Source organism: Phragmites australis, chromosome 24 (assembly GCF_958298935.1).
Source record: "Phragmites australis chromosome 24, lpPhrAust1.1, whole genome shotgun sequence".
NCBI lineage: Eukaryota > Viridiplantae > Streptophyta > Magnoliopsida > Poales > Poaceae > Phragmites > Phragmites australis.
In genome coordinates, this window is record NC_084944.1 from 1,873,866 (window position 1) to 1,941,161 (window position 67,296).

Below are 67,296 nucleotides of genomic sequence, written 5' to 3' on the forward strand. Positions count from 1 at the left end.
AAATATACAGGCAATGAGCGTTCGAAATTCACGGAACAAGTATGCGTCTCAGGGAAAGATTAACATACAGGGACAGTAGCAAGATTTTAGTTTGGACGTATTATTACCTCCTATCCTAAATACTTAACGTTTTGATTAAAATCAATTATTTTTTAAAATTTTGATCGTCAATAACTTCTAAAATATTTAGTTTGAAAACATAAAAATTATACGTATAAATTTATCTAAAAAATAATTTTATATTTTTATATTTTTTATTAGATATTATAACTATATTTTAAAAAATAATGATTAAAATTGTACGTTCAAGACCATAAAAATATAAAAAAACATCATTATTTTTTACCGGAGGGAGTACGACCAACCGCAAGTTTTTTTATCAGAGGTAGCCATATATGCAAGGCCGGCATAGAAAAACAGCAAGCTTCAGCCATTGCTCTCACGGCCATTGCGTTTACGAGATGATGTTTTCAGTCACTGTTCCCATCGTTCTCCATTCTAATCTTCAAAAACAACAACCATATAGACACAAGTACAAGACTACAAGTATTATACTGCACTACGGGAGAAAAAAGATGTAGAAGAAATCTTTGTTGCATCTCTATGTGGAGTAGTATATCTTCATCTTGCATGCAGATTACACCATTGATCTGCCGTTTCATCTGTGGGTGGATGCATGAATAAGGTAATCCAGCCAAATCCCAGTTACAATCCGTTTGACAAAGCAGTAAAAGCACGGGACGGGAGGAATGAATCGATCGACCAACCAAAAGCGTGATCTACCCACACACGTACGATCATCCACAGCAGCCCTGCCGAGGAAGAAATCAGATCGCTGACGCGCCTACATTGAAGAACTGCGTCGTCACTATCTGGTGGTGCATTCGTGCCGTTGCGACGTCGCCTTTCCGACGCTGGCATCTGGTGATTCTCTTCTTGTGCTTCTTCCCCGGCCTCCTCTGTTTGTCAGTTGGTGACTTCTTGGTTCCTCTCGCGCCATGGCTCGGCGGCGCTGGGCATGGCCTGCCGCCGTCGCCACGGCCGTGGTCACCGCCGCGGCGGTCGTCGTCGTCTCCGCGGACGTGGTCGAGGAGAGGCTGACGGTGGGCATGACCGTCCTCCCCGACGCCGCGTCGAAGGGAGCAGGCAAGTCCACGTCGAACCACCTGCGTTTCTTCGACGGCTACGTGATCCACATCGCCATTGTGCTCGCGTGTGTCTTTACAGTGTGCCTCGACGGGAGCCCGCCGGCGTACCACCTCCACCGCGGCTCAGGCGCCGGCGCGCGCAGCTGGCTGCTCCAGTTCGAGGGCGGCGGGTGGTGCACCGACGTGCCGTCGTGCATGGAGAGGGCCGGGACGCGGCGAGGGTCCACACGGCTCATGAACAAGCTCGAGGTGTTCTCCGGCATCCTCAGCAACCGTCCGGCCATGAACCCAGGCACGACCAATCTTTCTCATCTCCCTCTGAGTTCGACTTTAAAAAAAATATACAAATTATGAATTGCTGAGAATTACTTGTTCATACTATCAAGTCATTCGTGATCTCTTCTACGCCAAGTCGGCAACACAGCAATGCATGTTTTCCGTTCATGGTGGTACAGCTTGCTTTTGCAAAAGGTGACAGCGAATTGACAATCCCAATTGGGTAGGTAGCACGAACAGTTTGCTTTTACCTAGGTCCTTGCATTTCTCTCGCCAATTCAAGCTCACGGTCCTACAAGAATCATTAGCGTGGGTCGGGTTTATCCTGCACAGTGCCTCAGTTCCTGGCCCACGTACATCTAGTGCAGGAATGAATAATAGAGTACAGTGCAAATTTAGTCTTTTTCATAAAATATTATATTCCTGTTAAATATTTCGAGAGGATTTATATTTACTTGTTTGATAATCATGCAATCTCTAGTATTTATTCTTCAAAAAAGAATCGATCAGTTTCAGACAATCAGACGTACTTTTCAGTTATTTAGTTAACCTGTCTGTCACTGTTAATTTGTTTCCCAACAGCTCAAGTCTTCATCCTTGTGTAGCTTAATTTCCTGTTGCCACAGAGACTTTACAAAACTTTTATCTAACTTACACCAATGTGAATTGTCCAAACCTTTCGTCATATTTGACAAATTTAGACATGTTAACACCGTGTTCGCCAAAATGTTGAGCAGATTTTTACAATTGGAACCGTGTGAAGTTGCGTTACTGTGATGGTGGATCCTTCTCTGGTGATTCAGTGTACAGAAATGGCGTATGCTTCTTTGTTTCCCTGGCTGAAATAAATTAAGTCTCAAGTTACCTTATGTATACAAGTTCCTGCATTCTGCAGCAGTTTGCTCACTATTTGGTGTTTGCCATTCTGCAGTTCTCAGTCCTCTATTTCAGAGGTCAGAGGATATGGGATGCAATTATCACTGAACTCCTTCAGAAGGGCCTCGCGAAAGCCGAAAAGGTTCCTTAACTTCTCCTTAAAACCTGTTGTGCCAGTGTAACCTTGGTATTTTCTGCATAAAATAAATTGTTTGAACAAATAAATAAATCTGGAGTTCACTTCTTTTTATGCTTTCAAAAGTGTTGCATTTGCATACTTCAGGTACTGCTCTCAGGCTGTTCAGCAGGAGGCCTAGCTACATTCTTCCACTGCGGCAGCCTCAAGGGCCGTCTTGGAGGCGCTACAACGGTGAAATGCCTGAGTGATGCCGGATTTTTCCTTGATCTGTAACAGTGGAGACCTATCTAGCAAAAGTTCATTTTGGTTGCCTTATCGCTTGGAGTAAATGTGTGAAAGAACTTTAATGTCCATTTTTCAGGGATGACATTTCTGGGTACAACACCATAAGGCAATTCTTTAGCAGCCTAGTCTCGTTGCAGGTTTGTCACTTCTTTACTGTCTCTTATCAAATTGAATTTGACAATATTTAATAGTGTTTCGGAGCCATGAGCTTTCCTTAGGGAGTTAAGAAGAATATGAACAAAGAATGCCTGAATTCAACAGGATATCCATACCTGGTATATGTTCTTGAGATTCTTAGTTCCCCTTCAGAATACTAACCGAAATATTGGCAAGTCTCAGTTTCGCTAATCCTACCTCTTGCTTCTTGTGCAGTGTTTCTTTCCACAGTATGCACTTCCAAACATCAGAACCCCATATTTCATCTTGAATTCAGCTTACGACATATATCAGGTAAAAAGAACTTGCATTAGTTTATTTTTTTCTTTTCTTGAAATAAATTATTAGTAATATTTTTCAGCACCTGGTGACAACTAATAACTCTGGTTTGACTTCTTTGGACAGTTCCATCACATTTTTGTGCCCCCTTCATCTGATCCTAGGGGGCAATGGAGCCGTTGTCAGTCGGATCCTGGTGCATGCAGCACATCTCAAATTGCAACCCTCCAAGGTTACCTTTCTGTTAAATGAATGCATGCAAGATTCTAGATTAAGTTTTTGTCTTCAGGAAATTCAGATAAATTGTTTTCCTCTGAGTTTTCAGATTCAGATTACATTGAACAAACATGTGTGAGGTTCTGGATCTCTTGAAGTTATTGTCTTCAGGGCATTATTCAGAATTTTGAACTTGATTTCAGGCCTAAGAAATGCAATGTTGACAGCTTTGAAACAATTTGAAAGCGAACCAACGGTTGGGATGTTCATAAACTCTTGCTTTGCACATTGCCAGAGTGAGCTGCAGGACACATGGTTTGCACCAAATTCCCCCATGATACATAACAAGGTACTTGTAATTTACAAGAACAAGCTCTATGTGAATGTCCTTTTTAGACATAGATGGTGCTTTGGCTAACATGATGGAGTTTCAGAAAATTGCAGAGGTGGTTAGTGATTGGTATTTTGAAAGGGGCGCTGCCACAGAGATTGACTGCGCCTATCCTTGTGATTCAACTTGTCACAACCTTATACCATCCGATCAGGTTAGTCCGGGAAAAGTTGTATGTTTTAGACAGTACAACACCACTCGTCAATTGCACTTCAGGCAAAAGTAAATGGAACTGACAAATACTGCCTCACTGATTATAGGAATTGAGGATTTATGAGTTTGGCAGATGATACATGCACAATTCTGATCAAAATAGCAAGCATTTCCTCTAATTGGTGAATAAACTGATGGATGAACACTGTTACAACGTAAGTACACTTCACTGATGAATCAACATATTATGTCGCTTGAATCTGGAGGTCAATGATGGAAATACTGATTCATATTTTACTCACCTTTTACTAGATTCCAGCTTACTCAAAACAAGATGAAAATTTAAAGAATCCATATTTCAGTCTGAACAATACAAATATCTTCATCTAGCACTTTTCTTTTTGCAACTCCATCTTGCACATTTTGCTAGTACGCTCTACTCTGCAAGGTTGACTAAATGCTTCCCTTACTCTCGTTTTATGCAGAATGGAATATCAGGCATCCAAAGTGGACCCCAATTATGTACTATTAGCATTTGTCGGCAAATGATTATTTACTTGTATATATTGGTCACTGTGTCGCAATTCATTTGACACATGGGTGAATAAAATGCAGAGCGAATGCTCTTCAAAGAATTGCAACTTTTGACATATTTGTTTTCCTGTCACCGATACATGAACTGCAATGATGTGGCTCTGATTTATCCACCATTTGGAGGAAATTTCGGGCTTTAAGCTGGCAGCCCGAGTTGCTAAATGAATTCTATTTTTGTGTTAATGTGGTAGCACTATTTTGGCACCTTCTACATGTGGATTGGAGTTTTCTACCCATTTGGGGTTACTGTCTCTTTCACCAGAGAACTGGAGTTAGAGAGATTTTGAGAGGATGGCATGAGAATCCCACATATGAATGATTCAGAGTGCAGTTTGTGAGGGGATTTGGAACTTACTCTATTTGTTGGCTCCTGCATTTTTCTCCACATGAATGACATCCGTGCTCGTCATGCTTGCTATGCGCCAAGTTGAGAAGGTGATGTTGTGTATTTATGGCTTGTTGATTTTTTTTTTCTCAACCACGAGGAGAGACTCCTCGGGCATTTTTTTAAATTTAAGGTAAGAAAATACCGAAACCTAATTGACAAAAAACTCGCTGAAATCGGTTTCCAAGGAGTTACCCACAAACTGTTGTGCCCCACTTCTAGCCCGGATAGCTGTCCTCTCGGAAGTACTAACCAACTTAGATACTACATAGTTGGCATGACTTGATGAGAACGCAGAGTTATTTGATATGCTGGTAATCCAGGGTCTTGATGTTGCGGTCAACAAATCTAGCAAGTATGTTAATATGTTATAGCCTTTTTTTGAAGGTCTCCAGTAGGAGAAGCCTTCCCCTACTGAGCAAGTATGTTATAGTCAATGCCTACACTACCGTCTTTGTGTACTAATGAAATTAAACAATGCTTGCTTGAGGTTGTATGCAAACAAGGAGTTTGATTAAATACTTACTAGGACTTACTTGCGTTTGATTTCCCCGCTGCCCTTTTAAGCTCACAAGTTGCCTTGATGTTAACATGCTTTTTTATGTCACGCACCTTAAACGGCATGAGGGCACAATATGATCATGCCTCCACATGTAATTTGGATAACCACAAAAGAATTTACCTACACTGCTCAGATCAGTTCCTTCAAAAAAAAAAAAAAAAAAAAAAAAAAAACACTCACACACAGGAAGCACATGTTTCAACTAGCTAGGACAGTATTGAGCAAACATCTGTAAATAGCTTAGCTAGATCATGCTAATCTCAGTCATTGTATGCCTGCTTCTGGACATCAGGGAAAGCCTTGAAGCCATCCATCTTGCCGCCAATGCTCATTCACTGGGATCAATGCCAGGGAAGAACCAGAACGAGTCGCCGGCGGTGAACACGCCCGGCCGGTGCGGCACTGTCTTCTTCAGCACCATGTGATCATCCGGTCCGGCGTCCAGCCGCGACTCCGTCCAGAACCACAGTTGCCCACCACCGCGAGCGATCGAGCCCGCGTGCATGAAACTCCACGGCTGGCGGGCCACCAGCACCGTGCCTGGCGCGCGGCGCGCGGCGGCCAAAGTTGGCACGGCCGCCGAGCACCCGCGGCCCAGCAGCAGCACGCGGTCGCCGAGAACGGCGGCGGCCGCCCGCACCCACAGCCTCGCGTGCCAGTCCAGCCTGAAGAGCGCGAGGCGCTTGTGGTGCTCGTCCGAGACCACGAGGTGGACGTGCCCGAGCGACTCCAAGAGGAAGTGACGCCACATCTCCCCTTGCGGGAGCGCGAACGCCGTGTCCCTGCGCTCCACCTTGGGCTCCGCGGCGGCGAGGTCCGCGCGCCAGAGCTTCCTCCTCTCGTCGACGAGGTACACCGTGGCGCCGACGGCCACGAAGTCGCTGCCGGCCGTGTCGTAGCGGAACCCCGGGGCGCGCAGCGTGACCCAGCCCCCGCCGCGGACGGGGCGGCAGTACGCGACCAGCCTGTCGGTGGCCACCACGAGGAAGCACGCGGGGTCGGCGGGCGAGGACGTGAGCACGGCGTGGAAGCCCTCGGAGCCCTTGTCCCCGAACGGCCACGCGACGACCCCCTGCGCGCCGGTGATGGGGTTAACCAGCACGAGCCGGCGCGGCGGGTCCACGGCGGCCAGAACGATCCACCCGCCGCGGCTCGCGACGCAGCGGTGGAACGCGGGGACCGCGTACTCGTAGGTCCTCCCCCCGGCGATGTCGTAGAAGGCTCGACGCTGCGCGGCGCCGGGTGCGGGGGCGGGTCCGCGCGTGGCGGACGGCGGAGGGAGCATAAGCCACGGGAATGGCGGCGGCGCGCGGCCGAGGCGGCGGCATGAGCGGCGCCAGCCGCGGCAGACGAGGCGCAGGGCGAGGTGGTCGGCGAAGCGGAGGTAGGGCGCCAGCAAAGCGAGGAGGCGGTCGATGAGGGAGGGGAGGGGATTCCTAGTGCTCCTGGGGTTGGGCGGCGCCGCCATTGGCGAGGCGCATGCAACGCGATGCGGGGGCGGACGCGCGCGATTCGACGCGCTGCCTCTCCGCGTCCGTCTCTTGGTGCCCTTTTATTTTCGCGGCGTCTCGGCTGGCTCTTGCCTCGTTAACTTAGGTTGCAGATGGTCTGGAGACTAACATCCTGTTTATTTTTATATGTATTATTACAATTTAGATTATGTGGAAAAAAATTCTCATCAGGTTATAGATTGAGAAATTTCGTAGTGCAACGTGGATTATAATAATTAGTTTTTAGATTGTAAGTATTTATTTTTACTTTTATTTTTATTTTTAGGGCTCAAATTTATAATCAGAATAAAAATAAATATGCTTCGTACGTGTTGAGATTATGTTTGGATTGAGGAAAATTTCTCATAGAAATTCCGCAAAATCGTTGTTAATATCGTGCGATACAAACTGAAATAGGGGCGTATTGTGACAATTTGTGCAAGTTTAATTTGATTCGTGGCTGAATTTTGACGGAATAATGCCGACTATATGTTACAGCTCATTGCACGTACAATCAGGTGGCAGCACATCTGGCATCGATGGAGCCAGCCTATGGACATATGTCAGTTTCCAGTCTATGTACATACAGACAAGTTTATAGAATTTCCTTCCAAAAAAAGTTCTATAGAATTTTCTTCCAAAAAGTTATATAGAATATATTCACTTGCATTATTTCAGTAAAGAAAAGTCAAACAATTGCATGCTTCACAAGAAGCAACACAATTGTATGTTTCACACCAGAATCAACTAAGCAGTGTTCATTTAATCATTTTCATCGGTGAGGGCACAAGGAGATATTATTATTTATTATGGACTTGTTTGGTTTGTTGCCCACGCAAACCTTACACAAAAAAGGGCGTGTTTGGTTCTTTTGAAGTCGGACGCGAAGTTTGGATCATCTCCTCTGAGTTTTTCTTGCTCTTCTTTTATCTCTTTACAATAGGTGTTTTTATACTGAAAAGAATTACCATATGCTAAAAGCATTGTTTTGTTCAGGGCCGAAGCTAAACTTCAATGGTGGTGATGTCAAATACACAATCTAAAATAAAAAATTGGTCTTAGATCTCAATTTATCATGATGCATATATAATCAAAATAAGACAATTAGCACTAAATTCTTTATTTACTCTGACGTTAGTGCACCAAGTACCAATATATGCAAGCCCAATATTAAGTAGTAGTTTTTTTCACTCTAGATCGTTTTTATTGGCTTGGTGCTATCACTCGCCCCTTACTGTGTTACGGAATTTATCTAGCTCCCTCCTTAAAGTGAAAGTCGATATGGAATTAGACTCTTTAGTTGGTCGCCCTACAAACAAAGATAGAAAAAAGAGCGCGAAAGATCTGATTATGTTCTGCTAGCCTCGCCCTGTTTTGTTTAGAGGTGCTAAAGCCATTGATGGAACCAGCTTAAATCACAGTTTCCAATGCTCTTACGAGCCTTGAAAAGAGAAGATTTGAGGGGAGAGATATTTGCCCAGAGATTTGGGTTACCAACGGATTCTCGCATGGGCTAAACACCCTTTCAGCCCATCAGACAGAGGAACAGACGATTGATTATTACTCTGGGCCAACCTGTTCCAACTCACTACGGCGCAATGAAGCCCATCACTTCGTCTATCTACCGGCCTAGTTTAGTGCAACAGCCCATACAAATCTTCAAGGCTTATATGGTACCATCTTTTCTTTTTAATAATGAAATAAAATTATCTAGGCCTCCGCATTATAAGATGCAAACATGGTACCATTTCGTCTCTCAAAATTAAAAAAACCAAAGTTTTGATCAGACGGAAGGATGATTAAGATGACTAAGTTAAATGAAATAACTAGGTCTATTTGGTGGAGCACTAGCTCCAAAAATTCCTGAATACAAACTGGGGATATTAGAGTAAGCCACCTTGTTTGTATTTTATATAAAAATAAAGATATAAATCATTTTATTTCAACTTATAAACCCCAGATCTAACGAGAATCCTGAAGTTGGAGCTCATAAAAAGCCTACAAATGAGCTGCAGACCACCGAAGAAACGACTACAGCCATGCACAATGTCAACTCTTTTAAAATTTATAAGAAAACGAGCAAGGCTGCAGCTGCTTGATCAAATGATGTTTTCATACCAAAACGTATCTGCATTTTCTAACGAACTTCATTCGTGGGAGCGTGCTAAAATATAGTAATACTAACCAAAAGAAAAGATAAAGTCCCCTTTATTATCTAAAAAACTAAAAGAAAAGATAAAAACAGTGGAGTACACATATCAGCCATACGTGCTCGAGAAAAACTATTCCTAATTCCTGTCAAGCACTGCACATGTTGTAATCATATTTTCCCCCTTGACAAGGCACCATCCTCTTCTGCATTAGTGGCAGGTACGTGCCATGCACAAAATCGAAATCTCATAAGGAAACGCGCGAGGCAGTCGTCGTGACGGCCACGCCGTGCCCACGACTCCACGCGCACGCCGGCTCGTGGTTTTGGTCAGCGCTCCGACGTCCAGTCCAGAGGAAAATAATAGACCTGGTCTAATGTATTAGTATAGATGTAATTCATATTGTAACATATGTTTTTTTTGCTTCCTTCTACATGATTTTCTTTAATTTTATTATATATAAATTGTATGGTAATTTTTATCATATGTCATGTTATAAATTGTATACATATGGTAAAATTCATTAGACCTTTTCCTAGTCAAAACTCCTCCGCGTCAGAAATTTTCTACGCACACGGGTGCTCCCCTCTGAGAGGACAGGGGGTGGCGATTCTGCGGGGCTCATGTCGCGGCGTCAGGGCTCATGCTCTGGCCATGGCTTGTCCGTAGCCATTGGAGCCATTCCGTTCCGATCCGTCGTTGATGCCATTGGACCCATTCGTAGACAAACGCGGTGAGTGCTGCACCTGAGCACTGCTGTTCGTAGGCACGCTTGCACGCAAGGGGCGAATCTGAATCGGAGGAGAAGCGAGGCTGGCAGCGGCAGATGCAGCGTCTGGGGATTGGCCCGGGACGGCTTTTGGCAGGGAGGAGCAGAAGCGCGGCCACGCTGCCGAGATCCCGACGCGGACGTGCGCGCCCAGGAAAAACACACGGTTTCGAGCGGTTCCATGCTGCCCGTGCGCTGCCGTCCGGTTCCGGGCTTCCGGCGGCCCCTCAAAAGCAGCAGCAAACTAACCAGACACATCCTTTTTTTTTTTTTGGCGATGCAAGAGTTGCATGCTTGCATAGCATGTTTCAAAATGGCCACAGTGGCAATGGATGCAAAAACTGCATGCTAGTATTTTATTTGTATTTTTCCCATAAAAAATAATGAGTCACTTTGCGGCATGATTTTTGTCAATCCCGTGCGGAGATTAGATGCGCACTCGATGAGGTTGCACGGAACATGAATTTATAGCCTGAGCAACGAAGAAAGTTTTGGTCATTCTGCACGCAAAGCAACCGCTACAACTAGCTTGTAACTGAACGAGCACACCACATAAATCGTGCGCCGTGGCACGCTGCATAATTAGCGACCGACCTACCCGGACTAAAATTGTCTAAGCTGTAGTCAGGGGCGGAACAAGAGAGGTCCAGTGAGGTCATGTGACTCCAGAACTTGGTCCCCTCGTCGCTCACAACGGGCGGCTCGGGAGGCACTAAACTCTAGCACCATTGTCCCCTCTAACCATCCCTCATGTCTCGTTGTCGCTCGAGCACGCTGTCAGAAGCTCGTGAGGCCATAAGAACGGTGGCGGCAGGGTTTCCCCCACGTGGTTCGCATCCCTCTTCCTCTCCCCCTCTTTCTCTCTTCATTTTGTTCGATTTTTTCGTCGGTAGTGGGGCGGCGCGACCTTGGGTAGCTAGATCTGCTCACCCGGGAGCGAGATTCGTGAGCGGGCTGTCGGATCCGCGCGCTGCCAGCCGGGTTCGCGCTTGTGTTGCCATTTCCACATGTTGCCGGTGTGGTTGTGGTGGGCAGCTTGGCTGGGGTGCAGAGGCAGCGACTGGGGACCATGGTCGGCGTCTCTGGCTCCTCACCGGCGGTGTGGAGGTGTGGCTGCCTGGTGGTGCCGAGGGCTTCTATTGTTGCGGTCTTGGTGGGTCGTCGCTATTGCGCACCATGCTAGTGGGGTGTTGCCACCGCTGCTGTTGTGCTCCTAGTGATAGGACAACGGTGCGGTGAAACAACGGTGCGCGTGGTGGCTCGGCACCGTGGAGGTGCAGCGTGCCTATTGGTGCAGTGTGTGTGGTCCGCTGCGTGAGCGGTTGGTTATGTTGTGCGCGATGGTCTACGCGACGGCAAGCAGCCATAGGCGCACGATGGCGGCAGCGACGAGGTCACGTGTGAGGCGTCAACGATGGTGGTGGTCACTTGCGTTTGTGATGCATGCGGTGGATCTTCACGGTAGGGGGTGGGAAGGCTCTAGGCGAAAGTTTAGCTCGGTATTTCGCTAGTGTCGACAACGACAACGCTATTGGGCGTCGCTCTTTCTCTTGGGGGTGTTGTCATGGTGCCTCCCTCACTCTTCCTACGGGATTCTTCGGGTGAAAACCATGTGCAATTCCTGGACGGACGATGGTGGCGTTTTCGGTGTCGCTTCCTTCCTAGAGGCGTTGTCTTAGAGGTCCCGCACTATTTATGGTGATCCGTCATTCATAGTACCGAGACATTCGACAAGGCATCTACCCCCTCGATTTTGCCTCTTGCTTCGCAGTGGGCGGTTGACATGTGTGTGGGGGGGGGGGGCATTTGTTGGGTGAAGTCGGAGCTGCTACATCGTAGGACGCGATGTAGCTTGGCAACGATGATATGCGGCAGGCTTTTTTTTTGTGGGTATCTTGGTGGCTGCTGTGTGTCTGAGTGCAGCGATTACGTGTTAGAGGCTGTTGTCTGCCGTGGGAAGTCGGAGCTGCTTTGTCACTTTAGCAACAAGCTTTGCCACGATGACTCATATCGGGCTTCGTCGTTTGTAGTTTGTAGTTGGGTGGTGGTGAGTCACCCTAGGTGCTCGTCCTGGTCGTTCTCTTCCATTGTTAGGGTTTTCGTTTATTTTTCTTTCTAATAAATCGTGCGATTGTTTGATTTTTAGATCCGATTTTTTTTTATGAACTAGATCGATTCTTTTTTTTTTCCCTACTAATGAATGAAAAGCCGCTTTTTTGCTTTTCATAAAAAAAAAGGTCACGTGACTCCGCTCAAATTCGTGGTTTTATCGATTTAAGTGGACCTAGACATTTTTTTTAAAGTTGTAAAAGTTCGATCATTGTTATGCTCCCATTTAATTCTTAGGTTAGGTCTGACAGTACATCTGTCCCGGGACTGGCCCTCGCACGAATTGCATAATTGCTCATCAGCTCATCACGCCATGCATTATTGCTCATCAGCTCACCATATCTTATCCTCTAATAATTGAGACCTCTGATTTCTTTAACAAACTGACGTGGTGTAGTTTTTTTTTGGGTGCTAAGGGCTGTTGATTGGCAGATGGGAACATTACTACGAGCTTGGTAACAATATAAATATAAATATTTTTAAAAAACAAATGTGAGTCTGACAAATGGGCCATGTGTCCTCGAAACTACTTAAATCCAATAGTTTAGTAGGATCCAACCACTATTTTTCAGGGTTGACTCTGCTCCCATCACGCGCTATACGTCCATGCATGTTCCTGAAGCAAGCGTAACCTTGCCCAATTTTTGTAGACATACACTTCCATTCCACGCCTGATAAAATAAAAATAAATCACCAATGTCTCCTACGACATGACCACTATCCACGGCCAAACCAGACGCAAGACAACACATTCTTTTGCATCTCGTCGCCTCATCTTTCAGCTTGGTGCCAAAGTTAGAGGAGCCTTTCAGAGCAGAGACAAAGTTGACACAGGAGCATTTCAAGGGATAGATTTCAGAAGAAATCTGCAGAGCCGGCTCCGATGCATGGCAAGGAGATCACACTGGCTTAGGAATCAAATCGGCGCCAGGAAAGGTGAGAATGGCCAATCTTTTCCTTGCCAATTGCCATCTTTAGCCCCCTTTCGTTCCCTCTTTGCAGCAGCCGAAATTTTGCACTGCAAAAGGCGTGCTTGTTTCTTTCTATGTTTGCAATCTCGTCTCTTGGAGATGATGAGAAGAATGGTATGCGACAATGCACAATTTCGATTTTTTTTGGGTTCTGCATCTAAAGAAGGTTCAAAAGCAAAAGCATCTGAATCTTTAGGCATTCTTTTCCTCTCTCGTCTTTTCAATTGCTCTGCATCTTTATCTGCATGACACGATATAGTCATGGTTTAGTATCAAGTCGCCTCGCAATCACCTCAAAAGCAGCAGCGAAAACTGATGTTTAGACAACATTGTCGCAAGCACAATAACTTTGAAAAATGCCACTGCTTAAACTAGTATGAGACAAAGCAGTTCAAATTTAAACCTGCGAATTATCTCTGGTTTAGTGCACCGGATTCTCCCGTTTCGATGGATTTGTCGCGTCCATTGCAACAGTTAAGCGAGGTCTTTATAAACCCCTCTCGTGCTGCGTTGTTTTGCGCAGTGCTGAACTGAACCGAAAGGGACGCGACGGTGACGGTGAAGGCGGGAAGCTAAGAAGCGAGCCGAGAACCGCCATGGACAGCGGCAGCTCGTTGGTCTCGGTGTCCGACGAGAGCTCGGAGGCGGCGGCGGGGGAGCACGGCGGGTGCTGCTCGTCGTCGACGCGGAGCCTCGTCGATGCCGCGGGCAACCTCAGCCGCACCGTCTCCGACGTGTCAACGTCCTTCTCAGAGCAGTGCAGCAGCGTTGACCACAGCGGCCCGTTCGAGCCGGCTGCCGCCGTGGCCAAGCTGATCGGCCGGTCCCCGGCGTCCGCCGCCGCGTCGCTCAGCCGGCTCAGCATGAAGCCCCGCGCAGACGTGCTCGACCGGCGCTCCACCGACGACGGTACGTGCCGCGGCGCGACGCCGATTCTAGATGCAGGTCGATCCTCCGTGTTGCGTTGCGTCATTGATTAACACGAACTCGACCTGGAACGCGCAGAGCTGGAGCTGGTGAAGGAGAGGTTCTCGAAGCTCCTGCTCGGCGAGGACATGTCCGGCGGCGGCAAGGGCGTCTGCACCGCCGTGGCCATCTCCAATGCCATCACTAACCTCTACGGTACGCACGCACGGCACGGCGACGTTGACAAGATTCCTAAGAATCTCGTGTTCCGGCATCTTGATCGTCCGTTCAATCGTTGTCGCAGCGACAGTGTTCGGGAGCTGCCACAAGCTGGAGCCGCTGCCGGCGGGGAAGAAGTCGATGTGGATGAGAGAGATGGACTGCCTCCTCTCCGTCTGCGACTACATCGTCGAGTTCTACCCTTCCACGCAGGCGCTGCCCGACGGAACCAAAGTTGAGGTGCTGATCTGCAATCCATCCATGGATTAACTCGTTCTTGCAAGATTCAGTTCCAAGAAACCATGCCTCTGTTTGCATTGACTAGACTGATCGACCAGCGATTGCTCCATCCATTCGCGCAGGTCATGGCGACCAGGCCAAGGTCGGACATTTACATCAACCTACCTGCGCTCGAGAAGCTCGACGCCATGCTCATTGTAAGATTTCAATCATTAGTGCATTGATACATGATCTCAATCACCAATGATTCAAGCATGTGCATTTGTTCAGGACATACTGGACAGCTTCCAGAAGGCGGAGTTCTGGTACGCGGACGCCGGGACGAGGTCGTTCGGCTCGGTCACCTCGTCGTCGTCCACGATGTCGTCGTCATTCCGGAAGTCGACTCTCAGGAACGAAGAAAAGTGGTGGCTGCCAGTCCCCTGCGTCCTGGACACCGGCCTCTCAGAGAAGGCGCGCAAGGACCTTCAGCAGAAGCGCGACTGCGCCAACCAGATCCACAAGGCCGCCGTCTCCATTAACAGCGGCGTCCTCAGCGACATGGAGGTGCCCGAGTCCTTCATGGCCGTCCTCCCAAAGGTACAGAGACATCCCAATGGAACAGTAGCACCCAGATCTCCCTCTCTCTCTTTCTCTCTCATGCTGAAATCTTTGGCTACTCCTGGGATTGCAGAGTGGGAGGGCAAGCGTGGGGGACTCGGTGTACCGCGCCATGCTGGGCGCGGACAAGTTCTCGCCGGACTACCTGCTCGACACGCTCGACATCTCCTCGGAGCACGACGCGCTGGCGATGGCCGACCGGGTGGAGGCGGCCATGTACGTGTGGCGGCGCAAGGCGAGTGCGAGCCACAGCAAGGCCCCGTGGAGCAAGATCAAGGAGCTTGCGGCGGACGACGACGACAAGAACGTGGCGCTGGCGAGCCGGGCCGAGAGCCTCCTTCTCTGCCTCAAGCACCGGTTCCCCGGCTTGTCGCAGACCACCCTGGACACCAGCAAGATCCAGTATAACAAGGTAATCGCACAAGATCACATTGCCGTTTCATGTTCTTTTGATCAAAATTCATGAGTTCTTGGCAGAGTAATGCGCACACTTAATCCTATGTGCATTGCAAATCTGCAATATAATTCTGATCAGATGGTGAACCGACATTTGTGCAGGATGTTGGGCAAGCAATCCTGGAGAGCTACTCAAGGGTGTTGGAGAGCTTGGCGTTCAACATCGTTTCATGGATCGACGACGTTATTTTCGTCGATAAGTCGATTAGGAAACAATGAGTGACAACCTGAAGTCCTGAACTGTTCTTCAGTCTGGACTGAAGCTTCCCAGCAAAGGGTTTTAGATCACTCTGTTGGTGAAGTTGCAAGAGTAAAATAACAGTACAGGTAGTACGGTGATTTTGCTGACCTAGAGGAATTGTAAGCTGTAGCTTGCAAGAATGCAGGGTAATGTCTGACCAACAGTGGCTGTATGTATGAAGTACTTTTTTGGTGTGTTTTCCTCTCCTTTCATTTTGTACTCTTACTAGCTTACCAGAGCACAGTAGCATTGGTGAAAGGGATTAGAATGTGTGGTAGCTAGGACCGACTAAAAACTTGTAATATATTATCGACAAATGATCTGATCTTGCATGTTCAAATATCATGCTTTGTGCAGTCCAAAAATATCCACAAAATCATCTAGTTCAGTCCGACTGTTAGGTTCAGATGATTCTTTTCTCAAGAACACAGTGAATGGAGGTTTGAATTTAGGTTGTACAATTTATCCAGATAAGTGAAATGGAACACGTGTTGAGGATCAAATGTAGAAGAGAACTGCAAATGTAATTGACTGATGAAAAGTAAAGGGGGAGGAAATTAAGATAAAAAAAAATCTGCGATGGCAGTTCCTTACTACATGATAACTCCAGCTGAATGTTAATGTATGGAACAGAGAAAAATTTAGATACATCTTCCCAGGACCTACTAATCGAGACTTCTATTTAACTGAAGATGGCATAAATACAAGGGGCTAAAGTGAAACTTAGATATACGAAGACAACAATATCGAAATGCTGATCCATCTAGTGACCATGTCAGCCAAAGGTGAAAGATTAGAGCGAAGTTCTCTTTTTGGGGCTTGAGCAACTTCATTTTCATGTTGCTTAGAGCAATGTGATTTCTTTTATATCCTGAGACCTATCAGACTACCACAATGTTCCTATCATGTAAATGACTCAGTTTTGGCATAATTAGAACAATAGATATCATAAGGAATTAACATGCAAACTCTCAGATGATGGTTACCTTTGTTTAAGAAAAATAATGCTTGCATTGAATCATCGTGAAGATGATAATGGAGCAGTTTATGGCCCCAGTCATCTATATATGATCAGCATCCACACCGAATGGAAATTCTCAGTTGAAATCACCATAACATAACAATATATAAATATAGGAAAACTGAAAGAGAATGAGTGAAGACAATGGCGAAGAAAATTGAGTTGAAGATGCATATTGCAAGATTAATGATCATGTTTAAAAGAGATAATTTATCATTCCAAAATCCCTGAGTTGGACCGCAACATTTCAACATGGGTATGGGTAAACACTAATGCTAAGTGACCATGTTTAAAATAGATGGTTCATCTTGCTAAAATCTCTAAGCTCACATCAAAATAGTAAGGGAAATGAATATGTGTTTATGAAAATAAATGTGATTTTAGTAAGGGAACAAACATGTTAGACTTAGACAACAGACAACACATTCTGGAGGGTTAACATATTCTCTTAGCTTGCCAGTAGTTGATGACAACATAGAGTACAAAATAATTATAGTAGATACATTTAATGGTACAAAACACAACAAGTAAACAATTATGAGAAAAGTGAGGATGGGATTGAAAAAGCTATATGGATACTCAAGGCACTAAGAATAGTATTTCAAGCTAGTTTTTTTTATATAACCAAATATACTGTAGGTGTTTAGTTTTAAGCAAACATCAATCATATAGTTATTTGATAGTGAGAGAGCATGACAACAACTTTCAAATGTTAAGTAGGGTGTGCTTACTTGAGTTTGAGTACTACAGAAAATAAACGACACTCAAGTGTGACTGAAAGTAAATAATCAAAAGAGGTCTATATTCTGAAAGAAATCAAACTGCTATCTGAATCTAATTAACTTTAATAACATAAGCAAAAAATCTTCAGAAATTAAGTGCAGATAAGAACTCAGTAGAGAAAGCAAAGTAATCGTCAAGGATGTTTCTTCAAGTGAGGGATCTAAAGGCATTAACTTTGACCATCACCGAAGCACAAAGGTTATTTCTTTTGTCTATCTGGTGCAAATAGCAAGTGACCAACCACATCAAGCCCTTGATTTGTGACTGAACTCCACATTATGACACTATCACATCACCAATCACCAATTTAAACTTCTACTGCTACGAAGTATGCAACCTAAACAACCTTGAGGGATTTTTTTCCGATATCGGTGGAGGAGCACTACGAACGGATCTAGAAACAGAGACATCCCCGGGGGAGATTTGCGCTGCAGCAATAGTGCCTTGGGGTTGGAGAATGAGGTTGCATCGTCGCATCGATTGACGTGGCCCGGGTGGGGGAGAGGCAGGGGAGATCTGAGGCGATGAAGAGCTGGAGAAGGAGATTCTCAGCGGCAGATATCCTGGGGGAATGGTGAGGGGAGAGCCAGAAAAGGCGAGGCGGTCGTCGCCGTCGTCAGACGGGAAGGGGAAGCCAGGAGTGTGAAGTAGAGTAGACGCAAACGAGGGACTATTTTGCAAATATTAAGGGGCTATTTGTAAAATATCAGATCACGATTAATAATTGCGATCCATTTTAGGGGGGTTTATGAAAATATCACGATCCAAATAAGGGGCTAAGATGCAATTATTGACCACAGTCAACTAAGGCGAGCTAGCGGTGTTCGTTGGATCTGACATTCGCGGTCTAGATCTAGCTATAGCCCAAACAACAATACGGTTTCAAACTCATGTCTCCTCGCCGGTGCCCTACGCCCGACGTCAATGGCGAGCCCGCAGGAGAGGGGGCTTTCGCAGCTTGCATTCTGAGTGGAGAAGCTTGGGAGTCGAGTGAGGGGAGGAGATCTAGAGGCGCATGAATGTTAGGTACTCCTCGCTGTGGCTCGACGTATGGGACGAAGCTGTGCTGTGGAATACCGGTGGCTGATACTCCCACGCCTCTAGTCCCGTAGCGTCGCGTCGTCGCCCATGGCGAGGCCGATTTCCAGAATCTGAAGGCCCTCTCTCTCTCTCTCTCTCTCTCTCTCTCTCTCTCTCTCTCTCTCTCCGTGTGTGTGTGTGTGTGATGCTGAAATCTTTGGCTAATCATGTGTCGTAGAGTAGGAGGGAGAGCAAATGTCATGCCATGATGGGCGCGGACAAGTTCTCGCTGGCTACCTGCTCAACATGCACCCTGAACGTCTCGTCGGGAGCATCCAGAGCTACTTCATGTGCTTGTACCTACATGTCTGTAATGTCTACTAACTGGATGTCTGAACTACTACTTGTAGCGCACTGCATTGTTTCTACTGATCTAGCCAGCTAGCCGGCAGATTCCTCCGGCCTCCTGTCGATACGATCAAGCAGTGCTGACCGGTAGATTTCACTGGCCTTCCGATATATGATCAAGGATATTCAAGGAGCTAGCAGGCTGTCCAAAGTGAAAAGGTTTAGGTTTCTGAAGCTGCTGACATCCTGATGGATAACATTGAGCAGGTAATATATTTTTTTAACAGAGATTACATCGGTTTTTATTGAAAGACAATAACTAGGTTCAAAGCAACAACAAAAAGGAAAAGGAAAAAAACAAATGAGAACAAGCTAGCTACTGGGGTTACCAACAAACCAGAGAGCTCAACATTGTTTAGAGCTAGAATGATAGAAAAACAGGCTATCCTATTACACATTATGATTAAAAGGCACCATGTCAAATATCGCAAATATCATAGACTAGCCCATCTACATGAGCGAAGCCCCACAACCACTCTTGGACCTGAGATGAAGCATTGTCCACCTTAAGCCTATCGTCTTCTCTGAGTAGGATGCTCTATTTCTGTACGAACGATACAACGAGGATCATAACTTCAGCAGGCTTGTTGGGGAACTTTTTTTCAATCACCATGGTGCTCCTTATCCTCCACAAATCCCAAGAAATACTTGCAAAAAGGAAATGCCCTAGTTTTTGAGAGATCTTGAACTCTTTCGAAAGCCAGCTTGCCCATAAGTCAGCTATCAAAGTAGAGAGTCCATTCCAACCAAAGTTATCTCTCAAAGAACCCCAAAAAATTTATGCCAACACACATCCAAAGAAGATATGATTAACATCCTTAGACCTATCACACAGACAATATTTCATACTCCCTTTCCAACCCTTCTTCTTTAGGGAGGTGTTCACTTAGGAGTTTGTTATGTAACATCTGCCATAAAAGACATTAATTCTGAGGGGTATTTTGCAGGTCCAGATTTCCTTAGCCTCCTTGCTAGATGCATACTCAAAAGTAAGAAACCTGTATAATGATTTGGTGGTAAATCTCCTTGATGTATTCAGAGCCCAAGCCACTTCGTCTTCATTATCATTTATCTGAATATTATGTAGCTTGTGCATCAGCTCTTTCCATTGGAGCAGATCACTTTTAGTAAACTTCTTTTAAACTAAACCTCCCACTCATTATTAACCCAACATTCAAAGACTAAAGAATCCGGATTAGCACACAGGCCAAATAAGTTAGGAAATTGGATTTTCAATAGAGCCTCTCCCAACCACACATCTCTCCAGAAAAAATTTTTGTTACCTTTATTCACTTTATATACAGATCCCGTTGAAATAAGTGCCCAACCTTATGTAAGCCCTACCAAAACTAAGATGTGTCTCTTTGCCTGGAGGTAAAGAAATTACCATATTGTATGTATTTGGCTATGAGAAGTTTATACCAGATGTCCTCAAAGCTAGAACAAATCTTCCAAATCCATTTTATAAGCAAGAACTCATTCATAACCGATGTGTTTAAAATGACAAGACCACCATAGTCTGTACTGCTTGATGTTATTGACCTCCTTGACCTTAGATATCAATATTATAACCCTATAATTAAGTCTTTTCAAATCCAACCTCCCTACATGTAGGTCATTAACATGTCAAAAATATCCTTTTGACACAATTACAGATGACCTTATCTCCTGGTATATCCTTGATTGATTTGTGCATCTTGTTCAGTTCGTGAAGATCACCATATTTACTTATGTCAAAACCAACACAACTTTTTCCATCATCAGTTCAGTTTGGTCTTTATTCAGTGACATACCTGTGTCAGACAAGTACCGAAACTAAGGGGATTTGGTAAAATTGCTGGGGTCTTTTCTCTTGCACGGTCCTGGTCCCAGGCAGCTAGGCGCGCGCAGGAGATGGCACCAGAACAAGAAGATCGTGCTGTTCATCGTCGCCGTCATCGTGGTACTGATCATCATCATAATCCTGTTAGCTTGCCATGGCTTCAAATGCCGCTGAAGCAGGATTGCTGGCTGTCCATGGATGGAATGGAAATATGTCCCGGCCCGTCAACAACTCTCCAGCATGTTTTGGATACGTTAATTCACTATGCAGCATTGCAGCATGTTGTCGCGGAATCTTTCCTCTCTTTTTTTCGTACTGATATGCCCTCCCAGTATTGCATAGCTGCATGGATTAGACCCCTGGTTCCTCTCTCGAGAGAAAAAAGGTATAAGGCTATGAGCACACAAATGTACAAAAAACATAGGCTTGTTTTTTAAATGATTTAATAACTTATTTCCCACACAAAATAGACTCTTGAATTTTTGGAAGAACATATGGTGGAATAGATGGGCTAGACCAGAAAAACGGCCCCTTTTGCGAACCCCGGACTATTTATAGATTGGGCCAAGCGGGTTGGATCCATCCCTGCAAAAAAAAAAAGCCCCACTGCTACCTTCTCCACTTGATTTTTTAATTTTTAAATAATAAATTGTAAATATAAGACTACTAATGCTACCGGTTGCTATTTCAACGGGGCGATATGTTTAAAATAAAAAATATTACGTTTCAATACTCTCAAAAATTAAAACACTATTAAGTTTGTCATAAAAATTTATATGGTGTAGAGAATGTTGTCATCTTGCTCTCAAAAATATAACTTGTATAATGAGGAAAACCGACAAATTTTAGAGATCCTAAAATCTATCTTTTTTATTTCTCATTATAAAATAATTTTTTGAGTTGAATTTTTTTAAGGGCTAGATGTAGCATTCTATATACTATGGATTTTTTTTAAAAAAAATCATAACTATTTTGAAAGTATTTTAAGTTTAAGAGTCTTGAAACATAATATTTTTTAAGTCTAATTTATATTTTTTTAAAACAGACACATATATTTATATTTTTTTGAAAATAAAAGAAATTCTCTCTCTTCAGTCTTCACTCGGCCGCCACTATTTGGCTCCTCCGTTTCGATCTCGCGTCCTCGTGGAAACAAGGCAGCGAAACTGAGCGGAGCAACTCCTCGTCTCCAATTCGCTGCATCGCAAAGGCGGGTTAGTGGATCGATCCCCTACATCCTCCAATGCGCTTACTCCTCTCGCAGCTGTTGAGTTGGTTAGGGGTTTCGAATCGGCGCGGCATTTCGGCCTACCGGCCTCGGTTCGTCTGTGTGGTGCGTCCGTGAGGAGATTCGGGGAGATTTTCGGTTCCTGGAGGTCGGTTCTCTGTTCGTTTGTGTAAATTTTTAATCCGATGTTCGCGGGCTCAAATCTCTCGGGGAATCACGTAGCATTTGGCAAGGATGATCGAGTTGCTTCGTTATTTTTTTCGGTGGTTTAAACCCAGTTTGGGCGATCGCCTGGTAAATTAGGGTTTAATTAAGTAGTGTGGCGTGGACGCGTGGTGCGGGGAAAATTTATAGGAGATTGAGGATTGTGCAGCGACTAGCGAGCTACAGAGAGAGAGAGAGAGAGAGAGAGAGAGAGATCTCCATGGTTGGAATTTGAAATTTCAAAGTGAACTAGATGCTGTACGTCTGTACCCAATGGCCAGTGGATGACTACTAGCTTGTTCCAACATATCGATGCGTTGGGTTAACTGGTGTTGTCTGTGTACCTAGTGGTTAATGATGCTTTTGATGTTTCATCTGCACTTGATTTGATTCAGTTTGTGTACTTGTTTTTTTTTAAAAAGAATTCCTTTTCCAATAGCTTGGACTCATTAGTGAGATTGATCCTTATACCCTTGGCAATCAGATTAGGGGTAATTATGTTCTCTTGGAAATTTATGTGATTTGTAGGGGCAAAATTTGAGTAATGGGAATGTGTAGGGTAATGCATCTTTTTTGTTGTTTCATTAGTTCCTTCCGTGCTTTGAGTAGCAGCAAATCCATTTTAGTGCAGATGTGAATGGTTAAAAGTTTGTCTATCTAAGACGAATGAAAGTGTCCTATAAGCATGCTGAAAATGTATTATTTCATTAATCATGTATAATTACTTTTGCACATTTACACACAAAACAAACGTATACATTAAGCGGGACCTGATCCCGCTGAAAACTGTATGGCTCACACATATGAACACAAACGCTCAATGGGCAAAAGGAAAATTGCAATGCCCTTTAGACTGCTGTACACTTCGCTGTCCAGAGGCATGGCGTGACAGACTGCCCAACTTCATCCACACAAATTGCACAATTCAAAGATTTGCAGCACTGAAACTTTAGCTTTCATGCATGAGAACGATTTCAGCTGCAGCTACACACTTAGGCTAGTAGATGTCCTCCCAAATTTACATTCACATGCTACCTTCTTAGATCAAACATAGTAGTAGCCCATGTTATTCTGCCGCATAGAAGGGGTTATTGTCAGCGCGAAAACTTCTGTAGCTGTACCTACTGACTATACTCGCCATAAAGCACCACTGTCAAGAGACCTAATCAGAACTTCAAATCCACAAATCAAAGACGGCCTCATCTATCAACTCGTCCAATACAAACTCCCATATTTCCACAATAATCCCTTCAGTTTTTGATCTAATGTTCATCCATGTCTGAACTTCCAAATCCCTCTTAATTATCTGTTCTAATGTACTTGGAAGACTATTTTGGATATACCCGTAAACATATCTATCAACTTCTGTGACGAGGTTTTCTCCTGTTGGAGGTGTCCGTATGTCGTGTTTTAGAAAAGATAACCAAGAAGAGAGTCTAAAATATCTCTCTTGGATCTCTGTTAGAGCTTCACAGATACAATCAAACATAAGCTTCAGATCATCAATTTGATCACCTTGATTCTGTAATTCTTCAAACAAGCAAGGGCTGATTAATTCATCCTCTAGGTACCATACCTCTAAATTTTGTTCTGCACATAATTCTGAGAGCTCCAGTACCAGCTTTATAAAATCCAACCTGACATTCTTGTGCTCCCAAAGGACCTTTACATCTGATTCATAATCTGGGAAATAGGTCCTATGGAGATCTTCATGCAGCTCGCCTGTATGCCATAAAATTTTTAAGTCATACAGATATGTAGACTATCTCCTTTTATCAGTAAATAGAAAAAATGTTAAAATAAGTTGTACCGCTTGGGCTTACATTCTTTAGTATTTATGCAGCCAGGACTGTCAACATCTTCAAAGAATGACTCAAGAACAGATACAGGACTGGGCTTTTCTTGCTTTTCATTGCTTTGCTCAGGAGAACCCTGTGGGATTACTTTGGTTGATGCTCTTGGTTCTGGTGTTTGCAGCTCTTGCTGCTCTAACTTTTCAACTATGCTCTCAGGAGAGTTCAGGGACATTTTAACATGATCTTTTCCTTGTTCTGTTTCTTCTAGTATTTCCTTTAGATGAAACGATGAAACGTTTTAAATAATAATCACAAAACAATGATACACATTTATTTGAGCTTACCTGCTGTGCGTCATCTCTGCCTTGTTCTGCTGAAATGCACTGTGTGTTGCGAATTCTTTCACCACAATCCAATTTACCAATTTCTTCAATATACATGATGTCTGGTTCATCTGTAACATCTCTGGGTCCTATAAAAAATTCTGGTGTTATTTGTATTAAAGAATAAAAATGCACCACACAGAGCATCAACTGAATTACCTTTTTGTGCTTCATTCATGCAATATCCTTCCTGAACTGTATCCTGATCATCAGCTGCTTCACTAGTACAGCATGCAATGCTTCCTAAGTCGTCCTGTGATTGGCTTCTCTCTTGTGTGCATTCTTCTCTCTCAACCTTGCACACAAGGCAAACATCTGTCTCTTCAGGTAAGAGATAAAGGCAGTCCTTTTCCCTCGGCATACTCCTAGGGGTTGACACATTGCAATGAGGGACAGAAAGAATTCCTTCCAAGGACTTTGGGGCTTGAACTGCTGGATAGTTGACAGATCGATCATTATCTTTTAGCATCTCAGATAAATGCCTCTTGGCCTCCTCATAGAAGATAGATGCATCTTTCGGTGCTACTGTTTGACAATTTATTTCACTTATGTTGCCAATTTGTTGCCTTTGCTTGCTGCTGATCAAAGGTCTGATGTCATTCTTAAAATTTGATGCAGATTTGTCTGCCAAGCTCCCTTCCGGGAGATGTATAAAATCCTTCTTAATTGCAATAACAGAATCTTTGAGCCTACGTGGGTCTCTTTGAAGGTCTTCTGCAGGTGCCGCATTTCTTTCTCTTCTACTCCCACCAGTCACAATTCTGAATCTTTTCTTGACTTCCTTAATTGAAAACTTTGAGGCTTCCCTTCCGCTGCATTCAGGAGCATGCGACGCACAAGGTTCTTGATGTAACGATCTTGCACTAGTGGTCGCTTTCTGACCAATTCTTCTTTCTGGATTTGGCTTTAGAATAACTATTTTGCTAACAGTCTGAGCTCCGTTAGTTGTCTCGGGCATCTGTCTTCTATTTGATTTATCCTTCCTCCAGAAGAACATATATTTGCCCTCTTTAGCCTGCTCTTTTGTAGCCAACGGATGCTGATTTGAGCCTCTTCTCCCTCCAACAAAGTTAGTTTGTCCAGGAATTTTATTGGGCTCTAACCCAGCTGTTACCGCCCTGTTTTGGTGCTTTTGGATGTTGTCTACTATATGTGGATTTGGTTTCTGAAGCAGCTTCAGGAAAAGTTCCTTGTTTGAACTTAGTATCTCCAATGCATCCTTGAATTGTTTGGATTGAGCTGCCATGGTGTTAGAAAGACTATTCTGGTCCAATAGCTTTTGATCGTTGCTCTCTTGAGATTGCCCATGATCAATATCGTGAGGAAGATTGTTCAAATCATTGACCTTTTTATAGATTAGGGACTTCAGTGAAGGACACAATTCATTCTTATTCTTGCAATCACCGTGTGGGCATTCATTGTGGCAGCTATAGATTTCACCTAGGAAACTTGCCAGGGCAGATTGAAGATCATATTCTTCAGCATGAGTCAAGACCTCAGAATCCACTGATAAAGACAAAGGTGCAGAGATGCCTGTGTGGTGAAATGAGTTCTCTGTTGGTTTATTTGTATGCTTTGATCTCGCATCAAGAGAGACATCATTTCCCAGGTTAGGTAATCTTCTTTGAACCTCATCATTTGGAATTTTCTTCAATAGCTTTACTTTTCCCAGTTCATCCTCCATAAGGTTTTTGACGCTTGGTTTCTGCGAAGTGCATTCTTCTATGTTCTGAAAAAGACATAGTAAAATGCTCAGATGCATGCATATATTGGAGACAACTATATATTGCGATATAATAGAAAACTTGGCAGCATGCCCACATTGCCCACGAGTAACTGTTGCTGTCAAATGCCATGTTGATGGTCATGTTTCTTTAGTAAGTAGCCACTTAAATAATTAATCGAGCTTCTTCTGAAAATTAAGTCCCTCAAGCACAACACTTAAAGGATGCACTGGCCTAGATAATGAGCATGATTCAGCATCAGTGTGTCACTGCCTCACCGTTGATAAAATACAGATATTCTTACAGTCTTTGCTTGTTTTTTAATACATTCTTTACAGTTAAAATCACAGTGTTAATTAGATTATGATAATCAATAAAAATATGACTAGGTGGGTTTGCTCCTCTAAACACTACTAGCTTAGTTCATGCAACTTACACCATCCTCTTCTATTTCGTCAAAATCCCTCGACCTCTTTGTTGAGTGCCCCCTGTCTGCACAAATACATGGCCCATCATCAGAATAATTGTCCACCAACACCCAAGTTGACAGGAAATTTATACTGTGCAGTTTCTTTCTAAACTATCTTAATGTTTGCCATTGGTTCATTCTAGATCGTACATTAGTTGGAATGCTTGGTCTTATTAAACTTTAGAAAATAATGCAAAGACTGTAGCTGTTGATGAATCAAACTCATGCTGGTGCGCAGGTTGCAGTTCTAAATTGTCAATGTAATTTCCTGAAAGAACCCAATAAATGTAACAAAACAAATGCAAACAAACATATAGTAGTAGACACCTGCTGTCCTCTCGAAAAATAATATAATAGTAGCATTTTTTTTTTTTTGCATTTTCATAGAAAATGAATTGAATTGTTGGAGCGAGAGCATTTGAAGTTCCTAAACATCTTCCACTGGCTTGAAGTGGAAGTCAAATAGCTTTGCCCATACTGTTACAATAACTACTAGTCTACTAGTAAAAAAAAAATCTCAAAACAACTGTGATTAGTGAAGAAAACTCTCATGCGTGTTCGAGAGATTAGTGAAGAAAACTCTCATGCGTGTTCGAGAGATTAGTGAAGAAAACTTACCATTGATCTCCCGGAATGTATGCCTCCCGCTCAATTGCTTGGTATCCAACAATAATTTGGGGTCACGGCGGAAGTAAAGCATGCGCATGAGGCCCCACACACAGCCTACATTGTCCTCGTCTTGTGATGCAGACCGCCTGTGACCTCGTTTTCCCATTTCAGATGATTTGTTCTTTCTGCAGTGGAAATGACCCTTTTGTTTCTTCTATTGATTGCTCAGTTCGTCAGGGAGATCACCACCAGCGGGACCTGATGAACACTGAATGCATAACAAAATTAGCCATCAGCCAGATTCCGATTGGCAAAGAACGCAAATTTCTCTGAAGGAGCCAAGCAGAAGAGCTGAGCTTTTGCAGGAGCGGAGCAAGGGAGATGTAAACAACTGGCCTGGCCATGAGAAACCTTCCATGCCAGGTACTAACTTTCTATTGTCTTTACTCTTGAGAAAATTTCTGTTGAACCAATCCACCCAAGCAATTAAACAGAAGACGAGGGCAAAGGGAACCCCCAAATGAAGACACAGAAAATTTGATGCAACCATATCAAAACATTACTTGGGGTAAAATTTCAAATACCAAATCCCCAACAAACATCAATTCACTTGCCCAAATACAATCATCTATCAGCTACCTCAAGCCACTAGATTGACAAGGATCGAAAAGAAATATTCCATTCAAATCATAGCTAACAGAAAACAGTTGCAAAACCAAGATGCAGACCCAACAGCTGAACCTTCCAAGACTCCATGCATGCCTACCTTCCAAGAGATCATGGAGCGAAGCTTCAACGGCCGGTCTTTCTCTATCTCCCTCCTCTCTCTCTCGGGTGGCAAGTCACAGAGAAGAACACCCATCCAAATCCCTCACAACATCTCCCTGGCCATGTGAATAGGTGTTGGAGCCTGCAGCAGCCCTGAGCGGTCCATCCTTTCGGTGAGGACGAAAGGAATCGCAAGCGTTTCCTCCGCTGTTAGCTAGCCTAATACAAGTCCTGGTCAGAATCAGCTTTGCTTTGCTTGTCTTTTCTTTTGTTTTCCCTCCAATCCTTCTCTCTTGTTCGCTTCGCTTTTCCTTTTTCTTCTATTCTTCTCTCCCCTTCGCTTTGCTTTGTGGAATGCGCGTAGCGCTCCAGGCTATGCCACGGCACTAGAGCAGCCCACCACATCCGGACATGCCATTGTCATCGCACTAGTAGATCAATGGACTTTCGGCTAGTGCGCCAGCCTTTTTCCACTCGCAGAAAAAAGTGGCAATCAAGTTAGAAAAACCGGACCTAACTCCGATTGATGGTTGCGTGTGAGATGGTGGAATTAATCCCACGGGACATACCAGGTAATAACCAGGGAAAAAGATGGGCAGAATGAGAAGGTTTTCGGATAATAATGTTAACATCAATATTTTATGGCCCTTGTGTAGGAAGGGGCAGAAAGAAACCCCTCGTGGCAATTGTCAAATACAACTTCTCCTAGACTGTGCTAGATAGAGTTGCGTGTCAACAACTAGTTACCTGTCTATCACAAACCGCTGGGAAAGAGATACTGCCTCACTTCCAATTCTCAATCAAGAGTAGCTGTCTCGACAAACCACTTGGGTTTGGGGATCTAAGTTCGATTCAGAACTAATTACAAAAATTTTCCAAAGAAATATTCTGACACAGAGACCTTGAATGACAAACAAAGCTTTCAAAACCTCAAGAATGGTAGTCCTATGTGCTTGCTTAAGATATGTCGTTTAGTTATGGGTGGACAGCTATTTTGCCAGAGCCAAGTAGTGTTTACTACTCAGCTTCTGACAAGAGTTAGTGGTCTTGATGGGATCTATGGGCGGGCCTAGCTATTTCCTGCTCCTCACTTTACAACTCGAATCTGATTCAAAAGGCAGCACCGGGCCCATCTGCAAGGGGCCGCACCCACTTGATTTGGTTTATTTTCTAGTAATACTACTGCTAATCTGCTGCATATATACATCCCTTGTGTCCTACGGAAGGGTGTTGAATAATGAATAGTGACATGGATGATGGATCGTGACGCCAACTCGGAGACATCGAGTTCGCTGACGGAGCAGGGGAAACTTTTTGGCCTCATCTTCCTCTTCACGGTTTGGACTTTAGTTGGCCTCACGTACGCTAACAAACCAAATCACGGCTGTTATTTAGTCGCACTTTTGGGACCAAACCGGCCATTGAAAGTCTCCTATGGAGTCATAACTCATAGGACCTGCTTGCTTAATGTGACGCCGTATTTAATTTGGTGTTCGATTAGATATGGGGTTGGGTGGTACTGTACCTACATGCTACAACTCCTTGAGATATTCTCCATCTTTTGCTCTCCAAGTTGGGCAATACTTAAGCCTCTTCAGGACAGCTGGTCGCATCAAACTTTTTTGGCCATTCTTTAATCCTTGTGATCCTTAGGGAGGGATTTCTTAATCCTCATGTTTAGAGTGCATCAATTGAATTCAGACAAGGGAGTAAAGAAATTATCAGGACTGGTAAATTTATTTCTGAGCATGCTTGAGACAGGCACCATCATGGCTGTCCTGCATGGATAGGGTCATAGGGACCTGAATCATGACCATTCGCCACTAGACAAATTCTTGTCCTCGAAGAAAACGGGGCAGTGTTCCCTTGGATTCGATCGATTGCATGCCATGCGTGCTTAGCTTGGGCTTTCGAGCACTGGAGCTCTTCTGATCATGGCGCACGGTTGGGAGGGGATGAGAGTGACACCTTGGAATGTGCCTTTTTGACAATCTCTGATCGAATCGTACGTGCGCCAGCATCTGCCTACTTTATACCTGATCTTCACAGTGTGTATATGAGTTGAGGTAAAATGGTATGACTTGTGACTTTTACAGTTTTTGTGTTACTAGTAAAACCTTTGGACTTGCTCAATGTCTTTCGCCTCACATCAATCTGAAATCATGTGCTCTGCACCAGACTCAGATGAGTGTCAACCGGAAGTGTGGTCATGTAATGATGTTGTGGCTGCCCTATTTGACGTACGTACAGGATGGGGCAGTATACTGAACACCCTCTGTTCTTTGGCATTCTCTTTCCGTCACCAGGTTCCCCCTCCTTCAGGTACTATCCTATCTGGCCTTTTGTGTTGAATGGGGTCATGAAATGATGAGTAGGATTGAGATCATCACAAATAAGCGTTGTTTTAGTTACATGCATTCAATATTTTTAAACTTAGGCTACAAAATATTCTTTATGTATTGAGTTTGGTTATTAAAAATGATGTAAATATATTTGTCTTGAAAAGTAGTTTCATAATAATATAATTTTGCTATATTTTATAAATATATTACACTAAAAAATAATAGTCAAATATATATTTTGAAAACCGTGTCGATGTCTAAAATAATATTTATTTGTGATGAAAGAGAGTACATGCCTTGTGCTTACGCTATGCTCTGCTCCTGCCGAAGCAACCATAGTGCTATATATATATACTTGTGTAATACGCCAACAAGTCATAACGACGCATGAGATACACACGACTGTGTGCGTATGGTGTAATTATAGAGTACGTGTGTAGTATACGTTCTCAATGTGCCCTCTAAAAACATACACACGACTCAAGATGTCGTGAGCTTGGTGTTAAGTATGACGACTACCTATGCCTCCAACTTTATTCTAACCAGCTGCATGCACAACACAAGGACAAGAGCGTAGGGACGTGAGCAAAGTCCATGTAGTAAATAAATATTCTTGTGCGTGCTATGCTATATTGCTAACCTGCTATGGAGATCAAGTGGGTGGACGGTTTGGTGGGTGGGTGGGTGAGCTACAGCGGTTCAGCATCAATTGCATCATGCCCGATCGAGGACGACCATGCATATACGGCACTCTTCTGATGCAAGCTTTGAAGGCTCTTGAGACGCATCTGTGAGCAGCACTAGAGAATCTAGATGTACACATCTAGGGTCGTTTGAGTAGACGGTTGCATAAGTGTGTATGTGATGGCGTGAATACGTGTGTATGTTTATGAATTTTGATGGTGCTTTAAGAAATGTTATTAGAAACTGGCTGTGAGCTTCTGATCTCGTTTGGCATAGTTTCAGATCAAACTTTTTTTTAAAAGCTGATCAAATCTAGTTGTAAAAAATCTTAGATGTGAAACTGTAGGTGGTTTAAAAGTATTTAGTTAAATCATCTAATTTTTATTTAAAATTAAAAATAAAAGTTTAAATTACTTTATTTTATTATACAAATTTTAGATCCAGTATGAATCTGGAAACTAAAATTATACTAAACAGACCCTTTCTCAGGTTGAGCTGGATCGAGCTTCTGTTGGGAAAGGTACGAATCATTTTGGGCCTGAAAGTTCTTCCTCGGCCTGGCCAAGCCTTCTCACACCGCAACATGCTCCAGCCGGGGAAAAGTGGTTACCATTTTAGGACCGAAAGTACCGCATAGACCTGGCACGATAAAATTATTGAGGGTAACTAGGGCCACCCGGGTATCCCTTTTTATTTGTACAAAAATAATTATCCAGTCGGGCTCAGGATGGAACCCATTCATTTCGGGCTCTTTGCCGGCTCATGACAGATGCGCATGGTACTGTCCACAACAAAACAGCTAGTAGATGCTATAGAAATGAAAGGTACAGATGATTGTAGTTCGAGCTGGCACGACGAGCACCGTCTACGAAATAGACAACAGGACGCCATTCCATTGCATACTACAAAAATGAAGGGGCTGGCATGATCATGATCATCTAGATGAGATCTAGAAGCCATCTGCACGAGGATGATGCACGGTCAAGACTAATTTAGTTGCACAGTCCAGTCCATCGAGTCTTTCGTTTGACCCATCTGGAGGCTTGTCAGTGAGGTGTATAGTTGCTGAGACACGACGCCGACTCCTTGGTGGCCATACTCCACCCTGCAAGGTGAAATGCATTTGGATGTAAAGATCGTTGCTAAATACTGCTCCACAACAATGGTTGCATAAAGAAAATTCGGTTTAAACAATAAGTGGTAAGAGCCATATGTATGAATATTGGATTGGTTCACTCTTGCACAGTAGCACTATAATGTTCGTTAGTCAGGAGTTGATACTGAAGGAAACTTTAGCAAAAAGATCTGTTGAATTTTTGACATTCAATCAAATGTAATAAGAATGACATCATCTGCACAATAATTTGGCAAAGTCATATGGGACGATCGTGATGAAAGAAGTTGACATTTTGCAATAAGAGCAGAAAGTGCACAGCAAAACTAGGTCTCAAAATGCCAATATACCTAATGGCTGCCTAACACAAAGCGATCACATGGGTGTTAGTTAACTTATGCAAGAAACAATAATTTGATTTAACTGCAGATTCATTTCAACTAACAACTGAGCTCTCAAGCAAATATAATGTTTCACCTTTTCCCTTGATATGTAATACTCCCAACAGGAGACACTACGACAGCAGTTCCCGTGCAGAACACTTCATCAGCATCAAGCAGTTCATCCACCGACACAAGCCTCTCCTCAACCTTCCAAGAAACAGAAAATATTAATTAAGATTGCATCAAAGGACAAAGGTTTGAGAACATATGCAATTGTTTTTTTTTTTTGTCACAGTTTCAGAATAATGTCTTGTTTCCCCCAACTGGACCAATATCACTAGCACGGCCTACCTTTATTAACCAAAAGGGGAAGGACCCTTGTTAATTTTCATAATGAAAGGGGAAGGACAGATATAATAAGAAACATGGGCGGATGGACCTATGCACCTGGCTAGCAGGCTTAGGATCACTGTTTACCGTCCAATGCTAGTGCTAACTTACCTAAGCAAAGGAATTAAAGATTAACAAGAAGCACTCCTAGACAATTTTTTCGACTCAGGGGAATGACAGGTAATTTACCTGGAATCCCTTGTTCAGAGCAACATCGATAATACTTTTCCTTGTGATACCTGGTAATATTGTTCCTTTTATTGCCGGAGTAGAAATAACATTGCCCTGGTGCAAAAGACGATAAAAGAAATAAACACATCTAGTTAACAGATACAGTAACATGCATAAGGTAGTCCATTAATTTGTTGAATGAAATGACCTTGAGCAAAATCAAGCACAACATGTTTCATGTAGTCAGCAGGAAATTCAAAAGCATTCAAAAACAGTTCGTCCTCCAGGAGATTATATAGTTCTGCAATGTTCTAAGCAGTCAAGTCTGGCTGAACCTATTAGGTAGAGATCGACCAGGTGGGCCTATATCCTATCGAACAGTCATATACCCATATCACTATCAGTATCTTACATGAGAACCTTCATCTTTGTGTATAAAATAGTCCTGAGCTGTAGTCCGAATATCCGATCCACAGTCTACCAACTGAGCTATGCTCAGTTCTCCACAGTCAATGTGTTGCATACATGTTTCTGGTTTTCATTAAGGTGATCATCCACAAAAGGCTCATGCATGGAGGAAGATGAAAATTTTCATTCAGGAAGACTGAGCTCTAGATAAAAGGTATGACATACAAATCTCTTAACCTACTTTGGTGAACGAGCATGCTTGAGATACTAATAAATGCGGCCATCAACTTCAGAATCAGGCCACCAAACATTACAAAGACATGCATTAGGGAAAAACGAGACAATTTTGAATTATGTAGGTTAATAACCAAGCTTGGCTACTGGACCTGCTAAAATTAAGCTTCAAGCCAAAATAAAGTGTTACAGATAGCAGTCTTACCTTGACAACAAAAATGTTGCATGAAGAAACTTCTTCAAGATACTTTTTGTGAACAGCATCCAAGTAGAGAACATCAGAATAGCCTTTTTCCTTCGCAATTTTCTGTGCCATCAACACCTATGCAACAACAAGAACATATGATGATCATCAAGAAGGCATGTATACATTTGATGTGGATAATATCAGCTGTGTACCAATGAATATAGCAAAGGAAAATGATAGTTATAACAGATAACAACTACCCATGAGACTGACTACAATTTCAGGATATAAAATTATAAACAATCAAAATATATTTATCTCAATGAAAACAAGCCAAAAAAAAAAGGAATTTTATGGTGTAAATCTGAAGTCCCCAGTACAATTATTAGAGAAATGTATGCTACTTGGATATTCATAAAAAAATACTGTGGAAGGAAATAAGGTGGGTTTCAATGGTCAAGATGCATGGAAGACAGTATCTGGGTTACAGAATTCATTTTGACGAAATCTCCATGACATTATTCAGTTTGAAGTATATGCTTAGCTTCAACTTTTGTCATTTCACAGCATGGAAGTGTCATTATTCTTAAGAATCGTGCTGACACCATGCTCTATTCAATCACATTGCTGACATATTCTTTTGTAGCTTGAATATTTAAAGCTCAAAATCATCGCATTAAGATGTATGCAACACAAGTATCAGCAGGCCAAGCTGAAGAAATAATAATCCTGTAGCTTCAATCACTAGCGCAACAAAGTAGTGTAGCAGAATTACCGAAGCATAATTTCCAATGGTCTTCACACCACCAGTTCCACCAGGAGTAGCACGATGAAACTTGTCTTCAACTATCAAATTTATTGGTGCTAAACCTTCCTGTAGACACCAGTGAACATGTTTAAGAAACACTCTGCGCTACATATTTCTATTTGAAAATCCTAAGTTTGATTCATCCATAGTTCCATAGGCTACCATCAACCAATAACAGTACCAAAATAATTGTAATTCTAGTTCCTGCATAGCTTTTATTTGGCAGTTCAGTGCCACATAGGCATGTAGCTCACAATTTGTAACAATATGTCAATATCTAATATAATGATTGTTTATTTATGACAAATATATTATGAAGTTGTGGAAGTAGATGTTTTCAAATAAATGGTACCGACCTTAAAGTAGTTCCCAACAGGGGAGACAAATATAATGAATGAATATTCAGGAGCAGGTGCAAGACCAAGAACGGGCCCACTTCCCATAAGAAGTGGTCTAATATACAAAGATCCTTTACCAGTAGGAGGCACCTGGAAGTATAAGATATTTGATAAACAGTTAAACCATGAGCATAAGTAATGGGCAGAGGACGACAAAAGTACCCAGATTTTCTAGACAGCGAACTCACCCATCTCTTATTTGCTAGAACAGTTTGTTTCACCGCATCAACAAACTGCCCAACACTAGGTGCAGGCATGCACATCCTCTCAGCACCAGATCGCATCCTCAAAGCATTTTCCTCCGGGCGAAATAATAGGATGGACCCATCAGTTTTCATATATGCCTTTAGGCCCTCAAACAATCCCTAGAAATCAGACCCAATGTCATTTTAATACAACTGCAGAGTATTTGTGCCTCGAAAATATTCAAAATATTCAACAACTCTAACCTAACAGAGAATATATGAAGCAAACAGTTCTATATGCCTTACTAACCTGTCCATAATTTAGGACTCCTGAAGACGGATTCAGTGCGATGGGTCCAAACGGCACCATTTCACCCTCAGAAAAGTTCCCATCAGGCCCACATTTCGCGATATACATATAGTCAGTTTGCACAATTCCAAAACCAAGGTTTTCCCAGTCCAAATCAACCGATTCAAATGTTTGCCTGCTAAGTAGTAAGAGTAATGCCGTCAGAAGATCATAATTACATCGAAGACACCAACACAACATTGCAGACAATTTAGTGCAAGCAAATCGCCATGATGGGAACACGGACAATCAGGCAAGCAGTTTACGATGGAAATCACATACGTGTAGTTGCTTGCTAGAGAAGCTCCGCATCTTCTCACTGGCCTAGCCTTTAGTGGGAGTGACAAGATCGAATAAAGTCGATTCTGAATCTGCACCAGCGAGAAAGCACTACAGTTTAGAGTAATGAACACGAGAGCATAAAAGTACTGAACACATCAAAACTCCTCACTTTCCACTCCTAATCAATCGCCAGATTCCACGAATCCACACCATAAAACCCATGCCACTCCATACAACACGACGCAGTGTTAGCAACCTTGCTGAGAGAGGAGCTAGAGTAAGGATCTAGAAGAGGGAGGGGAAGGTTCTAGAAGCTAGAAGAATGTGAGAACAGTGGAGAATGAGGTCTAGAGGAGGAGGAAGAACAGTGGAGAGGATGCGAACGGGAATGAGAAGGAGCTGTGTCAGTATATTATGTTCGATCATGCCCCCTAGTGTATTGCTTCCCTTAAGTACCCAATGGTGGCCCAGCCAGCGCGTTCCAGGGGGGTGCCAGCCGGCGTTAGTCCAATTCCTAACATTCCCCTCCCCTTGAATTGCGGCTTGCCCCCAAGCTGCAGTCATCGCACCACCAGGATCCCATGGAACTTGAATTCTCTACTCGTCGACACGCAGGAGCTCGATGTCGAACTTGAGCAGCTCAGTGCAGCCTTGCAGGCGTTTCAGCCGAGTGTGCATAGTCGTGCAAGTCCTCGAACATGTCGTACTTGGCCGCGTCGCTCTCAGGGTCCAGGCAGTACTCATACGCGTACGCCCACCGCAGCACCCGTCGACCATCAACGATCGTGGCACACGACATTGGCTGGTGCGCCTCCTCACCGCAGGTCCAGCAGAAGCCGTGCTTGCACTCACAGAACACGTTTGCAACATCGCTATCACTACCGAGGAACTCCACAGCGTGGACGCACACAGGGCCAGGGCACCACTTCATCCTTCCGCTGCACGACTGCAGGAGCTCGTCCAGCATCTTGTACCCGTTGGGGAGTGCGGTGAAGGCGTCGGAGTTGTGCGCCGCAGACACACTAGCCTCCTTGAAGCAGTTGGAAAACATGCCAGCGACTTCAATGCGATCCGGTTGTTGGTCTGGGCGAAGCCAGAACGGTAGAGGTTGTAGGGTCCAGTCTCCTGCCATCCTGCCTCGATGGTGTTGATGTCGACCAGGAACACAAATAGCAAGTCGATGAGGTATACGGTATGGACGAGCGAAGCGCGGAGGACTGGATGAAGACCAGCTTGGCCAGCCATGCCAGTGACATGTACTTGTCGTTGTACCCATACCGCTTCAACGTCGCCATGAACTTATCCTCGTACTTCTTCCCGTCCACCCACCTCATGTGCTTGTTCATGAACAGGGGGTCCTTCATTTGTTCGATCCCTTTCCTGGAGTGTTCCTGGTGCTCACTGCACTCCTCCAGACCGGTGCCGCACTGCTGCTGTCGGACAGTGTCGTGTGCACGGCCGTCAACACGTGCTCCCAGTTCGTGCAGCACGCCACCAGCAGACGCGTTGAGATCGAGGAGGAAGGTGCTGTTAAATGGGTCGAGCGCGGCAAGCACGGGCTGGAGCACCGTGTTGTGCTGCGCAATGCCCATGTTGGCGAGTGGGTCACAACTGCTGTAGTTGAGCGTGTAGGTGAAGAGCTGCGTGCATGCCATCGGGTGCAGTTTCGTCACCACCTCCTTGTGCATCTCGGCCTCGCCGCGCAGCCGCTCCCAGAGACACCGCACCACCGTCGGGATGTACGCGTTCGCAACATCTGTACTATTGTCCTTGTCGGCGGCGTAGGAGTAGTCATTGCTGGAAACGACGACAACCGCGATCCCGGTGTCGTCGCCTGGTGCTTCGGCGAACGCGGCGTGTTCCACGCTGGCATCGGAGGCCTTGGAATCGAAGGTAAGGGAGAAGCGCTCGTCGTCAGAGTCGGCCTAAGTGGAGGGAATGACGCTGAAGCACTCGATAGAAGTAGCCGAGTTGGTCTCGACAGAGGAGGTGTTGCCGACACCGGTGATGGAAATAGCCCACCTGTCCATCCTCTCTTCGGCCCTCTTGAACATCTTCCCGATTTCGGCGATGATGAAGGTGCACTCTTCGTCTGTCATAGTGGGCACACCAGGAAAGGGGCTCTGATACCAAATGTTAGCAACCTCACTAAGAGAGGAGCTAGAGTAGGGATCTAGAAGAGGGAGGGGAAGGTTCAAGAAGCTAGAAGAATATGAGAACAGTGGAGAATGAGGTCTAGAGGAGGAAGAGGAACAGCGGAGAGGATGAGAACGGGAATGAAAAGGAACAGTGTCCGTATGTTATGTTCGATCATGCCCCCTGGTGTATTGCTTCCCTTTTGTACCCAATGGTGACCCAGGCAGCCCGTTCCAGGGGGGTGCCAGACGGCGCCAGCCCAGTTCCAGGGTGGTGACGAACCTGCACCCGATGGCGTGCACGCCGCTCTTCACCCGCGCGCGCAACTACAGCGGCTGCGACCCGCTCGCCAACATGGGCGCCGCGCAGCACAACACGGCGCTCCAGTCCGAGCTCGCCGCGCTCCACCCGTCTAACAGCACCTTCCCCTCCCTCTTCTAGATCCTTACTCTAGATCCTCTCTCAGCAAGATTGCTAACACGCAGCACGCAGATAGTAGTACAGCACCGACCTGAATAGACGGTGGCAGTGGCGGCGGCGAGAGGGGGAGCTGGGACCGTCGGCCGGCGAGAGGAGCGGCGGCGAGGAGTGCCCCGTGCGTGGCGACGCCGTGTTCCATCTCCCCTACAGCTCCGCAGCGCGGCCCGCGTGAGGTTGCTCGGTGGGGCTAGGGTTTCGCCTGCGGCGGCGGGCGAGGTGGGGAGAGGACTCGGGAGGGAGGAGGCGGCGTCCAAGTCGGACTGGAATAGCGAGCGAAATGTGGTGGATAGTGATCTGTGGACGCGCGTGCGCTCACGTGTTCCGGACTGAGGTGACCGACCGGTGGGACCCCATTATGTCCGGGCCCATAGGGCAGTTTCTTGTTCGGGATCTCGCCGTGTGCAGTTTGGGCTACCGGAGGAGGGGTGCCAGGTAATCCAGCAACCGAAAAGGTTTAATCCACGTGGTTTTTCTGGCAGGTGGGCCGCGAACCTCGCGCTTTCCAGTGGTGTGCCGTGGGAATGACCGAATGAGTCCCTGATTATGTGGCGTCTGTTCAAAAGGCGAAGTCTAAATAAACAAACTGTTTTTTAAAGTAGTTTTTAAAAAATAAAAATACTCTTTATTATTATAAGAGTTTAAAAGGTCAAACATATAGTCTTTTGTTGATTTCTAAGTTCTATCAGCAATAGATTTTTGGAGAAGTAACATCTTGTAAAAATACAAATAAATAGGGTTTAAGACATAAATAGATCCGTTAGCACATGTGTTATTTTAAAAGAATAAAAAGACATTCACAATGTTTAAAGTTACACGACATCAAAAGATGTTTTAGTTTTACTCCTTCTCGATAGCTGTGAGTAGAAGACCTCCTATTGTCACAGACTATATTAGCCATTTTTACTCCTTAAAATAAAGATATTGCTTATCAGTCGTAACTTGTGAGTTATATTATCAATTTGAGGGTAGGTTTTCTAACCCATAACTAAAAAATAAGAGGAGAATTCGACCTAGCGGTGGATAACGATAAGGTGGCGAGAGCATTAACAATGGATCAGTCGGTGGACGATACAGATGGTTACGATAGAGGACTATACTTATAGAGGTTAGGGAGAGGTAGGTAAGAAGGAGAAGGTGGACGTGGTCTCAATAAGACATAATACCTAAAGACGAAAGCGGATCAAGGGCGGAGGGGCTTAAGTGTTAGCGCACCACTCCATTGACACGATCACTCTAACATATGGTATTGGTAACACTGAGAATTAGAGGTCCAATACATGTAACAGAGATACATCAAAGAGAAGGGAGAGACTCTAGAGGGTTGGAAGCAACGGCAGAAGAAGAAGAACTAGAGAGGTGTAGGAATGTTGAGGATCCGAAGAGGGAGCACAAAGGGATGGTCCGGCTGGAGGTAAGAGACGATAGCTGTCCTGTTCATTTGGCCAATTCTTTTTTTTTTTCTGCAGGTGTCATCCTCCTTTTGTACCGTCGTTCGTGCGTGCGTGCTGCAATGGCAGTGCGCGATGCGCGAGGGCCTCCTCGAAGCTAGCATCATGCTGGTCACCGGTTACACGATGGGGAACACATAACTGCTGATGTTGAGCGGCATCGACCCGCACGCACACCTGGAGAAGCACAACATCTCGGTGCGTGGCCACAACATGTCTGGGACGACCAGAACCACCAGATGGAGTGAGTGAGCAAGCTCAGCCTCAACTAGGGTGCCGCTAGCATGTCCATGTCCGTGTGGCGCGGGACGCACCTCTGCGACGTACTGCACCGATGCGACATCATGCTCCGCAAGGTCAATGCGCTCAACATGTGCTTCAAGGGCCCCAAGGACCTTTCCGACATCAGATTGCGCAGCGAGGAGGACATTCCATGGGACCTTGGCGGCGTGACTACAACGGCTTAGGGGCAAGCCGCATTTCAAGTGAAGGGGAATGTTAGGTACCCAGCTGGCATGTAGGACCAGCATGTACAAAAGGAGGATGACACTTGCATGAAAAGGGATCGACCAAAAGAACATAACATCTATCGTCTCTTACCTCCAGCCGGACCATCCCTCTGTGCTCCATCTCCGAATCCTCAACATTCCTACACCTCTCTAGTTCTTCTTCTTTTGTTGTTGCTTCCAACCCTCTAGAGCCTCTCCCTTCTCTTGATGTATTTCTGTCACATGTATTGGACCTCTAATTCTCAATGTTACCAATACTATCTGTTAAGGTGATCGTGTCAATGGAGTGGTGTGCTAACATTAAGCCTCTACCTGTGCGTACCTCGGAGTTTAACCAACTCCTTCCCCCTTAATTTGTAGGTATAAAAGAGGAAGAAGACAAGAACAATGATGAAGAAGAAAAAAAGAGTCTCTACTTGGTGGTGTTAGATTCGTCACTTCTTTAAAAAGGTTAATATAGGTAGAGGGGAGGAGATGCTTCAAACGCAGTAGTTGGAGAGATTAAGAGTAGATAAGGAGGCAACAATAGGCAAATAGATGCGATAGGATGAGGACACAAAATAATTCTAAAAGCTTAATCATGAAGTTCAAATATACCCATGCTACTCTTTCGTGCAACCTCCTCCGGGGTAACGTGGGATACGTTGCATCCGTATCTTGGAAGAAAATTTTGTTTTATGGTAATTATCCGGTGGCATCTGTATTTTCGACTTGATGTAACATAAACGTGATGGTATCGTTCTAAATTAAAATTCAGTAATTTCACGCAAAAATGCATGCCTCAAACCTTTTGTATATTTAGTTATTTACAAACAACTCCGGCCTCCACAATTCATGCTATTACGAATTCCCCAAGCACGATTTAGAAAACAGCTAGCCAGCCCAAAATTTAGGTTTCGTAACCCACCCAAAATTCAGATTTATAATGGTATAAATTAAAAATTGGATTCATGTTATTACGATTTTTTTGAAATTGTATCCATGTAATTTAGAAGATTTATAATGGTAACTTTTTAAATATCAAAAGTGTAGTGACATATTTTAACATTGTAATATTTGTAATAATATAAATAAAACCCTAAATTGAAAACCAGCTCACTAAGAGTAGCTCCAACAAATCATCTATAATACACCATCCATATCCTCATATAAATGCTATATATAATGATTTCCCCTCCACCACTCTAATAGCACATCCATATTTTACCTTCCATATCCTCTATTATTCTTTAATAGTATTTTCTAACCAACAATAATTTAGAAATTAGTACATTAGTTTATATGAATATTTGTTTTTTTCATGATTTTTGAGAATTAAATTTATGCTCTAAAAATTCAAGGAAAGTACAAAAATACTCAAATTTAGAGAATTTTCATTTAAAATTTGTAAGAAATTTTAGTGAGAACTAGTTAAAATAGGTTATTTGTTATTTATTCTATTAGTATAAAAATCGATGTGATTTTAAGAGCTCAATAAAACCACTTTTTGAATTTTTAAAAGAGAAGAGAAGAAATAAAGTTTTGAAGCAAAGCTAGCTAGCTTCTCTCTATCTCCCTATATAACAATGGCGGGGAGAACGCAAGTCACATCTGACATATATGACCACGTGAATAACGTATTCAGTAAAATAGAGTGTCGGATAGAGGGTCAGTTGAAAACTCTTTTTTTTAAGAAAATAGATGTAGGAAGGGATAAAGGTACGTGGATGACTCTATCCCGTGAAATAGAGTGTCGGATAGAGAGTCTATAAAAACTCTTTTTTTAAAGAAAATAGATGTAGGAAGAGATAAAAGGTGGGATAGAAGTAGTTGGTCTCACTCTTTTTTTAACGGAAATACTATAACTTAAACGTCAGAGCGTATCGGATGGGACGGTCCGCTCAATCCACAATCTATCATTGGACTGAACTGAAACTATTATCCATTTAAATTTATTTCTAGCTTCATGCCGTGTGCTCCGGTCGGTTGAAACTTGAACCAGAAAAATATTACTGTACATCGACGAGTCAGTCAACTGCACAAGACTCTACAAACTGCAGGGAAATAGCCTGCTCCCTGTCTCTGCACGTCACTGTTGCGTGCCCATGGCTTCCTCCTTCCATGGCGTCGCTGTCTCCCGTCCAAAGTCTCCTGTGCCTTGGACAAGCGCAGCGTCCGCGTATTTCTTGTGCTACCAGACAAGGAGCTCTTAGCCGAGGCGTCGAGGCAGGCGAACCGCGAGGAGCTGAAGCCGAGAAGACATGGAGGCGGCAGCGGCGGGGGAGGAGAAGGTGTTCGTCGCGTTGCCGGCGGAGTTCAAGGCGGGGCAGTCGACGCTGTCGTGGGCTCTCGGCCATTTCGGCAGCGGCGGAGCCACGGTCGTGATCGCGCACGTGCATGCTCCGCCGCAGATGATTCCAGTGAGTACGTGTTTCTTTCTTGAGCCTATACGCTCTTACCTCATCTGCATCTTTCTTTTGCTGAAAGAATTTTCAAATGCTTTGTTAAATATATAGTTGATCAATGATTCTGGCCAGGAGAATTCGTGGCCACCGGCCACCATGAATTGATGTATTTCTCCTGGTCAACTTTTCCTGTAGTTTGCTCACTTTTCATGTTCCAATAATGTGAAGCGTGTGCAATCTAGAACGATACCAGTTTCTTTTTTTTTTTTGAACGGAAAACAGTGAGAGAAACCCCCACTGCACAGCTTTATTAAAAGACGAGAGAATATATACAAGAAGGAACCAAAAAAGAGGGGAAAGAAAGAACGAAAGGGAAAGCATTAACAAATATTCTGCAGCCAGGCTAAGAACAGCAATTTGAGAGAAGGGTTCATTCTATGAGTTTGAGCATAGACTGTCTCCTTGAAACATTCCTTCCATCTATAGAAGTTTGCTGAAGATCTCTCAAAGATCTTAGCGTTCCGTTGTTTCCAGATTTCCCAAGCTGCGATAGAGAACACTTCCATGAAAAACTTGTGCTGGAAATTATTTCTAGCCTCTTGGAACATCTGACACTGAAAGCACAATCAAAAAACTTTTAGAACGTGGTTTCCTAGATGGCCATCAGCTAATCTGTTCCTGAAAGCTAGGATCATTAAATTTTGCACTGCTTTTTAGGGGGGAAACTACTCTGTAATGTCCTTTTCAGAACTCTGTCAATTATTTCTACTGTGGATCTAAGATTTAAATTCTGTTCTTATCTCAGTGGGAGTCAAATTTCATGTTGGTAAACTGAACCCGGAGCAAGTGAACATGTTCAGAACGATTGAGCGTGAAAAGGTGAACAAGCAGTTAGATGAATACGTCCATCAATGCTCGAAAATGAAGGTGCCATTCTTATTTTCTTCAGGTTTCATGTGTGTTGTGTCACTGTGCCAGATTATTGCTGATTTATTATTCTTCATATGCTTTCGGCTTGCTGTTGACAACTAAATAAACAGTTAACATTAACTGAGTTAAATTAAAAGGTTTCAAAGAGAACAAGTTGGCTGATAGGTCCCCAACTATTTGTAAATTTCAGGTGAAATGTGAGAAACTAGTTTTTGAGAAGGAAGATGTTGTAGCCGGCCTGGTTGAACTTATTGTCTTACATCGAGTCACTAATTTAGTAATTTCAGCTGCTGCAGACAGGAAGTACTCAAGGTATACCTGACATAAGTAAATTCTATTCTTGCAAATTTATGTGTGCTGTATTTGAAAGATTAGGAAGTTGCAAGCTTGTCATATATCAGTGTTATATTTGCCATTTTCGGTTTCAGAAAGATGGACAAACCTATTTCGAGGACTGCAACAGAAATTATGCAGAGAGCTGATCCATCATGCAAGATTTGGTTTGTTTGCAAGGGACAACTAATCTGTACCAGGTACAATACGTTGTGGTAACTAATGAACAATAAAGTCCCAAAATGTCTTATTCCATTTTCCATGACAGGGACAAGGGAGTAGAAATTGCACCAGCAGTTACACCTTTGTTCCCTGCTTCTGATCACCGCGCCTTGCAGCTATCACCTCACCAGGAAGAGGTGTGTGAGACTCTGATACCGTGCAATGGCATCTTCTGATCTTGCATACAACATCTTGCAAGAATGACATTATGGCGTGCTGATGTTCTTTTTTTTTCTTATTACTGTTTTTAGGATGAAGTTAAGTCGGAATTCGGATTTTATGATGTGCTCAAAGAGGCATGCATAGCAGCAGAGGACTTGATGAAGAGAGCTATAAACGAATCTTCCAGGCGTCAAAAGGCAGATGAAGAAGTTGTTTCAGCAATTCAGAAAGTATAATCCCTTTCTGGCTTGCCCTAAGCCATTTCCTTCAGAAATGAGAATACTTAGAAACTCTGCACAACAAACGAGCAAAATATTCCAGCTGCATATATATATGTGTGTGTGTTCATATGTTGATCTGAACTATGAATTTTACAGGCAAAGGAGTACGAGGAGCTGTACTTGGCAGAGGCGAGAAAGCACGAAGAACTTGAACAAGCTCTAGCAAGAGCAAATCAAGAAATTGCGCAGTTAAGACAAGCAGCCCACCTGCCCATGAATAAGCAGAATGCGACCACGGTTGAGCTCCAAGAGGCGATGGCAGAGAAATTGATCCTGGAGCAGCGCTTGGGAACAGAAGGACAGCTGATTGAGCTACACAAGGAGCATGTTCAGGTACAGACTGACGGTGACAATGGCGCCAGAGGACTGCAAGCGCTGCTCAACCAGAGCAAGCTGACTGCGTTCTCTCCATCCTCAGTTATTCAGTCGCCTTATGATGAAGACTGCATCCCTTCCTACTTCCTCTGCCCTATCCTTCAGGTGATTATTACATCCTCATTCTTTTAACTGTATATTACATCCTCATTTTGCTACACAAAAACATCAAATATACGATTTTTATCGTTGCTGCTGCACGGAATTTACCATAGCATAGATGCTGCCATGTTTGATATTTCCATTGATTTTGCAGGAGGTCATGAGGGACCCTCACGTTGCAGCGGACGGGTTCACGTACGAAGGCGACGCTATCAGAGGCTGGCTGGATGGAGGGCGAGAGGTGTCCCCTGTGACTGGGCAACACCTCGCCCACCGCGAGCCCATCCCCAATTTCTCGCTTCGTGCCGTGATCCAAGATTACATGATGAGGCGGAGCAGTGCCGATTCTCAAGATGCTGTTGCGATCTAACTTTTCTCCTCTGGTGCACCGGTCAGGTTCAGTTTTTTTGCCCCATAGCACGCTTTTGTAGGTTGCCTCGTACGGTCTGACCCGTTGTAGGGTCTTTTAAGGGCCACAGTGGGTGAAGTGTTGTAATTTTATATTGATAAAAAACCGACAGAAAAAAAATGTACAAAGAAAACTATACAAAGGAGCTTTTTTATTATTATTTTATTTATTTATTATTATTATTTTAGATAAGGGTCCATTGAGTCGGCCTTCTAGTTGGCTAACTTCACCTTGAGCATTGTACCAACTGCTCTACGAGCAGCTTCCTATGAATCCCCATGTTCAGCAGCTCTGTGCCCCCTCCTTCAATTTTTATGTATGAAAAAGAAAGAAGAAGATGACTAGAAGGAAGAAGAGAAATAGCTCATTCTATTCGGTGGTTCTGTACTTCTGTATTTGCCACTACCATATTTCAAATGGGCCCTTTATGTGTAGGCCGTAGAGGGTGAGATTTTAGAGCATCGATGGCTCTTTTGCGGGAACGAGAGGAGGAATAGTGTAATCTCGATGCAATACTAATAGTAAATAATTTCGGTTTCAGTTAGGAACCACCAATAATTCGTTCTTGTGTTTTCAATGTTAGCTTTCTCTTTGTCTGTCTCGCAAGCTTAATCCATCGATCAGTATTGAAATGCACCGGAGTTCGAAATCCTGAATAGACTAGCTAGAGAAGCACAGAGAGACACGAAGAAAGGAGCCCAACTCGCATGGCCATGAGGCCCATGACCTCATGTTTTTGAGCCCAACTAGCTCATCGGCATCTTCACTTACACGTGGGACCACTTGCCACTCTCTTCCCCCCCTCCCTTTTCCATTCCTTTTAAGCAGACCATCCTCTGATTTGCCTACATAATCTGATTGTACATGAATAGATAAACCATCTCGTATCACTTCTTCGACATAATAAGAAGCGCCGTGAATTTACGTAGCAGAAACAATGACATTTGCTAACGAAGGACCTACCAACTATGAGCTTATGATCACCTACGTGGTGTTTAATGGTCAAAAGTATGCCCGCGCCATGCTAACTAAGGTTAGCTCTCCAATCTGATTTAGATGTGGGTGTGTGAGTGTGCGTGAGAAAGGATTTTAATTTTGTTTAATAATTTTTTTCATCGGTGAAAAGATCAAAATTCGCAAAAAATTATTGAAATTTCGATTATTTTTTGTCATCTTCTCTATAGATCTCACATGTAAGTGATTTTTTTTTTTCAGAATTAGATATTTTGTTTCTCCGAAATTTCCAAAATTCATAAAATTTTGTTAAAATTTTAGCGAAATTTTAATCCTTGTACGTGAGTGTGTGCGTATCTAACTTGTACTTAAAAAGGAAAAGCAAGTCAAGGCGAAGAATTTGCATGGCATTTTGTTGCATTCAAATTCCATCCTTTTTTATTTTTGGAAAAACTTTTTAAATGGTTAGCAATTTTGCATTGTGACAAGCTGCTGATTACTATAGGCCCATATATAGCCCAAGCAAAGACGACAGCCTCCTTCACGACTCCTCCTCGGAAATTAACCTTTTGCCACCCTTATACCACCAAAGAGAAAAATTCTTTAACAAGACTCTTTTGCCCCTCTCTTTCTTCTTCGTGGTCCATGCTTCATAGCTAGTTAATCGGGCGTGCTGTGCATTCCTCGTTGAGCGTGACACATGCTACAACGGTGAGGTGCGTTATCCATGGCCAGCCGTCGAGCTGGAGTGCATCGTCGAGGAAGCATTGGTTGAGGTACGCGACAGCGAGCGCGATGATGAGCGCCGAGAAGGCCAGCCTCATCATGCAGGGGTGGATTCAACGGTGCAGCTGGGGGCTCGAGTCCTCATACTGCTAGCTGCGTCAGGGAGCCCCTCCTCCATTTTTTGCAAGAGAAGGAGAAAAGAAAGAAGATAATATAGAGAAAAAAAGATGAGGACAAAGAAAAGGAAGGCTGCAGGAGAAAGAAGAAAATGAGCCATTTTAGATTACTTACTGGCTTCGCTATTATCGTTACTACCTATGTTGCCCCACTTGACTGTCGCCTCCCTCCCCATCATACCGCCACACCCGTCCTCCTCCCTCTCACCCATCGGTGGGAGCAGCACCCACTCCTCCTGGGCACTTGGTGGATCTGCTCACCACTGCGGCTAAAGAGTAGGTGTGTTCAATGTTAGATAGCGGAGAAGAAGAAATAGAATAAAAGACATTAGTGCCTCTGACCTAGTGGTGAAAGTTGGCATAGAAATAAAAAAAATCTCTCTCCTATAGCAAATTATGAAGGACAAGTGAACAACGTAGAGAGTGGCATTTGAAGAGGTGCCAGTGGCAAAAAAAAAAAAGCTAATTCCCCCTATCTCTCCTGCCCCCGAGACCTGACCGTACTCTTCTCCCTCCTTTTCCCGACCGCGCCGCGCGAGGCGATCTCATCTCCCACGCCGCCGCCGCTGCCTCCAGTCTCCACCCAGGTTGGTATCCGCCACCCGCCGCCTCCTCTCGCTCTCGATCCGTCCGCCACAAAGCCGTCGTTTTTTTTTTTCATTCCGCACCCTGTTCGCTTGCAATTGCACGTCTGTTCGTTCATTTGTTTTCTTTGCTCCTCCTGTTGCTGTCGTTTGATCCGTTCCGTTTCTGTTGGTGTCGAACTAGGGTTTCGCTCCTCGCGCTGCTGGGGTGCTCCATGGACAACGTCGTCGTCATCGGCGAGGAGCGCCCGGAGGATTGGGCGGGCGAGAACGGCGGAGTCGCCGAGGAGGATGGAGCGGGGGGTGTGGAGATCGCCGTGAAGCCAGTGGCGGCGGCTGAGGAGGAGGGCGATGGTGATGTGGTGGTGGAGAGCGGGGACGAGGGGGATGCGCGTGTCGACGTGAAGCGGCCGCACGGCGCGGTGGCGACGCAGGAGGGTGACGGTCAGGAGGCTGGGGGAGAAAATGGGGGCGAGGAATCCGTGGGATTGGAATCGAACGGCGGGGGTCCGGGAGGCGGTGCGGTGGAGTCGGGTGCGACGCGGACGGGTCGATCGGTGGTGAGCGATTACCTAGCGGTGGCGACCCCGAACACCAGAGTGGTGCTGGAGAACGGGCAGCGTGCGGCAGAGGAGTGGGATGAGGACTCTGATTCAGCTGAGGGGGTGGAGCGGCAGGAGCCGGCTGGGTTGGATCGGAGCGAGGAGGTTTTGGGGAATGGGAGGACTTCGGTGGCAGGTGATGCTGCCCGGTCAGTTGCCATTGGTGATGTAAACGTGGATGATCCCTGTGTCGAGATTGACGTTGAGGAAGACACTGCTGATGATGCAAAGCAGGAACGTGTGGAGGAGAAAGCCATGGCTCAAGCGATCCAGGGATATGTAAAGGAAGCTGTTTTGGCTGGTCGTGCAAAGGAGAGGTTAGAGAAGGACAGGGAATATGTTGCTACTCATGATCACAAGCCTGGGGTTGCTGCACAATCTGGGAGTGAGCATGGAAATGTAAAGGAAGGTATTTTAGTGAATCAAAGCAAAACGCAGCCAGAAAAGAGCAGGGAAGAGATTGCTTCCCGTCATAGCAAGCCCGACTTGCACACACAATCTGGAGCTGAACCTGCTGTTGTCATCGAGAATTTGGATGATTTGAGCTCCTCAGATGACGAGAATACAGCTACCTCTGCCCCCCCTACACAATCCCCAAGTGGTAGTTCTATCCCCCCTGCCCAATCCAGTGGTGCTGCTGCTGGTCATTCTAATGGTCCTTCGTTGCCGTCTTGTCCTGCTGGCCTTGGATCATCGTCTTCCTTGTCGCAGCCTCCTGCTCGTTCTGTTCAACAGGTCCGTGCCAATGGACCAGTAGCTGTGGATAGGGGAAGCCAGCAGGCAACTGAGTCTGCTGGGGACGATGGAGATGAGAACGATGAAATCCATGAGAAGCTTCAGATGATCCGTGTCAAGTTTTTACGTCTTGCTCACAGGTTTGGGCAAACGCCCCATAATATGGTTGTTTCACAGGTTCTGTACCGGCTTGGACTGGCAGAACAGCTTAGAAGGACTACTGCTCAAGGTGTCTTTAGCTTTGACCGAGCAAGTGAGATGGCGGAGCGTCTTGAAGCTGCTGGAAATGAACCCCTTGATTTTTCTTGCACCATCTTGGTTCTTGGTAAAACCGGGGTTGGTAAGAGTGCTACCATTAATTCGATTTTTGATGATACCAGGTTGGATACAAATGCTTTTGATTCCAGCACTAGAAAAGTGCAAGAAGTAATTGGTACGGTTGAGGGAGTCAAAGTGAAAGTGATAGATACTCCTGGACTTTCATGCTCATCTTTAGAACAACACCACAACCAGAAGGTTCTCAACTCTGTGAAGAGGCTTATCAGCAAGAACCCTCCCGATATTGTTCTTTATTTTGACAGATTGGATATGCAGAGCAGGGACAATGGTGATGTCCCTCTTCTGCAAACCATTACCAAAGTGTTTGGAGCATCCGCTTGGTTCAATGCCATTGTTGTGTTAACTCATGCTGCATCTGCGCCACCAGATGGTCTGAATGGAATTCCTCTGAGCTATGAAATGTTTGTCACCCAAAGATCTCATGTAGTCCAGCAAGCTATAAGGCAAGCCGCTGGTGATGTCCGTCTTATGAATCCAGTCTCCCTGGTGGAAAACCACTCAGCATGCAGGACGAATAGGGCAGGTCAGAGGGTTTTGCCAAATGGACAAGTCTGGAAGCCACAGCTGCTGTTACTTTGTTTTGCTTCAAAGGTGTTAGCGGAGGCCAATGTGCTCCTCAAGTTGCAGGATAGCCCTATTGGTAAAACTTCTCGTATGAGGATTCCGCCGCTGCCTTTCCTTCTCTCCTCACTTCTTCAGTCTCGGGCCCCACTGAAATTACCAGAGGAGCAATTTGGTGATGATGATGATCTTGAAGATGATCTGGTAGATGATTATGATTCAGATGATGGCTCAGACTATGATGACTTGCCTCCTTTTAAGCGCCTCTCAAAAGCTCAGCTTGCTAAGCTGAACAATGCACAGAGGAAGGCGTATCTTGAGGAGCTAGATTACAGAGAAAAGCTGTTATACAAGAAACAACTGAAAGAGGAAAGGATGCGTCGTAGAATGATGAAGAAAATGGCAGCAGAAGCCAGTGCTCGAGCAAATGATTTTAGTAACAGCAACCCAGAATATGATTCTAATACTCCAACCAATGTCGCGGTGCCTATGCCTGACATGATACTGCCCTCATCTTTCGATTCTGATTATCCTAGCCATCGCTACCGTTTTTTGGATACGCCAAGTGAATGGCTTGTCAGGCCTGTATTGGAAACCCAGGGTTGGGATCATGATGTTGGTTATGAAGGTCTAAATGTTGAAAGATTGTTTGCTGTCAAGGGTAAAGTTCCTCTGTCCGTATCTGGCCAACTAACAAAAGACAAAAAGGATTGCTCTCTGCAAATGGAGGTTGCAAGTTCAGTAAAGCATTCTGAAGGTAAAACTACTTCACTTGGGCTTGATTTGCAGTCCATCGGTAAGGATATGGCATACACAATTCGTGGCGAGTCGAGATTTAAGAACTTCAGGCGCAATAACACAGCTGCTGGGATATCTGCAACGCTCCTTGGAGATTCTGTATCAGCTGGTGTGAAGATTGAAGACAAATTGATAGTGAACAACCAGCTCAGGCTTTTAGTTAGTGGTGGCGCCATGAGTGGGAGGGGAGATGTGGCTTATGGAGGCCGTCTTGAAGCGACATTGAGAGACAAAGATTACCCAATAGGCCGGATGCTTTCTACTCTTGCGCTGTCTGTTGTGGATTGGCATGGGGATCTGGCAGTTGGCTGCAATATCCAGTCTCAGATTCCTGCTGGAAGAGCTAGCATCTTGGTTGGTCATGCAAATCTAAGCAACAAGGGGTCTGGCCAAGTCGGCATTCGGCTGAACAGCTCCGAGCATCTTCAGATTGCGCTTATTGCTCTCGTGCCTATACTAAAAAACATCAGAAAGCTATTACAGAATTACTCTGAGTCCAACTAGTATTTATATATGCCTGAAAAAACAGTGAGGGCGTCATAGATTAAATACTAGCATAAACTAGAACTATGTATTTATTTTGTTCTTTCGTTCCCAACTTTGTAACTATGTTTCTCCTGAGCTCTTTTTGATGAAGTTGGAGCAGAACACATCAGTGTTTTCCCCTGAGCTCTGTCTTATGAAGTTGGATTGCAGATTTCATCCTTGCCACTGTCAGATTTCATTGGCTTATTATTGTTTTCTTAACATTTGAATCCCAGTTGCAGGTTCCTGTTCTAGTTTCTGATTAACATACATATTCTGTTGTGATATAGTCTCTCTGCTTCTCCCCAAGTTCTGAAAGTTTTTACAGTGGTAGTTTTCCAGTGATACGTGACTATTAATCAAGTTGGGAGCATAACTCTGCTCAACGAGCCAAGCCAAGAGTCATCAACTGTGTTAGCATTTAGCAACAACGTTTATCTTAACACAAGAAAACGTTCGTAAGATAATTTTCTCGTGAAATGAGAGTTACCAAAGCCATGGTCTACCCTCTACGTTCTCTGCAGTCTGAACTACTCGTTATCTAACCAATAACTACTGCTGCTGTCGCATCTGATGGGCTTGTGCAGTTGATATTTTGTTCCGTTCTTTTTCAGAGCAGTCACCCTCGTTGTTTTACCCAAGCGCAGCGGATCCGACGTAAGCTCAGATATGCTACAGTAAATCGTGAGTGTACAAACTGTCAAATGTAGTTTATTACTGTAGTAAAAACACTGTAGCAGCACTGCAGTGAAAGAAATGTCGAAAAGAGTACTGTAGCATTACTGTATTATAAAATCCTAACCGTCCATTCGTGGTCCAGCGGAAGAAAAATACAAACTGTATTTTACTGTAGCATCTCTAACTTTGTCGGAGCAAAATGAGAGGATGCGAATCGAAGCGCAGCAGTAGACCAAGGCACCCTCTGCTTGGAAAATGGCTCGGAGAGTCACACGGACAAGCAGGGTTGAGCTGGATTCCTTGACGCTCCGCACACGGAGGAGAGCAATAAAAAAAAAAACAGAAAAAAGACAGCTCTGATTGAGAAGAGTCCGTTTCAAGGGTGCGGAAAATTCCATCTCCATTTCGGCGCTTCTATCTTTACCTCAGATGAGTCGTCGCCCAGGTACAAGGCTTTATGCACCAGCTGGTCTGATGCTCCTGTTCTTAAATCTTGCCCGGCTTTCAAGTCACCCAGAATCTAGTGAGCTTTTATTTGTCAAATAAAATATCTAGTGAGCGGCGCTTAATCCTTCTATGTTTTGCTCTTCTTGGTTCTTGATTTCTCGAGTTCCTTTGGAAAATAGTAGCCTCTGAATATCTTATACTAGCTCACTGCATGGCTGAGCAGCTTGAACTGGATTCTTGTTACTTTAAGGGCTCTGGTGATTTTGTACTGTAATGGTCAAGCTGGCTTTTCTTTCTGAAATTAGCCTCTCTTTTTTCTCACTGAAAATAGCTTCCTGAAGTTTGCTCGCTTCAGTTTTGATTTTTCATTCTTGGTGTCGATGGCAAGGTAGAAACCAATCTTCCCTATCAATGCTGTAGAGTTTAGTGTGGATGAACTAGATACCTATCTAATGTTTGATCATCGGGTATGGACATATTAAGTCATTTCCCTGTAAATATTATATGGATAATTGGATATGAGTAGCACTTATTCCTAACTGCTAACGACTTGTTTGTTTTTCAGGTGCAAGCTCAACTCTTTCAGCATATCATCATTTGCTTCTGATGAAGTGGACTACTTAGATTTGTTGTCTTTGCATGGGGATAGCAGTGCCGAGCATAGTGCTTCTAGGTCTGAATTTCTGTCAGCTCTCTCAAATGGCTTGAAGATGTCCCCAACAGAACATGTTCAGTGTCTGGCACCTCACGGAGATCTGGTTTGCACCAAACTTCACATAGTAAATTCAGCAGAGCTGTTTCTTGTTGAGTTGTACCCTGAACTGTTTCTTTTGACGGATGTTCACGGTTGAAGGAAATATTCTTAGTGATGCATCTGCAACTTATTCATAGGCAGAGATGAATTTCGACGCTGATTTGCAAGATAGACTTCAAAAGGCCTTAGATGAAATTGTGAGATTGAAGAAAGAAAACTTTGAAGAATCTTGCCAACGTCGACAAGTTGAGAAGGAGCTCCTAGTTGTCCACAAGAAAGTAAGTTCCTTTTTTTCGCTTTTCACTAGTATGTATTTAGATTACATATGGAGTAGGAAACCACACTATAATGTCATGAACAAAGTATTACATTATTTTTTGTTACCTTGTAACCATATGTTCCTTCCATTTGGTATACATAATATCTAATTAATGGAACTACCTTTACAGGCTAAGAAATTGCAGGAGTACCTCTTAAAAGAGCTGAAGCATTTGAAAGAAACTGAGGAAGCTCGTGCCACAGATCAGCACTTGATACAAAAACTGAGGAAGGAGATCGAATTGCTAAAGATCCAGCGTGATGAATATCTTGAAAAATTCTGTCAAGCAAGTGAGCAGATGTTGCTCCAACCCTCAGAAGCAGCTAAGGAAGCTCATGAAAAGGGTAAACATGAGATGGAAATATTGAGAGAGAAAATTAGTCTGCTTAAAATCCATCGAGACGAATACCTTGCAAAGTTTCAGGAGGCAAATGAACCAAAGTTAGCATTGGTGGAGTGTGTTTCTGATACTGATTGTGATACTAATGCTCTAGAAAATGACTTGGAAGCATACAGATGCACCCTTGACTCCGTGCAAAAGGAGTACAGCCGGTTGCGACCCGAGAGGGGCAGTGCAGGCAGATATCCTGAAAAGCACTCTCAGTTTTCCTTGGCTGAGCTGCAGTTGGCAACTGAAAATTTCAGCGAGTCACTAAAAATTGGAGAAGGTGGATATGGGCATGTCTACAAGGGCTCTATCTGCGACACCACTGTGGCCATTAAGATTTTACGCCATAATGAGAACCTCCAAGGCTTACTGCAGTTTCAACGAGAGGTAATTAAAGTGGTATGTTGCATTTTCATGATATTAATATTTTACAGAGGTTTGCAAAGTGGCTTCGGTATTTGTGTTTGTGTTTCCAGGTTTTGATCCTGAGCAATGTGAGACATCCACATCTTGTCAGTCTCATAGGAACCTGTGATGAAGTGTCAGCTCTTGTGTATGAATATCTACCTAATGGAAGCCTCGAAGACCGCCTTTCCTGCAAGGGTGACACCCCAGCGCTAACATGGCAAGTCCGAACAAGGATCATTGGTGAGATTTGTTCTGCACTAATCTTCCTCCATAGTCATAAGCCAAAGCCGGTTGTCCACGGTGACCTTAAGCCTTCCAACATCCTCCTTGATGCTGATCTAGCGAGCAAGCTTGGAGACTTCGGCATTGCTCGATTTCTTGTCCCGTCCGAAACCAGCACCATGGTCCATCTTACTGACCATCCAATTGGGACAATGTTCTACTCAGACCCAGAGTACATCGCCCACGGTGAGCTGACCCCAGGATCAGACATCTTCTCGTTTGGTATCATCATCCTACGCCTCTTGACAGGGAGACACCCAAAGGAGATTGTGAAGAGAGTGGAGAATGCAATGATCAATGATGAACTGCACACCATCATCGACAGATCTGCCGGTGAGTGGCCCTTTGTGCAAGTGCAGCAGCTTGCGCGAATTGGTATGAGATGCACAGCGGAGAAAAGGAGGCGTCGTGCAGATCTTGTTACTGATGTGTGGCCAGTGATTGAGCCAATGATGAAGAGTGCTTCCTTATCGACATGTCCCTCAACATCTTCATCGATTCAGGATGAAAGCGGTGTGCCACATTACTTTTTATGCCCAATTTTGCAGGTACGCATGTTGCTTCAGATTAATTCTTTTTGTCATGCCATGTACTTACTTTCAGTTATGAAATTGTGCTGATGTATTCGTATCGGTGCTGATGATGAACTCAGAAGGTCATGAAGAATCCACACATCGCGGCGGATGGATTCACCTATGAAGCTGAGGCCATAAAAGACTGGTTTGAAGCCCATGATACATCACCGATGACCAATCTGGCGCTTCCCAACCGTGCTACAATTCCAAACTCCGCGCTTAGCTCAGCCATCCAAGAACATCTTCAGCGTGGGGCATGACTGGTGCCGGTCCTGCATTCTGGGAGTTTACGCCTACATGATTCATGCCTATTTGGATCCTGAAGGGATTCAAGACAGCTAGAAAAGTTTTTTTTTTAAAAAAAATCTTCGTTGTGCGTATTACTGTATACAGTTTGCTAGTATTATTTTTGCATTTGTGTATGGATTTGTCATTTGTGTAACAAAGTGGTTTTCAGATTTGCCAAGCTCTCAATTCTCAAAAGTAGTTTGCTGTCGAATACATTTTCCGCTTATCTGAGAGGGAAGAAAATTTGTTCATTCTTGTGGCCACCCTTGGGGCCGCAAGCCGCGCCGCGTCTCGCCAGAGCGCCGCCGCATTCAGTTCGTCCCCGCCGTGCACCCCCATCCCGCCGGTGGCCTCTCTTCATCCCCCGCGTGCATGCATCCGCCATGGGCAACCGCAGCTCCGGTTCATGCGCTAGGCAGTTGAGTTTCAGCTCATGTGCACCCTTGGCTCTGCATTGCTGCAGCAATAGAAATGAACCGTAAGAACGTTAGAAACACAGACGTCCCACCAAAATTATCATAGCAGATATCACAATAGTTAGATTGTCAGAGGTGTTTTGATGTTACTTTTGTCTTTCTGCTGCCAATAGCAACTGACGTACCATCAAGTTTCATTTTCTTCAGATTTGTACATTTCTTTGTCTCCCTTGCCAGGGCTGTAGATTATGGTCAGAATCTTGTAAATTTCAGGATGTGTGCTCACAACAACACGTGCTGCTTCTGTGAAGCTTCAATTTCTTCATATTTATCACTTTCCTCTTTAAGAAAATCAGAAGGGAAATGTACCTCCTAGCATTTTCAGAACCCGAAAAAGGAGTTTTTCCCCTTATTTTTTTCGATATTCCCTCAACCTTTCCGATATTGAGTCATGGTAAATTAAAATGCCCCCCCGAAGAAATTGTCCGTTGAGATTATCTTTCTGTGCTGTCAGTCTTAAGGGGGAAAAATCGCTCTCTCTCGTCTACAGGGATTCTTTTGTTAGAAAATATGTAGTTTTACAACAGAATTTAGATCTGTCTTAATCTATAAAGATTTGGTCTTTTTAAATAGGTCTCTATCGGTCTCTATCTTTTGGAGATTGATTCTATTTCTTAGTGGATTTTGATACTATATATACAAGGCAGCATCCCTCATTGTAAACACAGATGAATAAAAAATAAATAGCTTTTCCCCTATATTGTGGTCTTCTTTTGCAATTGTTTTCTCGAGGGATCGCTGGACTACGCATGGTAGCAGCAGTTTCTCAATACGTTATTAGCATGAAACTCTATCAGAGACCAAGCTAGCGGAATGAATTTGTCTGCGCCTGATCTGCATTGCATCGACATCGTTGTCAAATGGGCAAGTCATAGCCTAGCCTATATGCCTTACGCGGTATGAATTTACCACGACATGAACATGCTACGGTACGTGTACGATGAACAAACATATCATTTTAGGGAATAGATCTGTTTGCTTGATCGCGACTTGTATGTAATTGATTCCCACAAAGAGGGGATCAAGCCTCTGCGCCGACCCTGTCGAGCCGATTCTGCATTTCGGTCGCCACCCGTACGTGGATGTCCTGAGGCAGAGGAAGAGAACCGGCTGAAGGCTTGCTGCCACTGCCCATGGCACTAAACGGAGATGCGGCCAGAGGCCCTTCTAGCCTGCACCCCACACGCTGCCCCATCTGTTGGCCTACAGGCCATGCAACGGCCAGAAGCCCTGCCGCCCGTGCCGTCCCCATCAACACTACCGCGCCCCTGCGCTGCCCTTGCACATATTGAAAAAAGAAAAAAGAAAAGGCTTGCACGTCATCCCTGCTAGCAACCGCTCGAAGGCCATCTCGGCTTGCTGCCCTGCCAGCCTCTCCCACGATCACTCGATCGATCAAGCAGTACACGCAAGGATGAACTCCTTCGTTGCATGCATGGATCCCGAAGGACTAGAAAAAGCAGTGTGCGCAAGCAATACGCGCATGAACTAGAACATAACGATGTTGCATACATGCATCGATCAAGCAGTACACGCAAGGACTAGAACAGAACTTGCATGCATGCATGGAGAAAGGCTCTGGCAGAGCTTGTTGTTGCCACACGGGCCAGAGCCCTGCCAACCAGAGCCCATGCCACGCGTCGCCACTTGCGCTGTTGCACACCACCATCTGCCTCGTGCCGCTAGCAACTGTAGCTCACGCACCCGAGTCACCGCATGTGGCCATCTCGGTTAGCACGCCATCTCGTCGACGCTCGCTGCATCGAGCACGGCGGCCGGCCGCACCAACACGTGCACGAATGACGGCTGCGGCTAGGGTTAGTAAACCCTAGTGCACCGTCAAACCGGGCCACACGGCTTTATGGGCCAAGGGGAGTTGGGCCATGCCGGCCCGACAAGAAATTGGCCGGAATAAGATAAAAAGGGGAAAGTTTGGTGGGCTGACTAGAAAGAATATGAAGGGGTCTAAATAGAAAAGGAAAAGTGCATACAATTTTTTTGCAAATTAGATCCTATGGTTTCTAGAAATTACACAGATCCTGAAGTTCTGCGTATAAACCCTCGGACTTTGCAGAAAACCCTGAAAATACTTTTTCTTGTAGAAAAGTATCTCTAGAATTTGAATTTTGTATCTATGCAGTATTTATTTCTATGTTATTTTTACTTATTAATTACATGTTATGCATTTAAATTTAGTAATATTCATATAATAGCATAGAAAATATTAGAAAATTTGCAGCAATCTAATTTAGCAAACACGATGCAACTTTACTAGTAGTAATACTTGTGTCATTTGAATTTTGAATACGAAGATAGCTGGCATCACGAATAAGGAGTTCTCTAAGTTGAGTGCAGATAGCTACAACTATCTCACTTGGGCATCGGATGTCCGAATTGCACTTGGGGCAAAAAAGGCTCGCGCTGCCATTGGTCTAGGAACAAGTAGTGCAATAGTTCCCACGAAGGATGAGAATAATCAGGTATTTCATTTTCTCCTCCACCATCTCTCTCTTACTTTGAAAGATGAGTACATGGCAATGATCAATGCTAAGACACTATGTGACATACTGTAGGAGCGGTTTGAGCGTCTTAAGTACACCATCAAGTCTCTTACAGAGCAAGGATGTATCTAACTCTGTTTCTGTCACCACAAGTATGTCAGAGAGTACAACTCCATGTTGCACCGCATTTGCACAATTCTATGCCTCTATGTGAAAGAGATCACAAAAGAGGAGAAAATTGAAAAGACTCTCTCCACTTTTTACCCGAATGCGGTAGAATCTGCACGCAATCACCGTCAATCAAAATACAAGAAGTATTCAGAACTGACTGACGTATTGCAGTTTCTTGAAGTTCATGACGAAGTCATAAACAAGAATCTCTTATCCTAGCCACAAGGGAAGAGCAGTAGTCTAGAAGTTAATCACAGCTCTTTCAAAACACGCAAGAACCGCAATAAGAAGCGGGGGAAGCGAGGAAGAAAAGTTGTGGTAGACAAGGTCAAGCCTGGTGATGATAATGGCAAGACAAAGAAAGAAGTCAAGCCATATGGTGAGCAGAAACAGAATCTACAAAGTATCAAAGCATGTTGTGGAAGTATACCAGAAGAAGCACACCTCACAATTGCAGTGGGGATGGAGGTGAAAAGGTAGCCGCAATTAAAAGGAAAGTATCTCACACGAAAGTTGATGATGCTCCTACACTGGCAGTAAAAGATCTCCTAATGAATGATGCAAATGCCCCTACTTTGGTCTCCTCCACTGCTATAGAAGATGTCATGAAGGATGAAGCGGAAAAGAAAGTTATTAAAGATGAAGTGGTTGAATATTTCGCAGACTCTATCCAGCCATTTATCTAGTTGCTAAATTTAGAATGAATGAATGAATGAATGAAAGCTTTAGAAGAGCAAGCTTAGTTGCAAACAATATTTTTCGGTATTGAATAGAATATGTGTGGCGTTCGCATGCAAGAAGTGTATTATGGATAGTGGAACCACAAACATCATCTTAAGAGAAATGTGTGTTTTCAGTCTTTTGGATATAGCTCTGGAAAAATGATAACTATCACTGGAAGTGATAAATGCATATTAGGTTTTGGAAGAGCCATAGTCATACTACTTATGGGAACTACTTTGCATATTGAATAAGCATTGTTATACCTTGAATATATAAAAAATCTCTTAAGTTTTAAAGATATCCGCGCTAACGGTCTCCATGTAGAAACTGGTGAAGAAGATGGTAGGGAGCACCTATTCATCACTAAGCATGATAGTGAAGTAAGAATACTAGAAAAAAACTTTATTCTATGAGCAGTGGCTTGTACTACACTCGTATTAAAGCATCTGCAATGTTCACTCATAGTGCAAAATTATTCTTCCTATGGCATGATAAATTAGGTCACCCTGGTTTTAGAATGATGAAAAACATCATTACTAACTCACAAGGTCATGGCATAAATGTAAAGAATTTTTTGAATCAGGAAGATTTTGTATTCTTTGCATGTGCTATCAAGAAATCAATAAAAATGTCGTCTACCTTGAAGGTACAAGAAGAAATCCCTGCATTCCTAGAACAAATCTAGGGGAATATTTGTGGTCCTATTCAGTTGTTTTCTGATCCGTTTCGGTACTTTATGGTATTGATACGCATCCTCGAAGTGTTCATAGGAATAATTTTCTAGATCATCACGTGAAATCCATTAGAATGGACAACGTTGGAGAATTTATTCCTAAAGCGTTCGATGATTATTACACTGGTATGAGAATTAAAGTTGAATATTTTGTACCGCATGTCCACACTTAGAATGGACTAGCCGAAGCACTAATAGAAGAAATAAAATTCATTGCAAGACCTTTGTTGCAGCATTGTAACTTGTCTGCTACATATTGGGGACATGCAGTCTTATATACGGTATCTCTCATTTATTATAGTCCATCTTCCTATAAAATCCTTCTAGTGCAAGGGGTAATTCTGAACATTTTCTATTTACACAAATTTAGATGTATGGTTTATGTGCTAATATCGCCGCCACAACGAACCGCTATGGGATCTTTGTGGGAAGTTGGAATATATGTCGGTTATGAGATTGCATCCATAATCATATATTTAAAACCAACTACTGAAAATCTACATACGGACCGCTTCGCTGATTGCAAATTTGATGAAAATAATTTGCCGCCATTAGAGGGAGAAAATATACCCTTGGATAAAGAATGCCGAAAAATTATTTGGCAGGCTGAAGGAATTATGACACATGATTCTTGCACTTGTAAAGCAAATGATGAAGTATAGAAAATTATCATTTTACAGAAATTAGCAAACGATCTTCTTGATCTTTTTTGTGATTCGAAGAGTTTGACTAAGTTGCATATGCATGCACGCAATGCACCAGAGAGGGTGAATGTATCAAAGGAAGGTACCCCTCATCTTATCATAAGAGCTCCGAAAAAATAAATAGAGGACAAAAAATTCGGTTTCTCAAGTCTCAAATAGCTAGAGACGTCTGGTAAAAATGAGAAATAAGAGCTTACCACAGCCACTTATAAAAAATTCTCAAATAAAAAAGAAGGGGAGCCAGTTGAGACCTGACGATGGTATAGAATCTCAGAAAGTAGGCATACCGATTTTAAATCTTCCTAGGCAGGAAGAAACTAGCGAAAATGCGCGCGTTGAAATAGAAATTAACGTTGGTAAACTAAATGGCCTTGCTCCAATAGTAAGAAATAATGAACAAGTACTTGAAAGTGCACCTGAAAAAAATTATGAAGAGCAAAAAGTTGAAGCACCTGAAAGTGCAACCCATAGCAATGAACCATGTGAATTCAGGGGAATCCTGTAACAGAACAACCACAATAGTTGACATATATTTCGTAAATAAAATTACCACAGTTCTAGACCATGACTCTGAGCCTGTATCGCCCACAGGATGTAGAATGAGGTTAGATTAGGAAGACCGCTAGAAGATAATAATAGCTGAATTGTTATTCCTGAACAAAAGAAGGATTTTTGGGCCAGTATACCGCACACCTACCCACATCAGATCCGTGTGATACAAGTGGGTTTTTGTTCGTAAGAGGAATGGAAGGAATGAAATTGTGAGGTACAGAGCACGACTAGTGGCACAAGGTTTGACTCAACGACCGGGTGTTGATTATGAAGAAACCTATTTACTGGTGATAGGCGGTATTACTTTTAGATATTTAATCTCAATGGCAGTGGATGTTGTGACCGCATATCTTTATGAAAGCCTTGATTCTGACATTTATATGAAGTTACCTGAATGAATACTATTGTCGAATCATGATAGAAGAAATAGACATATTTATAGTGTACAATTGAAGAAATCGTTATATGGGTTGAAACAGTCATATCCCACAATAAATTTCTGCATATGAAGATGATTTGAATATCATCAGTACAAAAGAAGAAATGCAAGAAGCAAACATGTACTTGAAGTATGAATTTGAAATGAAAGACTTGGGTAAAACTAAGTTTTGCTTAGGCCTGAAGCTACAGCATGTGACAGATGAAATTTTAGTACATAAGTCAAACTACATTCAAAAGGTGTTAGAGCGGTTTGAAAAAATCATTTCCTGCTAAAACCCTATGGTCGAAAGGTCACTCCAAGGAGATCAAGGGCCATATAGACCTGGAGAAGAGAGGGAGGAAGTATTGAGACCAGAATTTCTGATACAGCGCAGAACCCACTAGAAGGCATTTGAAGGGCGTGAAGGAAATTCTGTGTTACTTGTAAAGTAGCAAAGATCTGGGTCTGTTCTACAGAAAGAATCAAGATTTAAGTCTGGTAGGTTCCGCAAATGTTGGATATCTGTCAGACCCGCATACAGTGAAATCATAGACTAGATATGTTTTTCTATGTGGTAGAACTGTAATATCCTAAAAATCATCAAAACAAAGTCTTGTATCTACTTCGATGAACTGCTCGAAAATAATAGCTTTATATGAAGCCGCACAGGAATGCGTATGAATTAGAAGAGTGATCAGTCATATCCAACAGTCATGTGGTTTAAACACTACTAACAATCTCGTCATTATCCATGTGCAATCGGGATATGTTAAAAGCAGCTAACGAAGAATACAAACCCCAAATTCTTTTATGCTCATGAATTGCATAAAATGAATGAATTGAATGTGATGCATATCAAGTCATGCGAAAATCTTATAGATTTATTCACTAAGTCTCTCCCTGTATTTAGTTTTAAAAGATATATTCGTGGTATTGTGATGACGAAGCTTAGAGGGTTACATATTTCAGAGGGAGAATTTTTACATAATACTGATATAAAGAATTAAATCTTAATCAGAAAGATTAAATACCTAAAATTAATCATGAAGATTATACGAAGTATTTGGGTGGATTGTACTCTTTTTCTCTTAGGTGAGTTTTTCTGAAGTTTCTCATGTTAAGGTTTTTAACGAGGCAATTCGTGTGACCATATCGTGAGCTTTGTACTCTTTTTTCTATTTTTTCATTGAATTTTAGGGGAGTTTTTATGAGACATATGTATTTCGCGAGAAGTGTATAAGAGAGAGTTAGGAAACTTAGAGTTTTGCAACATAATTTAGACGCGTCTCGATCTCTAAAAATTTATTCTTCTTAAAATAGGTTTCTATCTCTTAGAGATTTTTGGCACTATATATACAGGATAATGCCTCTTATTTTAAACACATATGAATAAAAAATAAATAGCTTTTTCTTATATTATGTCTCTTTTTATATTTTTTTCCTAAAAAATCGCTAAACTATACTTAATAGCAGCAGTTTCTCGACATCTTTTACGAATGCATAGCAAGTCAAGCCCTTCGCACCCGGACAGGCCCCATTGGGTCGATCTAGTGGACGAACTTGGGTGCCCGCCAAGTCTTCGCGGCACTCGATGTAGGCCCCACATGCCAGTGTCAGACTGGTGCCGCTCGCCTCGCCTCGCCTCGCCTCGCATGTTCCATTTGCGACGGAATTTCTTTATGTGCCGCTTATATTTAAGTAACTTTATTCAAATTTTTTCTTAGTAGTTTTTTAAAATAAATTGAAAATTTTTCTCAAAATTTTTAGTCAAAATTTTCTTGTTAACCTTTTCTCAAAAAATTTTAAATTAAAATTTTCTCGTACAAGCTTTTGTCACAAGTGGATAAGACGACGACCTGAACACCTTTCTGTCAGAAGTCGTGCGCCCGGACGACTGCTTCCCTATGCGCGGATTAGGAGGGTCCCATTTGCGACCAGTCTACCCGCAGCAACCAACTGAAGTCAGTTTGTTAGCGAGACTAAACAAGAAGCTAGGATCTTGGTAACAAACCATCTACGATATATAGTCAGGTTGGTTAATCGCGCCATCATGCGCGAGGCTTGGGCCATGGACGCGAGGGGCGAGGCGTGGGAGAACTCCTTCGCCGGCACCGGGGGCGAGAAGGCGTTCGTGGCGCTTCCGGAGGAGCAGACAGCCGGCGGGGAGGAGGAGGAGGCGGAGAAGGTGTTCGTGGCGCTTCCGCAGCAGCACAAGAGCGGCAAGGCCGTGCTCGCGTGGGCGCTCCGGCATGTCGCGGCGGCCGCCGCCGTGGTGGTGCTGCACGTCCACGCGCCGGCGCAGATGATCCCGATGAGTACGTACCCTCTTCGCTTCGCTCCCCGCACGGCACGGCGGCACCGTAGTTTGGCTGGGGGCTTACCGGGACCGTCCGATCGGGTTCGCGCGGCTCAGATCGAGAAGAGCACGGTCTCTGAGGGATATTTGCATGGGGACCCTTGCACTTGTTTGTATGCTAGGCACCGTCGTCGGCCGTTTCGGCGGAGGCTCACTCCGGCGAGAGCACTAGGGATTTACAGGCGCCGGCGCAGGTGGTTCCGCTTGTCCACTAGGTTTTTGTGGAAATTTCTCCTTTTTGGACAAAAATGGGGTTAGTGTTGGTGTGCAAAGGCCGCGGGTTTGGGTTTTGCATTTGCTTACAAAATTTACTTCGCGAAATGGTTGGATATTAGGTTAGCGTTTTCCAAAAATGCATAGAAAAGAGTCATTTTCTTCCTCTTTTTTGACGAAAAGAGGCATTTTTCCTCAAATGGTATCCATAGATGTTTCTTTTGCGGTACCTACGGAGAACTGAACTGGACTTGTGGTATAGTGAGACAATTTACAAGTAATAACCTAAGTATGATACGGTGATAGCTTTCTATTGTCTGACCGTTCTTGTACCTTTCTTTCCTATAAGTAAAGTTCCGTTGGAATCTACTATGGACATGGTGACTACTACTCTTTTGCTTAGTATAGTTTGTTATAAACTTGTGATCTCATATCATCTTATTACTTATCAGTGGGGACTAAGTTTCATGTAAGCAAACTGAGACCAGAACAGGTCAGCGCTTACAGACAGCATGAGAGGGAGAACGTGGAGAAACATTTGGATGAGTACATTCACCAGTGCTCTAAAGTCAAGGTGCAAACAGTCATCTTTCAATCTTTCTAGTTTCTATTGTGAGAAGCATTTCAGAATAACAACGAGCCTTGAGCAGGGCGATTATCGAAGAGTTACTCCTTTTTCAGGTCAAATGCGAGAAACTTGTGATTGAAAATGATGATGTTGCTAAAGGGATTACAGAGCTTGTTTCGCTGCACGGCATCACCAAACTCGTCATGGGAGCAGCTGCTGACAAACACTACTCTAGGTATGCGGCAATGGTGCATGCTTTAGCACTCATATTTATTGGTTATAGATTTGAGATCTTACCAAGTGATGCCTTAATGTTCCAAATTTCAGGAAAATGAAAATGCCCAAGTCCAAGACTGCGCTTGCTGTCCTGCTGAAAGCTGATACTTCATGCAAGATTTGGTTTGTTTGCAAGGAACATCTGATAAGCGCTAGGTAAGAATATGATTACACATTACATTTTCTCCATCTTATATTGTTAGCTAAGGTGATTTATTTATGAGCAGCGTGCAAACATACCATTTCCTGAATCTAACTTGTTGGTCGTTGTTGTTCCGGCTACAGTAGCGTCAAATGTAGTTCTTCCTTTTCTGTTATAGTATTTTCCGTAATAGTATTTCATTTGTCTTAGCAAGTCACACCGTGCTGGGTGGCTGGGTCGGGTTACTGTAAAACTCCCTTTCTATCTTAATGAAACGCACACAATCTTTTTGCGTGTTCACGGAAAAAAGGAACTAACTTGGACCTCATATTTGCATATCCATTTCACGTTCTAGATGCTACCATTACTGTTCAGTCTTTTCCAATAATCACTTATTATTTCCCCTTTCAACTTTATACAGGGAGGCTGGCGCTCCTGTATCTCGCAAAACACCACCACCCCCAGCTAGCAGAAGTTCAATATCCAATTTATCTGAATGGGGTGGACAACCAAACGGATATGCAAGCAATGGGGTTGATGGCCACATTCAGAGGTCGATGTCAGAAAAGGTTGCTCCTGCATCTGTTAGAACATCATTGCGACTACCTTCTCGATTATCTGTACCGACAACTCTTAGCAGGCTAAGCATAGAGGATACCTCCCGTTCGTGGGATAGTGTTCCAAGAGGAAGTTTTCCAAGTTCACACCAAGCATCCTCTACTGTGACTGACGAGGGGTTCAGTGATTCCAGTTCATTTTCAATGCCTAGGGATGATTCCTCTGAAATCCTACCCTCAATACACGCAGGGCGTGATCTTCCAAACCAAGCATCATACCATGATCAGGTTTGCTTTTTCATACCCGAGATAGTAGAGAGCTGAGTAGGAACTTCATTTGATGAGATGGTGATGAATGACAGGGCACCTTGGATTCAAATATTGACATATTTGATAAACTTGAAGAAGCCTTCACTGAGGCTGAGAAGTATCAAAAGCAAGCGTTTGATGAGTCCTTGAGGAGACAGAAAGCAGAGGAAGAACTGATTTTGTATCGCCAAAAGGTAATGTCCTCACCACATTAGCATGAAAACCATGTATAATTTGACACAAAGCTGTAATGATTATAGGCAAACAATTTTGAGGATATGTCTTTAAACGAGGCCACACAGAGGAAAGAAGTCGAGGAAGCTCTAGCAAAGGCAAATAAGGACATAGAACTAATGAAGCAAGAAATGGATGCACTGAAACAGGACCGGGATGTCATCATCGATAAGCTTGTTAAGATGAGCGAACAAAGGGCAACATTGGAGCAACGAGTCAATGAATATTGTGGCACTGTCAAGGATCTTGAGGATATGTTGGCAGCAAGTAGATCCCTTATTGAATCACAGCAATTGGGGTATGAGAAATTAAAGCATGAAAGGGACAATGCACTCAATGATGTAGATGAGCTGCGCAAAGAGAAAGAGAAGGCAATATCATGGCCGAATTTGACATGGAACACTGAATTCTCTTTCTCAGAGCTGCAGCAGGCAACACAGAATTTCAGTGACACAATGAAGGTTGGTGAAGGTGGATTTGGGTGTGTCTACAAAGGTTTCCTGCGCAACACAACAGTGGCGATTAAGATGCTGCGCTCTCATAACTTACAAGGGCAGTCACAATTTCAGCAAGAGGTAATAGCATCCAATAACTTGAATAATGGAATGTATGTTATTGTTTTAGTTTTACTGAAGTAATTTTACTCGGCAGGTTGTTGTTCTTAGTAGG

The 67,296-nt window shown here is 43.8% G+C and overlaps 9 protein-coding genes across 19 annotated transcripts in view; 6 read left to right on the forward strand and 3 right to left on the reverse strand.

Moving 5' to 3' along the window:
• The first annotated feature begins 800 nt into the window (after positions 1-800).
• Positions 801-4,626, forward strand: LOC133907576 (pectin acetylesterase 9). Its single transcript, XM_062349643.1, has 13 exons — positions 801-1,146; positions 1,228-1,440; positions 2,162-2,241; positions 2,356-2,442; positions 2,584-2,708; positions 2,801-2,861; positions 2,943-2,999; positions 3,097-3,174; positions 3,286-3,391; positions 3,579-3,724; positions 3,810-3,920; positions 4,027-4,134; positions 4,405-4,626. The coding sequence occupies exons 1-12, from the start codon at positions 999-1,001 to the stop codon at positions 4,054-4,056; spliced, it is 1,242 nt and encodes a 413-aa protein (XP_062205627.1). The 5' UTR covers positions 801-998; the 3' UTR covers positions 4,057-4,134; positions 4,405-4,626.
• A 1,003-nt stretch (positions 4,627-5,629) lies between these two features.
• LOC133907904 (uncharacterized) lies at positions 5,630-6,967 on the reverse strand. Its single transcript, XM_062350011.1, has one exon. The coding sequence runs from the start codon at positions 6,926-6,928 to the stop codon at positions 5,789-5,791; it is 1,140 nt and encodes a 379-aa protein (XP_062205995.1). The 5' UTR covers positions 6,929-6,967; the 3' UTR covers positions 5,630-5,788.
• A 5,666-nt stretch (positions 6,968-12,633) lies between these two features.
• LOC133907528 (rop guanine nucleotide exchange factor 3-like) lies at positions 12,634-15,951 on the forward strand. The gene is made up of 8 exons (XM_062349583.1): positions 12,634-12,914; positions 13,473-13,858; positions 13,955-14,071; positions 14,160-14,314; positions 14,437-14,511; positions 14,585-14,893; positions 14,988-15,326; positions 15,473-15,951. The coding sequence occupies exons 2-8, from the start codon at positions 13,546-13,548 to the stop codon at positions 15,587-15,589; spliced, it is 1,425 nt and encodes a 474-aa protein (XP_062205567.1). The 5' UTR covers positions 12,634-12,914; positions 13,473-13,545; the 3' UTR covers positions 15,590-15,951.
• A 6,832-nt stretch (positions 15,952-22,783) lies between these two features.
• LOC133907091 (uncharacterized) lies at positions 22,784-28,326 on the reverse strand. 2 transcript variants are annotated; one of them, XM_062349112.1, is made up of 7 exons: positions 27,845-28,326; positions 27,088-27,346; positions 26,437-26,492; positions 24,436-26,005; positions 24,238-24,365; positions 23,921-24,167; positions 22,784-23,819 (listed from the first exon to the last, which is right to left on the reverse strand). In XM_062349112.1, exons 2-7 carry the CDS (start codon positions 27,242-27,244, stop codon positions 23,272-23,274), a joined length of 2,706 nt encoding a protein of 901 aa, XP_062205096.1. In that variant the 5' UTR covers positions 27,245-27,346; positions 27,845-28,326; the 3' UTR covers positions 22,784-23,271. The 2 variants fall into 2 exon arrangements, with proteins under 2 accessions (XP_062205096.1, XP_062205097.1); XM_062349113.1 differs by lacking the exons at positions 26,437-26,492; positions 27,845-28,326 and having other exon boundaries at positions 27,088-27,227.
• A 3,328-nt stretch (positions 28,327-31,654) lies between these two features.
• Positions 31,655-38,676, reverse strand: LOC133907291 (branched-chain amino acid aminotransferase 2, chloroplastic-like). Of its 2 annotated transcripts, none has more exons than XM_062349290.1 (10): positions 38,429-38,676; positions 35,782-35,870; positions 35,461-35,635; positions 35,154-35,330; positions 34,924-35,055; positions 34,535-34,633; positions 33,778-33,894; positions 32,949-33,044; positions 32,464-32,576; positions 31,655-31,977 (listed from the first exon to the last, which is right to left on the reverse strand). In XM_062349290.1, the coding sequence occupies exons 1-10, from the start codon at positions 38,534-38,536 to the stop codon at positions 31,860-31,862; spliced, it is 1,224 nt and encodes a 407-aa protein (XP_062205274.1). In that variant the 5' UTR covers positions 38,537-38,676; the 3' UTR covers positions 31,655-31,859. The 2 variants fall into 2 exon arrangements, with proteins under 2 accessions (XP_062205274.1, XP_062205273.1); XM_062349289.1 differs by having other exon boundaries at positions 35,461-35,638.
• A 3,769-nt stretch (positions 38,677-42,445) lies between these two features.
• Positions 42,446-45,781, forward strand: LOC133907918 (U-box domain-containing protein 36-like). Of its 2 annotated transcripts, none has more exons than XM_062350040.1 (8): positions 42,446-42,757; positions 43,544-43,665; positions 43,859-43,980; positions 44,097-44,201; positions 44,270-44,360; positions 44,475-44,615; positions 44,763-44,999; positions 45,298-45,781. In XM_062350040.1, exons 1-8 carry the CDS (start codon positions 42,595-42,597, stop codon positions 45,511-45,513), a joined length of 1,197 nt encoding a protein of 398 aa, XP_062206024.1. In that variant the 5' UTR covers positions 42,446-42,594; the 3' UTR covers positions 45,514-45,781. The 2 variants fall into 2 exon arrangements, with proteins under 2 accessions (XP_062206024.1, XP_062206023.1); XM_062350039.1 differs by having other exon boundaries at positions 42,449-42,757; positions 44,763-45,146.
• A 2,095-nt stretch (positions 45,782-47,876) lies between these two features.
• On the forward strand, positions 47,877-51,729 carry LOC133907916 (translocase of chloroplast 101, chloroplastic-like). The gene is made up of 2 exons (XM_062350029.1): positions 47,877-47,995; positions 48,177-51,729. Exon 2 carries the CDS (start codon positions 48,208-48,210, stop codon positions 51,529-51,531), a length of 3,324 nt encoding a protein of 1,107 aa, XP_062206013.1. The 5' UTR covers positions 47,877-47,995; positions 48,177-48,207; the 3' UTR covers positions 51,532-51,729.
• Positions 51,730-52,516: 787 nt separating this feature from the next.
• Positions 52,517-55,869, forward strand: LOC133907917 (U-box domain-containing protein 70-like). 8 transcript variants are annotated; one of them, XM_062350037.1, is made up of 6 exons: positions 52,517-52,675; positions 53,243-53,435; positions 53,531-53,709; positions 53,881-54,525; positions 54,615-55,376; positions 55,481-55,869. In XM_062350037.1, exons 3-6 carry the CDS (start codon positions 53,575-53,577, stop codon positions 55,661-55,663), a joined length of 1,725 nt encoding a protein of 574 aa, XP_062206021.1. In that variant the 5' UTR covers positions 52,517-52,675; positions 53,243-53,435; positions 53,531-53,574; the 3' UTR covers positions 55,664-55,869. The 8 variants fall into 8 exon arrangements, with proteins under 8 accessions (XP_062206021.1, XP_062206016.1, XP_062206020.1 ...); XM_062350032.1 differs by having other exon boundaries at positions 53,569-53,709; XM_062350034.1 differs by having other exon boundaries at positions 52,666-52,753; positions 53,569-53,709.
• An 8,019-nt stretch (positions 55,870-63,888) lies between these two features.
• LOC133908069 (U-box domain-containing protein 33-like) overlaps positions 63,889-67,296 on the forward strand; it is a 5,909-nt gene continuing 2,501 nt past the window's right edge. Inside the window, exons 1-8 of the mRNA XM_062350192.1 lie at positions 63,889-64,287; positions 64,994-65,115; positions 65,223-65,344; positions 65,437-65,541; positions 65,949-66,372; positions 66,447-66,587; positions 66,654-67,202; positions 67,279-67,296. The exon at positions 67,279-67,296 is cut by the window's right edge and continues 747 nt beyond it. Coding sequence (XP_062206176.1) covers positions 64,023-64,287; positions 64,994-65,115; positions 65,223-65,344; positions 65,437-65,541; positions 65,949-66,372; positions 66,447-66,587; positions 66,654-67,202; positions 67,279-67,296 — 1,746 coding nt within the window. The 5' untranslated portion in view covers positions 63,889-64,022. The remainder of the gene's footprint in view (positions 64,288-64,993; positions 65,116-65,222; positions 65,345-65,436; positions 65,542-65,948; positions 66,373-66,446; positions 66,588-66,653; positions 67,203-67,278) is intronic.

Excerpts from the sequence above, each read along its gene's own strand:
- LOC133907917 (XM_062350030.1), top strand. Across the intron at positions 53,710-53,880 it reads TCCTAGTTGTCCACAAGAAA|GCTAAGAAATTGCAGGAGTA; the intron begins GTAAGTTCCTTT and ends CTACCTTTACAG. Across the intron at positions 54,526-54,614 it reads TACTGCAGTTTCAACGAGAG|GTTTTGATCCTGAGCAATGT; the intron begins GTAATTAAAGTG and ends TTGTGTTTCCAG.
- LOC133907916 (XM_062350029.1), top strand. The coding sequence starts at position 48,208 with ATGGACAACGTCGTCGTCATCGGCGAGGAGCGCCCGGAGGATTGGGCG.
- LOC133907576 (XM_062349643.1), top strand. The coding sequence starts at position 999 with ATGGCTCGGCGGCGCTGGGCATGGCCTGCCGCCGTCGCCACGGCCGTG. Across the intron at positions 3,000-3,096 it reads CAACAGGATATCCATACCTG|TGTTTCTTTCCACAGTATGC; the intron begins GTATATGTTCTT and ends CTTCTTGTGCAG. Across the intron at positions 3,392-3,578 it reads TCAAATTGCAACCCTCCAAG|GCCTAAGAAATGCAATGTTG; the intron begins GTTACCTTTCTG and ends ACTTGATTTCAG.
- LOC133907291 (XM_062349289.1), bottom strand. The coding sequence starts at position 38,536 with ATGGAACACGGCGTCGCCACGCACGGGGCACTCCTCGCCGCCGCTCCT. Across the intron at positions 34,634-34,923 it reads CTGTTGGGAACTACTTTAAG|GAAGGTTTAGCACCAATAAA; the intron begins GTCGGTACCATT and ends TGGTGTCTACAG. Across the intron at positions 32,577-32,948 it reads CTCTGAACAAGGGATTCCAG|GTTGAGGAGAGGCTTGTGTC; the intron begins GTAAATTACCTG and ends GTTTCTTGGAAG.
- LOC133907091 (XM_062349112.1), bottom strand. The coding sequence starts at position 27,244 with ATGGGAAAACGAGGTCACAGGCGGTCTGCATCACAAGACGAGGACAAT. Across the intron at positions 26,006-26,436 it reads ACGAAATAGAAGAGGATGGT|AACATAGAAGAATGCACTTC; the intron begins GTAAGTTGCATG and ends TGTCTTTTTCAG. Across the intron at positions 23,820-23,920 it reads CTGCATAAATACTAAAGAAT|GCGAGCTGCATGAAGATCTC; the intron begins GTAAGCCCAAGC and ends TATGGCATACAG.
- LOC133907528 (XM_062349583.1), top strand. The coding sequence starts at position 13,546 with ATGGACAGCGGCAGCTCGTTGGTCTCGGTGTCCGACGAGAGCTCGGAG. Across the intron at positions 14,315-14,436 it reads CCGACGGAACCAAAGTTGAG|GTCATGGCGACCAGGCCAAG; the intron begins GTGCTGATCTGC and ends CCATTCGCGCAG. Across the intron at positions 15,327-15,472 it reads GCAAGATCCAGTATAACAAG|GATGTTGGGCAAGCAATCCT; the intron begins GTAATCGCACAA and ends ACATTTGTGCAG.
- LOC133907918 (XM_062350039.1), top strand. The coding sequence starts at position 42,595 with ATGGAGGCGGCAGCGGCGGGGGAGGAGAAGGTGTTCGTCGCGTTGCCG. Across the intron at positions 43,666-43,858 it reads ATCAATGCTCGAAAATGAAG|GTGAAATGTGAGAAACTAGT; the intron begins GTGCCATTCTTA and ends TGTAAATTTCAG. Across the intron at positions 44,202-44,269 it reads GGACAACTAATCTGTACCAG|GGACAAGGGAGTAGAAATTG; the intron begins GTACAATACGTT and ends TTTCCATGACAG.
- LOC133907904 (XM_062350011.1), bottom strand. The coding sequence starts at position 6,928 with ATGGCGGCGCCGCCCAACCCCAGGAGCACTAGGAATCCCCTCCCCTCC.